We start from the raw sequence: 72089 nt of genomic DNA on the forward strand, positions 1-72089 counted from the left end.
TGTGTTGGGGCCTAGCTGTTCATGTTGTATATTAATGACTTTGCAGACAACATTCATAGTAACTTCAGGCTTTTTGTGGACGATGCACTTATCGACAATTAAGTACCGTCTGAAAGAAGTTACATAGATATTCAGGCAGATCTTGATAAGATTTCAATGCAGTTCAAAGACTGGCAACTTCATGCAAATGTAAACTTCTGCAGTTCACAAAACGAGAAAGTTAGTTTCCTATGACAACAATATCAGTGAGTCACTGTTGGAATCGGCCAAGTCATACAAACACGTGGGTGTAACACTTTGTAGCGACATGAAATGGAATGATCACATAGGCTCAGTCGAGGGTAAAGCAGGTGGTAGACTTCAGTTTATTGGTAGAATACTGGTGAAACCTGGTAGTCAAGGGAAGCTAGGATTTGGTTACGATTGTGGATGGGGCGGTAATCAGTTACTATTGGTTGCCTTTTACAGTTACGCATTATTTATTTTAAACCAACAATTCCAGAGTCAACAATAAATAAAAATACCACATGTTATAAATGAAGGAATAAACAACTGTGTAGATAATAGTGTTTTCAGCGAGTTAAAATTTAGCAAATCACCATAAAACACAAATACAGCAGATAATGTTTTAAAAGCAAGCCACTGTGATGTAGGCAGAAGGCCTTGCACGCCAGGAACGGCAATAAATTAAGAATTGCTTAAAACTCGCTGCAACCTACAGATTAATTATTCAAATATTAAAGGCAAGTCGCCAGAAGCACAGCAGAAGGCATCAGACGCTGGGAATGGCAGTAAATAAGGATAGCAGTTCACAAAACGAGAAAGTTAGTTTCCTATGAGTACAATATCAGTGAGTCACTGTTGGAATCGGTCAAGTCATACAAACACGTGGGTGTAACACTTTGTAGCGACATGAAATGGAATGATCACATAGCAGACGGTACTTACTGCGTAAATACAAATACCAAATTAGAAGGCAAGTGACCACAATCACAGCTGAAGGCCTTACACGCCAAGAATGGCAATAATATATATATATAAAAAATTAGAAATAGCAAAGGTTAATTGAGTTGAATAGGAAAGGTTAATTGAAGAAAGAAGCAACTGGTCACCAAACGGATGATATAAGATGATGGTAAACTTTGTAACACAACCCTTAACATCTACCGAACACTACACTGCTAGAATTATTCCAGTAGGCGAGCAGAACTATTAACTAGACATATATAACCTCTAATGTACTCATTACAAGGTATTGTAATAAATAATAGAATAATAAAATGCAAGGACCTGGACATAAGTTCCTTAAAGAGTACTGAGGCAGATTATACCTGCAGAAAGCGCGGACTGAAGGAGCGTTACTCTGAACTGCTGGCCCTAAGACCTCCTTTTAGAACACACATGTCTTACAAGAACCAAGGGCCCACAGACAGTGCTCCAGAAATGACCTCCGAGAAGGTCCGGCAATAAACACGTTTGTGAGCGATGAAATAGGCAGCCGAGAGTTGCATTTACTTCACAAGGTGGTAACTCAGACTAGTGGCCATGTAACGAATGACTGATGATAATCTTGCTGAAGCTACCTGACGTCCGATAAACCAAATGCAACGCTGGAATAATACGCCAAAGCCGGAACCAGCGGTCTGCACCCCCAGAATACTGTGATTAGAGCGACCGGAACGAGAAAGGACTCACTACCACCAGAGTAGAAGAATTACCAACCGGCCTACAATGAAGAAAGCTGTCAAAACAACACTCCTTAGCGGACAGCAGCAGCAAAGCGAGGAAACGTACACTGCCGTTACGTACACGTACCCCCAGGGCAGGTAACTGGGGCGTTTGTGCCCTCCAGGCAAGAAAAATTACCGCTGGTTTATTTATTTATTTATTTTATCCATCTTTCAGCACCTACATGCAATCGATGTCGTCAGAAGAGTTACAGCTAATTGTACATTATGTTTTACATACCAAAATATTACATAGTAAAAATATAGCAATGTTGTAAACTATTAGCTTACAACAGCCTCTACACCTAGATCCATACATAACAGTAAGCCTTAATTTATCAGCATTAACATGCAATCAATGTAGTCAGAAGTATTATAGCTATTTGTACTTTATGTTTCATATAGCAAAAATATTACATGGAAAAAAAAGATAGTGTTGAGCCCTATTAGCTTATAGCTAGCTACCTCTACATCCATAACTATACATAACAGTAAGCCTTAGTTTATCAATAAATTAGATCATCTTTACAACTATTCAAAAATTCTTCTACACTGTAGAAAGTATTTTTCTTCATCCACACTTTGGTTTTAGTTTTGAAAATATCCATTGAAACCAATTGAGCCTGTACGGGTAAAGTGTTGAATAATTTTATGCCTATGTATTCATAACTAGATTGGGTTTTCTTAAGCCTGGTTGTGGGTATATCAATCATATTTGTTTGTCGAGTATTGTGTTGATGAACTGATTTCCTTATAGTGTAGTGGTTTAAGTTTTCTTTTATCTTTAATAGGCAACAATATATGTAAAGAGATGGGACTGTGAGAATTTTTAAGTCTCTAAAATAAGGTCTACATGAGGTCTTGTTGTCAGTGATTCCGTACAAACATAACAAGTTGATGGCAGTAAACAATAATAAGTACTCGAGGAAGGCTAATCAGAAACGCCTTCTCCAAGCACTCCACTCGCTGCTCTTTGCCTCGGCGACACTACGAGCAGCAACACGAAGCCAAGTCACCGGAGAATAGCGAGACATCACAATGGTGGAGGTCTCTCTACTCGGATTTAAATGCACTCACCTTAAAGCTTGCTGTACCCGCTCTACGACGAGGTCGTGCACCCTCGTGGCCGCAGCCGTTCCATCCGGCACTCCACGTGTAAGACCAGCGGTCCCGGCGTGTCCTGTGTCCTGGCTCTGAGTGGACCTGGCTCCTCTTGAGCCCCCAGCGGAAGGAGGATGCTAAGTTCACCCAGGGGGGCGCAGAAAGCTATGCGCAGAAAGCAACGTGTTTTCTCAGTTGTGCGCATGACGTCACGGTGGAAGCAGCTGTGCCAAACAGTACACAGTTCGAATTGTGTGTGATTGTTTCTCTTGTGTTGTTTTGTGTTTGAAGCAGTATTTTGATTGAGTTCTTTCTTCTGAGGTACTCGGTCAACAGCGGAAACATTCAGAATTCGGGAGAGTTAACGGTTTTTGCTGTAACTGATATTTGATTCGGAACTGAAATAGTTAGCGATAGTGGACAGCGGGATCAACATTGTGTTCGCCAGCTCTATAGTTTATGGTTCGTCCTGTGAAATTCTTATTGGAGAATCTACAAGTGAGTGCGAAAATTAATTTTTACAATGCCAGGCTCTGCTTTTACGGGCTGTTTTTCGTACAACCGGAGCACAAAGGGAACTGACGTAATGTGATACAGTTTCCCGCGTAATGAAACATTACAAAAACTATGGTTCCCGAAATGTTGTAGGAAAGACAGTGTAAATGTTGCGCATGCACGAATGTGCTCTAGACATTTCGCGGAAATAGATTACTTAAGGGATTTACAGCCTGAATTGCTTAATTTGCCCCATAAAAGAATGCTCAAGCCAGATGTAGTTCCATCGTGCAATTCGCCGTGCAGTAGTGCAACTGTCAATGTGTCACCCGCAACAGAAGACAGAACCAAACGGTATAAGAAACGAGAACTACATAAGAGATCTCTGGAAACTCTGGAAAAGCTGTCACCAAATAAGAAACATCATAATAAGAGCACATGTACAGATGACAGTTTTTTTTCAGACACAGATAAAGTTACTTTGATGAATACTATAGCGGCTTTAGAAAGAAGGAATGCTGTTCTTACAAACAAGTGTGTGCAACTTCGAGCTCTTAAGTAAATTCATTTCAGTGCGATTAAATGAATAGTTTCTGATTTATTTGAGCCGAGGTTTCGAATTTCAAGTGTGTGTCAGTGTGGTTCTGATCTGATATTTTACCGATGTGTAGGGCATAATCTGCGAAAGAATATAACTCATCAGTTTTAACTGTAATATTTTAGCAGCAGAAAAGCAGTGTAGACATCTCAGTTGTGGTACAAACAAAATCTTCCGCCGAAAACTTGACGTAAACACGCATGCCGTGTCGTCTGCTTGTGAGCGCTTGCTTCCACGCTGACGTCACTAGGCCAGCCAATGGCAGAGCAGAGCGCTTACTGCCCAACCTTATTATTTAGTAACCTTGAGTTCACCCAACCTGGATATGATGTGACGTCATTATGACGTATATACGCTTTAGTCGATTAACACACCTATCGACTTTTACGAACGTTCGAGATTCTAAACTGTCGTCAGCTAGTGGTTTGTTTTGAACGTGCGATTCTGATAACAGCTCAGTGTGGCAGCGTATATGTATTTCGCCAAAATAAAAGAGCTGGACATTAATAGAAATATTCCTGATCGTGGCGTTGAAAACACCACGGACAACACGTTTCGTAAAAAAGTGAAGTCTTCTTATGTCCCGACCAGATTAGATTGTGTGATTGTTGTATTGAACGCCTACGCCGAAAATAATATTTATTTATTATCAATATTTTAGTATGGTTTCATACAATTGGTCTTGTCAGTACATATTAGATTGTAGCAGCATACTCTTGCTGACTTTTTTTTTTCTTAATTTATATGGCTGAAAGAGAACGCGTGCAAGTTTGTTAGCTAAGTAATTTATATGTCTGTTCCAAGATAGTCTTTTATCAACCATAATTCCAAGTAATTTTACACTCGGACCGCAGAGACAGGTACCTTAGTGTCCAGTGATGACTGGTGTGTAGAATGATTGAATTTCGAACTTAAAAAGAAAAATATGAGGCATTGTTGAAGAAAAATCGTCGACCGGTGACGAAATACGAGGGGAAGTGGATTTCTCAATGTAATCTTAACCAAAGGTTAGCGTCTTGACGCATCTAAAGATTTTGGCTGCTGAGTGCTTCTTCTCACTGAGTACGAATAACCGATGCACTTCAGCTGGGTCAGAAGTACATTAATTTTTGCTTGAGATTCACAATAACCACGCAATTGCCCGTCGTCATCGATGCTGAACTGTTTCAGCTTTTCTCTTATTAGTCTCACGAATGCTGAACACATAATTAGAGACGAGCAAACGAAAAACAACACACAGGACACAAACACAGTACAATACACGATTTAAACGCAAGGAACGCAAAACACATCCAAACGAATGCCGCAGAGCACAGCGCTACCCTGTCACAACCTCTCGAAAGTTCACAAAAGTCGAATAGTCGATATACGGTTTCTATCGTTTTCGATGTAGCGTGTATACGTCATAATGACGTCACATCGTATCCAAGTCCGGTGAACTTAGCATCCTCCCCAACCGAACTGGCCCACTCACATGACCCAGAAAAACGACGACGTTGCTCCGAAGACATGGCCACCGTTACTACATATCGATAACCGCCGCTGCTGCCACTAGCAGACAGGCAACGCTTGCGAAACCAAGTGGCGTCAGTAAACACGAGAAGAAGACAAACAACCACAACCGTACCAACTAAATGATACCGTCTGACCTCGAACAGAGGGCGTAAACTTACAAACGGCACCAACGCAAGCCGCAGCACGGCTCAACTGGGGAAGTGCAATCAGTGTACAAAGGAGTTTGCTCACAAATCACTCGAGCGACCAGTTCCAGAATATTGTTCAAGCGGTTGGACCGTACCAGGTAAGACTAATGGAGGATACTGAATGTATACAGAGAAGGACAGTACGAATGGTCACAGATACTGAATGGTCAGAGATACTGACGGAACTGAACTGGAAGACTCTTGAAGATAGATGTAAACTATCCCGAGAATATCTGCTAACAAAGTTTCAAGAGCCGGCTTTAAATGTGAATCTAGGAATATATTACAACATCATATGTATCCCCCCCCCACATATGGTTCCTAAGGATAAGACTAGAATCATTACTGCATACACAGAGGCATACAATCATTCTTCCCACGCTCCATGTGTGGATGGAACGTGAAGAAAGTCTAATAACTGGTGCAATAGAAAGTACCCTCTGCCATGCACCTGATCGTGATTTGCAGAGTAAAGATCTAGATGTACATCATACACATATCTTAGCACCAAGCAACCCACAATTTCTTGTTATTCAGTTATTTTAATTTTTGACTGTAAAAAGCTATTTGTAGATATTTTAGCTGAAGAATGGCAGCCCATCTCCCAGTAGCTATGTGTAAATAAAATAAAATAAAACAGATGTTCGGTCATGTGGGGTAAGAAACGAGGAGTTCAAGTTAGTAATTTAAGCTCCCGTTACACCGAAACGAACACAAGGGAATGTGCAACAACGAACGAGAATTCTGTCTGATACGTTCGTTTGTCGAATGTTGTTCGGTCGCGTGCGGGTCGCATTGTAACGTTGCAAGTTAACTACGGGATAACATTTATTGCAGTAAGATACGCAGACGAGGGCCCGGGCGTGGCGGGATTGTGTCTTAGCTGTGACTCAGGGCGCAGCTGTCGCTACCAGCCATGAGGACGATCCCCAGTACCAGCTAGTAGAAGCGTAAACTCATACCCCTTACAAATCTAAACAAACTATAGTAATTATCATCCGATTTTGGTCAAACTTGGTACACCATTGTTTGTTATTAGGTAGAAGAGCCTCTTAAAATTTCAGGTTTTTATCTCTTATAGTTCTGGAGATTGAGAAAATTACTTAAATATCCCAAAACAGAGACTTGTGTTTCAAAACTCCGTTAGGAACAATAACCAAATGTCTTTTATTATCATCTGAATTCATAACCAAAGTTCTCACAAGGAAACCTCCCCATCCCACTCCCCTCAGATTTATTTATAAGTTGGCACAGTGGATAGGCCTTGAAAAACTGAACACAGATCAATCGAGAAAACGGGAAGAAGTGGTGTGGAACTATGAAACAAAATAAGTAAAATATACAAACTGAGTAGTCCATGCGAAGATAGGCAACATCAAGGGTAATGGGAGTTAAGGAGCGCCGTGGTCCCGTGGTTAGCGAGAGCAGCGATAGAACGGGAGGTCCTAGGTTCAAGTCTTCCCCCGAGTGAAAAGTTTAATTTTTTATTTTCAGTTTATGTGACAAACTCTTATGTTTTCATCATTTTTTTGGGAGTGATTATCACAGCCACAAGGAAACCTAAATCGGGCAAGGTAGAAGAATCTTTTCACCCATTCGCCAAGTGTACAAGTTAGGTGGGTCGACAACATATTCCTGTCATGTGACGCACATGCCGTCCCCAGTGTCGTATAGAATATATCAGATGTGTTTTCCTGTGGAGGAATCGGTTGACCTATGACCTTGCGATCAAATGTTTTCGGTTCCCATTGGAGAGGCACGTCCTTTCGTCTACTAATCGCACGGTCGCGGTCGCAAAAGACAGACACTAAACTTATTACAGTGAACAGAGACGTCAATGAACGAATAGACAGATCATAACTTTGCGAAAATAAAGAAAGTAAAAATTTGAGTCGAGGGAAGAATTGGACCAAGGACCTCTCGTTCCGCAGCTACTCACGCTAACCACGCTCCTGAGCTCACACACTCCTTCAGCTGCCTATGTTGTGCGTGGACTACTCAGTTTGTATATTTTGCTTATTTTTTTCATAGTTCCACACAACTTCTTCCTGTTTTCTCGATTGATCTGTGTTCAGTTTTTCTAGGCCTATCCACTGTGCCAACTTATAACTAAATCTGAGCGGGGTGCGATGGGGAGGTTCCCTTGTCAGTGTATAAAATCACTTAACTGGGATTTTCATTTCAAAACTTTGATTACTATACATTACGTAATAGAAAAACAAATCAAAATTTATATTTGCCTATTATTTTGTGGTGTGGATACATGGAAATGAATGAGAGAGCGTTTGTGGGGTGTACGTTAAAATTTAAAATTACTTTTCGTAAAACCTGATAAATTTGAAGTGTTGGAAAATAGGATTGTAACCACGAAGCTGATGACATACGTTACTGTGTGCTTGCTATTGTAGTAGAGCTGTCAGAATAACAGTCTGAATTGGAATAAGTTTCAAAATTCATTTTATTGAACATTATATTAGAAATTGGCAGTGGAATGAAGTCAGTGATTTTCTGATTAGTGACTGGCTTAGGCAAGTTTTGCTGAGAGAATGATCTGGAAGGATCATTCTGATTGGTTAATCAGACCCATCAGCAAATCAGAATTAAACTGCTCCTGCGCACAGAAAGTTAGTTATACAGGGAATGGGGTGGCATCGAGAGAGTCGCTCGCTAGCTTTCGTACGCGTCACACCAAGTAAGATGTCACTGCGCGAATTGTATGTAAAATGAAGAATTATTGAGTTCATTGAGGTTCGGAAGTGTGGTAACCAAAGCAGTTGAAGTTACGAACATTTTGAGGACAGTGTGATGTTTCTGAGTTAATTTATTGAAAAGTTATGCTCATGTGAGATTTCGGTCTTACAACGGGAGGCAGCCAATTGTGAAATTCAGATTCGACTCATACTGCGCATAATGAAAGCTCATGGCCAGAGGTGTAATGTGGCAAAGCACCAAGATGCACTTCTCAGCCGTTGTCGAGAAAATCGACAGTTAAAAGAAACCGTTGCGGTGAAATACTCTCTACGATTAGTAATTTTCTACAGCGTGGTGGTGCAGCGGTAAGCACTCGGGTTCGTAATCCGTAGATCGCCGGATCGAATCTCGCGCCATGCAATATTTTTTTATTATTAGTTATTTGCAATTCATATATATATATATATATATATATATAAACTATTAATGAATTGCTTATGCATGTTGGTGACGGCGGATCGCTCTCCAATTGTACCGTCTCCATTTTTCCGTTTGTTTAACAGGGTGTACCAAAGCTCTCCCGTCCGCACTGATTTTCGACGATGTTATAAGTTGCGCTAGGGACCGCATCTACCTTCTTTCGAAGTTAGCACGCAACTACGCTTTTATGCGGCGACTCGTTTCGGCCCATTCAACATCTGTGCTTCAAGTGTAACGAGCAAGTAACGGAGCTTATATTTCATACCTGCCACAGCAAATTTATGTTCGTGGGGTTTCTATTCTAATTCGAACGTTTGACTTACGCTATACGTATTCGTTTCTACGTCTTCCGTTAACTATACGTGGTTAACATTATGAAGACAATTAATAACATTTGTGAAATACAACTTTGTTTGCGGAAAATATAATGATTTTCAAAGTCGCCAGTTTTTCCACGTCAAACAACTTTCAACAACTTATTATATGCATAATTGTTGTAACTGATTGCCGGGAATTATATATATATATATATATATATATATATATATATATATATATATATGCAAAAAACTAATAATAAAAAAAATATTGCACAGCCCGAGATTCGATCCTGCGATCTACGGATTACCAACCTGAGCGCTGTATAAAATTATTAATCTTAGAGAGTATTTCACCGCAATGGTTTCTTTTAACTGTCGATTTTCTCGACAACGGCTGAGAAGTGCATCTTGGTGTTTTGCCACATTACACCTCTGGCCATGAGCTTTTATTATGCGCAGTATGAGTCGAATCTGAATTTCACAATTGGCGGCCTCCCCTTGTTAGTGAAAATTCCACGTGGCAGATTCCGGAATTCTTTATGGAATACTTAGGCGAGCACTTCTATCATTGAAGATCACTGAAAAGACCGAATGATCAGCTCGCTAATAGTAGTGGGTCAGTGACTGTTAGATAGCAAGATTAATCGGGTCGGAAGTGTGAAGATTCTGGCTACTTTTCCATGTGAAATCTGTGGTATTGACTGTGAACTTGGACTGAAATAGCAGTTATCTCAGTAAATACGGACTTGATAGCCATTTCATGAGATTTTTAAGGAATAAAAGGTCATTTTATCGAATTTTCGAACACTTAATGAGGTCAAAAAGCACTACCCTATCGACCGAAAATTGTTATGATGAACTTACAGGAAGTGATTTTGCGTCGTGAGCTACGCGGCCTCTGTGGGGTTTCATCAACGCTGCTTTACACTGCCAAGCGTGTACCTACTGCTGCAGAGTGAAGGGACGTCGGGAGAAAAAGAAAAATCAGAGGTAGGTGGACATTTAATAGAGAGAACAGAGAGGAGAGAAAGACAGACCGACCCTGCCCCGCCGCAGCATTCGCAAGTATTCACTTGTGATCTGCTGGCTGTCGGGTTTTAGAACCGAGCCCTCTTCGCTTCGGCCCTAACCTTCGTTCATCATAAGAATAAACCTGATGTAAACAAACACGAATGACATGACTGCCCAGCAGCTGTATCTCTGGTACATTGGTGTCCGCTGTAGGAAGTAGATCCAACTTAACATATAAGATATTTTATTACTATGTCACTGTAAATCAGTGGTTTTCAAACTTTTTCTGCTTCAGGCGCATTTCAAAGACCGCAAATAATTGTGAGCGCAGTGTATGTATATTTCTGTGGAATATTTTACAACAGTCAATACAGGAAATAAATACTGTGATAAAGTAACAATTAAGTCATTTTGTTTTGAATTTCGCGTTCAGACTACAGAAAATACAAGTTATACTAATAAAAACCACACATTATCACAATGTCAACAAATAATTTTTGTATGAAGAATGTGAGAGATTGGTGAAGCACAATTGTCACCCAAATGTGACGGCCGAGTATCGTGTTGCTTCCTACCCTCCCAAGACGAAAGGCAAAAGAAACTTAAGTGAAACGTATTGAAATGAAATAATGCAATAAAAGTAACCATTAATTCAAATTATAGAGAAATGTAGTAATGCAATACAAATTAAACATACCATACGTCTACTCTTTCTAGTGTTTACGACAAACGTGAGCCTGATGTGTCCTCGCGATTTCTTCAATGTTTGGAGATGTATTTGAAAGACAGACTCTCACTTCCTGGTTAACACATTGAAGAGTTACTCTCTTTATATGTTTAATTATGGTGAGTGCAGAAAATCCTAATTCACATAAATATAATGTAGAAAATTGATGTTAAATGTTCAAAGCCTTTTGAGATATCGGCACATACGCTATTCTTTTATAGAAATCTAAAAGGCTTCAAGAGACAATTCCTTATGCTTAATCATGAGTCCAAGGTCAGTAGATATAAATGCCGGTTCTTCTCCTTCTGTAATAACCTGACGCTTCCACGAATGGGTTTCGAATCCAGTCGTACTGTTCAGTGTTGAACAATAGAAAATATTAACTCAGTTTCTCTTCTAAACTTATTAAATGATCTACAGTATTAATATTGGAAGTATTTCATTTGTGCACATACCCCTTACCAACGGGAACGTTTCCAAGTTATCTTGAATAGCTTTTCTTTTCCATATTTGCAGTTTTCTGTGAAACTGCTTTAATTTTGTCAGTGGGTGTGAGGATATTTTCTTCTTTCCCTTGCATGCTAGTGTTCAAAATATTGATCTGTTGAAATATATCGGCCAAATACTGCAATCTGTCAAAATTCACTCTGAAGAAGGATACAAAAATGTAAATGTTTCATTTCTTCCAAAAACATGAGAAGTGCTTGTTGCAGCTCATGCACACGGTTAAGTACTTTCCCCCTGGCCAACCACCTGACTTTTGTGTGTAAAAGCAAGTGGTTCAAATGGCTCTGAGCACAATGGGACTTAACTGCTGAGGTCATCAGTCCCCTAGAACTTAGAACTACTTAAACTTAGCTAACCTATGGACATCACACACATCCATGCCCGAGGCAGGATTCGAACCTGCGACCGTAGCAGTAGCGCGGTTCCAGACTGTAGCGCCTAGAACTGCTCAGCCATTTCGGCCGGCTTTGTAAAAGCATCTGTCTGTTCTAACTCCATATCGATACAAAGTTTATCCAATAAACGGGTTTTGAGTGGTCTTATTTTAGTAAAATTTGGCATCTGAACAACTTGCCAAAGAGTTCTCTCAATTTTCTCGTAATATTTTTGCTATTAACTCCTACCTATGAATAAAGCAGTGACTAACGATTCCATCTTCATTTTGTTTTTTACAGAAGAAATAAGGCCTTTAACGCAGCCTACAATTGAAGGCATGCCATCCGTGCAAATGCCTACACACGACTTCCATGTTAACTACCACTTTTTAAGATAATCATTTAAAATGTTGAAAACGTCCACACCTTTAGTAGACACACTTAACTCTTTGCAAAAAAGAAACTGATTTACTGTTTGATATTGATTAATGAAACAGACAAATGCTAAGAGTTGCGATTGGTTGGTAATGTCTGTTGATTCATCAGCTTGCAATGCAAAGTTTGAGTGCTTCAGTTTATTACTGCATCCATTTTTCTCAATATCAGTAGACATTTCTATAATACGCCTGTCAACTGTATCATTCGACAAAGGAATCTTTCTTGTTTACATAGCTGTTTCATTTCCTTGTAATGTCATGAACAATTTTTTGCAAGCAGGCTAAATATGTTACTTGCCTATAGTATGACATTTCATACTCTTTGCTATAAGTTCATAGAATTGGTAGGAAACGAACAGAGCTTTATCAGAGACAGACATTACTCTTTTAAAAGAATTCGCTGAACTTATTTGCTGTTCAGATAAGCTCTTGAAAAAGCTTACAGGTTTATCTTGCAAATGTGAATGCATTCTCATAAAATGTTTGCTCAGTTTACTATAAAGCTGAGATTTATTTGCCATTCTGTACATGTAGACTAAGCATAGTGGTAAAGGACAATCTTACTCCACGTCCAAGTGAAACCATAGCTAAAGTAGCTTTTATTATACTTACTAGTAAGCAGCTGTTTTGCTTTTTTATTTACACTTTGTTCACTTCCAGAATCGGATTCTTCAATGGCACGCTTGTTTTTCAAAAATCTGTCCATTTTATTCGTTTGTATTTTCCATATAAGATTAACTTCTAGCGCTTTGAAGATAAGCAGTACGCTGTACACAAAACACAAGACCCCCCCCCCCCCCCTACGCTAATAACACCTCACTGACATATCATGTTAAAGCTCTTCGCAATGTCAAGCGCACAACAATGGAAACGCATTTTCCTTCTGGGCCCGAATTATTGTCTCTCCATGAGTTACCGGTGATGCCAACGATAATTCTAAAGTTCCGTTAACTTTGGTGGAAGCTTCTGTCATGAATCCGTTGGATCGCTAAACTGCAGTGGAAATGACGCTCAGAAGTAGCAAGGCTTTATGGACTATGACGATCATGTTCACGTGCGCTATTCATCTGCAGCAAATAACATGAAATGAAATTCATTTAGTCACGGGCAGCTCGATTTCAAACAATAAGCAACTCGCATAGATAATTTCCTTTCCCAGTTTCTCTTTTCAATAGTATTTTATTGACAACAGGCAGGTGTGCATTTTCAATAAAATATTATCAAAAAGTGACTAGTTACAGATGTTATTTATAATTTTTTGATACACTGTCATGGTACCTAAATAGGTCATAATGAACAATAATAATAATATGCAATTCACTTCCTGTGTGCTGTTGCTGCGTCACTCAGAGTTACGTGGAATTGGTTCACAATCATCGGGACCGACACGAAACCTTCAGAGCTCTACGGAAAAGCTGTGATCACATGCATAGTGCACAAGGCTCAATTTCACCACGGCTGCCACCATGAAAGAGAAGCATCCATAGGCAAATCAACTGCAAAACAAAAGCACGACACGATCACATAATATCCAGAAGAGTTTCCATCGGAAAAATCCGTCAGCTGTCAAACATTTTTTCGCCGTTTTCTCCTGATTCCGAATGTTTGGATCTGACCAGAAATCCATTGACGCTTAACAATACTGTGAATTAACTCAATGTTTATTTAAAAACCTTAAGAGCGAAACAAGTGTCATACAGTTTGGTTACGGAAAGAAGTCGCGGGACAAGGCGTGGAAAAATAATTTGCACGGCACGTACAGAACGTAGGGTAGTGATAGGGAGGTGGTTAGGAAAGTTTCACGACCAGTGGTAGTCATCCAGGTACGCCTGTGCGCCTGGTACCGACCAGCGACTAAGATAGTTATATTTTACGTACAAAACTAGAAGCTGTTCACTGAAAGCGCAACATTTCTATCAAAAAATGTGAAGTTAAGTTTAGGCTGTTGTAATACAGTTCTAGTGCAAGGAGTTTAAGAAAATGGCATTTGAGGCATTTTTAGTTATGAATGACCATGAAGTATTACGAAACTTCCTGGCAGATTAAAACTGTGTGACCAACCGAGACTCGATCTCAATACCTTTGCCTTTCGTGGGCAAGTGCTCTACCATCTGAGCTACCAAAGCATGACTCACGCCCGTTCCTCACAGCTTTACTTCTGCCAGTACCTCGTCTCCTACCTTCCAAACTTTACAGTCGGACGGGCACACAGTTTTAATCTGCCAGGAAGTTTCATATCAGTGCACACTCCGCTGCAGAGTGAAAATCTCATTCTGGAAACATCCCCCAGGCTGTGTCTAAGCCATGTCTCCGCAGTATCCTTTCTTTCAGGAGTGCTAGTTCTGCTAGGTTCGCAGGAGAGCTTCTGTAAAGTTTAGAAGGTAGGAGACGAGATACTGGCAGAAGTAAAGCTGTGAGGACCGGGCGTGAGTCGTGCTTCGGTAGCTCAGATGGTAGAGCACTTGCCCGCGAAAGGCAAATGGACCGAGTTTGAGTCTTGGTCGGTCACACAGTTTTAATCTGCCAGGAAGTTTCATATAAGTGTACACTCTGCTGCAGATTGAAAATCTCATTCATGAGGTATTACGTTGTAAGAAACTTGCAGTCCATGGTTGCGGTCTTGGACTGCAAGTTTCTTACAACATATCAAATATGTTACTGTGCTGGCCACAACAGCCTTTACTATGGATAAAGTGTTACATTTATAAATACAGTTACTTTCGTTATTAAATCAATTAATCACTCCCTCCACTGCATTGTTATGACTGTAGTAATGTGACAATTACCTGACCATTCTGTATCTCCAAACCGCATCATTCTGCCATCCAAATAATTATTTTTCTCGCCCCACTGCAAATTACACATTTCCCTAGAATTCCTTACACCTCTCGATGGTGTAAGGGATGACCTCAATGGGATAGCAATGGCTTTATCATCGTTCATTATTTTGAAATACTTTTTCCCAGTTCCCAAACAGCCACTACTACTAGGACAGCTACGCTTAGCAGCAATGGAAGAGAAAAGACAGTCGGTGTGAAACGTTCCAAATACTGTCGTCACAACAAGGAGTGAACCTCAGTGTGAGCAGTAACTGGGTTGGCCATCGGTGAGGACCAATCGGAGGACTCTGACTTGCTGGACATCCGTCGGATCCCCACGGCCGGCCCACAACAGTGGTGCAAATCCACTGCAGCCTCAAGCTGTGCAACCGAAGCCATCACAGCCTGAAGCTTAGAGTGAAGTGTGTCACCAACTCGGCTCAAATCCACACACAACTATCACAGTCCCTGTCCAAACTAAAGACCATGGAAAACTAAACTATGCAGATAAACGGACTATCAGCAATGCTGCGCAACTCCACTGTAGACCCTGACGAAAATTCAGGAACTGTGTCTAATAAATTAGATTAACACACAGAGATTCAAAAGCCTAACGACTGAAGCACTCAGGTGAAACTAAATAATTTGCCCCTGATTAGGAACGTGTAATATGTCACAAAATCCGTTTATTTTCTGACACAAAAGCAAACGAGAACTGTGGCTATTAGATATTAAATAAACACGCAGAAACTCAAGAAACTAAACTACTACATCACATTGATAATATTATAAAATTCACTCCTGGTTAGTAACCCGTAAAAGTCACAAAATCAGTTACTTCCATGTTCCTGGTTGTGTCTCGGCCAGCTGCTGCTGCCTGACTAGCTTTAAAAAAAAAAAGAGACTATCGACTTAAGCTACGGGCTAACTATACTATGAACCCCACGAAAGAAAGATGGAGTTGAGTGAAGATGTACTAAGTTTTTATTTTCTTTGCAATATATTCTTTCACACATTTCATTATTCATGTTATCTTACTTCATCATGAACAGACTGGACGAATTACTGTTCATGACTGTCCCCTGTCTCGTTATGTAGTGGACAACATTTAGGTAACTGATCACCCCAGAACAAAAACTTGCTGTGATTCCCATAACAAGTTTAAGTATTGACAGTTGCAGTACGTAAATGGAGTTTACCATAATGATAGTACATCATCACGGGTACAGTAGGTATTTATTTGTAACTGAAAATGTGTGGCAGTTGATGCTCACTACTTGCGATATAAAGACCATATGTGTTAACCCCTTTGTTATTGAGACAATCAGTGAAGCTGTATCACAATACTCGGCTCCATCTCTAACCTGCCATTAACTTTATAAGCAAGATAGACATAAAGCCAAAATCCACCCACCACAGTTGTACAAGTTTACATGCCTACCAACACCACAGATGAATAGATTGAAACAGTTTACGATGAGATAAAAGAAATGATTCAAAGAAATGATTCAGATAGTTAAGGGGGACAAATATTGTAAATGTGATATGACCAGTGGCAATAGAAGGGGTCTTTGGGGAAGAGGGGGAGAGGTGGTTGTGTGTTCTGCATCTGGTTCCAGCTCCGTGGGAGTGAAAGAACATGCCAGATTCTGTTGTGGCACAGGTACTGAAAACTGAGCTTGTCCTGCTCATCTGACTTGCTTTCTTCTACATGCCATAAACATGAAATATTTCCTTGCAAAGAAGAGAGAAAGGTGGGTTCAAGTCGCAGTCCTGTGGAAATTTTCATATCACTAATAAATATTACATCTATACGTAATACAGCTGATGGCTAACAGTTCGGAGCAAGCAAATAAATTTTGAATAATTGAATATATTATAACAAAACTTTCAGCATTCCATGCAGAGCCAATCATGAAATATTTTACTTTCATACTTTTCACAGCTTCACTTTTGAAGAAATGTAAGCAACCCAGTCAAAAAATATTATACTTGGATGTATGATCATTAGTGGTTGGACCAATAAACTCTTCTCAAAAGTGCATGCAACCCCACCTCCTCCTTCCAGACACACACAACGCAACATTATGCAATGATTCTGTAATTACTGTCTCTGGGTGCGGATGAGAGCAGGGACTGTGAACAATACACATATAAAATGGGACAATATAACATGTGTAGGACACACAACTCCTTCTGCAATAAGCATATTTATTTTACTACACTTGTTTTTAACATGACACACTAAAAAAACACATTCATTTCAACACTAACTCCAACACATGAGATACAAGTGTCATCCACTTCAATAAACATTTTATGACAGTGGGTTTTCACTGTGGAATGTAAGCCATTTCATTTTCTTAAATTTTATCTATGATACTACTATTGACAGTCCCATAACATTAATATATTACCAAACACATTAATTTGGCACAGATGGTAAAATAAAAGTAATAATCTTGGGTACTGGCCATGGCCTATCCCTAGTAACCATCCCAGAAAACATAGGGAGATGGCAGACAACATTTGGTTGTGCAATCCTGTAGCTGTTCTTGTGTGGTACTGGATTTGTGATGTGGTTCTGAAAATAAATCAGAGGTATATTGAATGAATTATTGAATATCAATATAATAGAGGGAAACATTCCACATTGGAAAAATATATCTAAAAACAAAGATGATGTGACTTACCAAACGAAATTGCTGGCAGGTCGATAGACACACAAACAAACACAAACATACACACAAAATTCAAGCTTTTGCAACAAACGGTTGCTTCATCAGGAAAGAGGGAAGGAGAGGGAAAGACAAAAGGATCTGGGTTTTAAGGGAGAGGGTAAGGAATCATTCCAATCCCGGGAGCGGAAAGACTTACCTTAGGGGGAAAAAAGGACAGGTATACACTCGCGCACACACACACACACATATCCATCCGCACGTTCACAGACACAAGCAGACATTTGTAAAGACAAAGAGTTTGGGCAGAGATGTCAGTCGAGGCGGAAGTACTGAGGCAAAGATGTTGTTGAAAGACAGGTGAGGTATGTGCGGCGGCAAATTGAAATTAGCGGAGATTGAGGCCTGTCGGATAACGAGAAGAGAGGATATACTGAAGGGCAAGTTCCCATCTCCGGAGTTCTGACAGGTTGGTGTTAGTGGGAAGTATCCAGATAACCCGGACGGTGTAACACTGTGCCAAGATGTGCTGGCCATGCACCAAGGCATGTTTAGCCACAGGGTGAACCTCATTACCAACAAACACTGTCTGCCTGTGTCCATTCATGCGAATGGACAGTTTGTTGCTGGTCATTCCCACATAGAAAGCTTCACAGTGTAGGCAGGTCAGTTGGTAAATCACGTGGAGGAGCCAGAGGGTAGGGAAGGTGGTTTGGGGATTTCATGAGGATGAACTAAGAGGTTACGAAGGTTAGGTGGACGGCGGAAAGACACTCTTGGTGGAGTGGGGAGAATTTCATGAAGGAGGGATCTCATTTCAGGGTAGGATTTGAGGAAGTCGTATCCCTGCTGGAGAGCCACCTTCAGAGTCCGATCCAGTCCCGGAAAGTATCCTATAAAGTCCACCGTTTCCAGTTCACAAACAGTTCCTTTCAGCTATTAAACAGCCATTCAGCTAGTTCTAATAACTTTCGCTTTTTTTCCATTTCCGTTTTTCCCACATCACTGATCTTTTTTAGCCGCTTCCCACAGGTTTTAACGTTATTATTTCTTCGTCAGACAATTGTTAGCCTCATTTTCACAATCTGCCACCACAAAACCACTCCTTTTAACATATTTACACGCAGTTTTTTCGAAATTTTCCCGAATTGCTCCACCTTTTAACGTGTTTTGGCGGCAACACAACCACCTAACCCTTGTGTACATCGTTGTCTCACCAACCCAAGTTCACCACAGGATCAACATAGCCCAGCTATAACCAACACTTTTTCGCCTTTTTTCACACCAGATCTCCAGTTGCTTTCTAGTTCACCTTTATCTCTCCCCATATATTTTTATTTTCATTTCAGCCTCATGTTACACTTTCCACCTTCTAATACCATGTCACCCTCACAACACCCCCACAACGACCCCATTAATTTTTTTTTACATTCCCTCCGCAAACATGCCTTCGCCCTAGCCAGATTACACTACCATATTTTATTTTCTCAGGCTTGACTGACATTTGGCATTACCCCCAAAGGCCTCACACTTAAAGTTCCCATCTCTGGCTGTAACCCTTCTTTCAGTCAGTCCCTATACCAGTTCCAAACTGAACAATCCATTGCCCTCACCCACCTAATCCTTCACCTACACATTAACTCAGCCAATGAACACACCCGTCAACTCCTGTCCTTAATAAAAGTCCTCAATCTTTCCTCTCCCACATCCACACCGGTTGTTCAGAGCATCCTCCTACTGGCCAACCGCAAATTAGAACAGCATGCCACCCTCCACCTCAAAAAACTATCCAATATCCTGGTTTCCCACCTCCGGAAAGGCAACTCACACACCCTTCACAACCTTTCCAGCAAACCTCAACCTCCTCTCATTGCACACAGACCCAGTCTCTCCCATCTACTCAGTCTCCCACTTCCAGCTCCACTCCCCCCAAAACCTTAAAATTCCAATCAACACAATCTGGAATCACAACACCCTAATTCAGTAGTTAACCTTTCCTCCAAACCTCTCTCCCAATCCGAAACCTCTGTCCTATCCAAAGGCCTCACCTTCAGCCCCACTCCCAGATTCAACTAAACAGCCCTTGTCAAAGATTTACTATCCTACACCTGTACTCTCTGCTGGAAATATCACTTTGCCACAAAGAAAAATGATCCTAATCCTACTCCTAATGATCCAACTCCGCAAGACACTATCCAAATTGAACCCTGCCTGGAACAGTTCCGTCCTCCGTCACAGCGGGACCCACCTCCTCTTCCTCAAAATCACCCTCTCCAAACTTTCCAGGAATTTCTGACTTCCAGCCTTGCCTCTCAATCCTTCTTAAAAAACCTTAATCCTACTCCCAACATCACCACTGCTGAAGCCCAGGCTATCCGTGATCTGAAGTCTGACCGATCCATCGTCATTCTTCCGGCGGACAAGGGTTCCACGACCGTGGTACTTGATCGTCGGGAGTATGTGGCTGAGGGACTGCGTCAGCTTTCAGACAACACTACATACAAAGTTTGCCAAGGTAATCCCATCCCTGATGTCCAGGCGGAGCTTCAAGGAATCCTCAGAACCCTAGGCCTCCTACAAAACCTTTCACCTGACTCCATCAACCTCCTGACCCCACCAACACCCCACACCCCTACCTTCTACATTCTTCCTAAAATTCACAAACCCAATCATCCCGGCCGTCCCATTGTCGCTGGTTACCAAGCCCCCACAGAACATATCTCTGCCTACGTAGATCAACACCTTCAACCCATTACATGCAGTCTCCCATACTTCATCAAAGACACCAACCACATTCTCGAATGCCTGGAATCCTTACTCAGTCTGTTACCCCCGGAAACCATCCTTGTAACCATTGATTCCACTTCCTTATACACAAATATTCCGCACGTCCAGGGCCTCGCTGCGATGGCGCACTTCCTTTCATGCCGATCACCTGCCACCTTACCTTAAACCTCTTTCCTCATTACCGTAGCCAGCTTCATTGTGACTCACAACTTCTTCACTTTCGAAGGCCAGACATACCAACAATTAAAGGAAACAGCCATGGGTACCAGGATTGCCCCCTTGTATGCCAACCTATTCATGGGTCACTTAGAGGAAGGCTTCTTGGTTACCCAGGCCTGCCAACCCAAAGTTTGGTACAGATTTACTGATGACATCTTCATGATCTGGACTCACAGTGAAGAAGAACTCCAGAATTTCCTCTCCAACCTCAACCCCTTTGGTTCAATCAGATTCACCTGGTCCTACTCCAAATCCAATGCCACTTTCCTTGATATTGACCTCCACCTGTCCAATGGCCAGCTTCACATGTGTGTCCACATCAAACCCACCAACAAGCAACAGTACCTCCATTATGACAGCTGCCATCCATTCCACATCAAACGGTCCCTTCCCTACAGCCTAGGTCTTCGTGGCAAATGAATCTGCTACAGTCCGGAATCCCTGAACCATTACACCAACAACCTGAAAACAGCTTTCGCATCCCACAACTACCCTTCCGACCTGGTAAAGAAGCAAATAACCGGAGTCACTTCCTCATCTCCTCAAACCCAGAACCTCCCACAGAAGAACCCCAAAAGTGCCCCACTTGTGACAGGATACTTTCCAGGACTGCCCTGAAATGAGATCCATCCTTCATGAAATCCTCCCCACTCCACCAAGAGTGTCTTTCCGCCGTCCACCTAACCTTCGTAATCTCTTAGTTCATCCCCATGAAATCCCCTAACGACCTTCCCTACCCTCTGGCTCCTACCACTGTAACTGCCCCCGGTGTAAAACCTGTCCCATGCACCCTCCCACCACCACCTACTCCAGTCCTGTAACCCGGAAGGTACACACGATCAAAGGCAGAGCCACGTGTGAAAGCACCCACATGATCTACCAACTGACCTGCCTACACTGTGAAGCTTTCTATGTGGGAATGACCAGCAACAAACTGTCCATTCACATGAATGGACACAGGCAGACAGTGTTTGTTGGTAATGAGGATCACCCTGTGGCTAAACATGCCTTGCTGCAAGGCCAGCACATCTTGGCACAGTGTTACACCATCCGGGTTATCTGGATACTTCCCACCAACACCAACCTATCCGAACTCCGGAGATGGGAACTTGCCCTTCAGTATATCCTCTCTCCTCGTTATCCGCCATGCCTCAATCTCCGCTAATTTCAATTCGCCGCCGCTCATACCTCACCTGTCTTTCAACAACATCTTTGCCTCTGTACTTCTGCCTCGACTGACATCTCTGCCCAAACTCTTTGCCTTTACAAATGTCTCCTTGCGTCTGTGTTATGTGCGGATGGATATGTGTGTGTGTGCGCGCGATTGTATACCTGTCCTTTTTTCCCCCCTAAGGTAAGTCTTTCCGCTCCCGGAATTGGAATGACTCCTTACCCTCTCCCTTAAAACCCACATCCTTTCGTCTTTCCCTCTCCTTCCCTCTTTCCTGATGAAGCAACCGTTTGTTGCAAAAGCTTGAATTTTGTGTGTATGTTTGTTTGTTTGTGTGTCTATCGACCTGCCAGCACTTTCGTTTGGTAAGTCACATCATCTTTGTTTTTAGATATATGAATTATTGAATATTTTTGATAGAACCTGGCGGTAACGGAAAGAACAAACATAGGTAGAATATCATCACTACATATCAAATTAGAAATGAATTAAGTATATACTGATTAGTAACAAGACTTTTGTATGTAGAGTACACCACTCTTTTGCCAGTGAGGTAGAAATCAAAATCAAATGAAGTACCTAGGAGTAAAATATCCTACATTTGAACAAATATTAAATTGTCGAGTAGTGAAGCACATAATCAGCTACTCTGATCGCGTATTGCATCATACTGTAAGTGGGCAGCTGGAGATAGTGTTGCTAGTGTTTAATGACAGTTGTCATATAGGCACATGTTCAAGGCATTAAGCATTCTGATAGCACATTCACGTTATATACATTTACTAATGTGGCTTGACATAAATAAACTACCACAATTTCAAAAGAAGACAGATTTCTTCTACTCATTCATCATATTGTGTGCATCCCACAAAGAGAAACTATTGCACTACGGCTTGATACTAGTTATGTTTATGCCAGTTAAATGCGTTTGGTATGACACAACTTGTGGAGAAGGCACCCTTTCCCTCCTAAGCACAAATGAGGGGTGGAACCACTGCCTTGTGGTGAAGAGGGATCTTCAAAAGGTGAGGGAGTAAACCCTGAAATAAAATCCTCAGATGTGTCAGGCTTAGCAGGGCAGCAGATACGAAAAAGTTGTTTTCAAATAAAGGAATGAACCTTGGATTAACAATGCCTAATGTACACAGCACTTCTTGTACCCCTGGAACAAATGGTAGAGCTTCACAACCTGAAGAAATACTGACGAATGCAGGAAGATACACTATACAAGAATAAGAAACTAAAACCTAACAAAAAAAAAAGTTGAGAATGGGAACATTAAATGTAATAACCTTGACAGGAAAGACTGAAGAGATTGTAGATATGATGGAGAGGAGAAAGACTCATATCCTTGGATTGAGCAAGAGCAAGTGGAAGGGAAAAAACTCTAAACTGCTGAGAGGTGGGTACAAATTACAATGGCAGGTTCACAATAAAGCAGCAGAAACTGACCCAGTTACAGATGTGAGCTTTGTAAGTGAAAGGATAATTAGAGGAAGAGTGAATTTTGGAAAGAATAGTTTTACTACACTTCAAGTGTACACACCTCAACATGGGTGCAATGAGGAAGAAAAAACGAAATTCTTTGAAGAACTGGAAGACCAAGTAACAGGAGATAACATTACAATAGTTGGGGATCTGAATGCTCAGATCGGCACAGATATAAATGGATATGAGGAGGTGATGGGCCCTTTTGGATATGGAAGACGAATTGTTGAGGGTGAATAAATTCTAAACCTGTGCTTAAGGAATCATCTTTTAAGGAAGAATACATTCTTCGAGAAACGAGATAGTTATAAGATTACTAGATATGGCTGGGATGGCAAATCTAAGACAGTTATAGACTATATATTAACAGACAAATTAATTGGAGGAAAAGTAAGGGACACTAAAGTCATATCAAGGGAGCACTTGGATAGTGACCACAGGTTACCGCAGTTTATATAAATTATAAGGTGAAAAGTTTGAATGCTGTACAAAGAATGCCAAAAATTAAGGAGTTGAAACTGAAAGAAGAAAATTTTCCAAAATCTAGTAGCATAAAAATTGCCAAACCTGAAAGGGGTTGTGTAGAAGAAGAGTGGAACCTATTTAAAACATCAATAGTTAACAGTGCTGTGTAGATATGCACCAAAAAAGGTAAAGTGAACGACAAAGAAACCAGTAGCTGGAACAATAGAGCAAAAGACACAACAAAAAAAAGGTAATATGTCAAAGAAGAACTGATTTGAAAAAAGAAATCAGAACCAGGGGCTGTTGCTAAAAGATGAACACAAAGTGACAACACTGGAAAAGGAATACCGAAAAAGGAACTCCAAACAATGAAAATTGTGAAAGAAGTAACGGAGAAGAGTTGGGAACCATTCATACAGACACTAGAGCGGGATAGCAAAGGGAAGTAAAAACTGCTATATGGGTTCTTGAAAAGTGAAAGATCTTACAGAGAAGACATAAAAGTGACAAACAGAGGATGGGGATATTATGAGGGACATGGAAGATATCAGAGAAGGGATGAAGAATTATTTTGAAAGTTTACTGAATGGGGAAGGTGCAGAAGAAAGTGACACCACAGTCATTGAATTAGAGGATGAGCAGGATCCAATCTCTTGGTTAGAAACTGAGAATTCCCTGTAACAGATGAAAAGTGAGGAGGAGGCTGGAGTAGATGAGCTGACAGTGGATATGATTAAAGCACCAGGAATCCATGGAATACAATGATTACACCGGGTGCTAGGGATGATAAGGAAGGAAAACAAAGTGCCAGATGAATGGAAAAGAGGAATTATAGTGCCATTGTTCAAGAAAGGTAGTAGAAAGAAAAGCAACAACTATCGAGGAATCACACTGGCTTAAGATAATGGAAAAGGTCATAGAAAAAAGATTGAGGGAAATTCTAGAATACCAATTAGAGAAACAACAGTCCAGGTTGAGAAGTAATTGGGAAACAATAGGTCTCATCTTCTCCCTCCATCAGTTATTGGAGAACGCTGGGAAAAAGAAATGCACTCGACACAATAAGTTAAAGACAAATTACACAGTCAATAACATCTTTAAACAAATTACATGACAAATCGTAGTAATCAACATAGCTGAAGATTTGAAAATTTTACCTTTTTTCAGGATAGTACATGGACACAATCCTGTGAAAGTGCTTCAGAAAGGCTTTTCAAAGCAGTTGTTGCTGATACTAAGTGCACTTTCGGAAGGTCGTTTATTAACTACTAATTTCTTCAAGAAAACTAGCGTTCTATGGGTCAGAGCTTGGAATGTCAAATTGGCAGGTAGGTTAGAAAATTTACAAAGGGAAATGGTCAGGTTAAAGCTAGATATAGTCGAATTAGTGAGGTTCGGTAGCAGCAGGAACAAGACTTCTGGTCAGGTGAATATAGCACTATAAATAGAAAATCAAGCAGGGGTAATGCAGGAGTAGGTTTAATAATGAATAAAATACAGGAGCACAGATAAGCTACTACGAATAGCATAGTGAACGCATTATTGTAGCCAAGGTAGACACAAAGCCCAGGCCTACCACAGTGTTACAAGTTTATACGCCAACTAGCTCCACAGATGACGAAGACATTGAAGAAATGTATGATGTTAAAAACATTATTCCAATAGTGAAGGGAGCTGAAAATTTTATAGTCATGGGGGACTGGAATTTGATAGTAGGAAAATAAAGAGAAAGAAAAGTAGTAGGCAAATATGGAATGGGGGTAAGGAATGAGAGAGGAAGCTGCCTGGTAGAATTATGCATAGAGCATAGCTTAATCATAGCTAACACTTGGTTTAAGAAGGAGGTTGTATATGTGGGAGAGGCCTCAAAACACTGGAAGGTTTCAGATATGTTATATAATGGTAACACACAGATTTAGGAATCAAGTTTTAAATTGTAAGACATTTTCAGGGACAAATGTGGACTCTGACCACAATTTATTGGTCATGAACTGTAGATAAAAACTGAAGAATCTGCAAAAAGGTGGGAATTTAAGGAGATGGGACCTGGATAAACTGAAACAACCTGAGGTAGTAGATAGTTTCCGAGAAAGCATTAGGGAGCAATTGACAAGAATGGGTGAAAGAAATATGGTTAAAGAAGAATGGGTAGTTTTGAGAGATGAAATAGTGAAGGCAGCAGAGGATCAAGTAGGTAAAAAGATGAGGGCTAGTAGAAATCCTTGGGTAACAAAAAAGATACTGAATTTAATTGATGAAAGGAGAAAATATAAAAATGCAGTAAATGAAGCAGGCGAAAAGGAATACAAATGTCTCAAAAATGAGATCGACAGGAAGTGCAAAATGGCTATGCATGGATGGCTAGAGGACAAATGTAAGGATGTAGAGGCTTACATTACCAGGGATAAGATAAGTACTGCCTACAGGAAAATTAGAGAGACCTTTGGATAAAAGAGAACGACCTGTATGATTATCAAGTGCTCAGATAGAAAACCAGTTCTAAGCAAAGAAGGGAAAGCAGAGAGGTGGAAGGGGAATATAGAGGGTCTATACTAGGGTGATGTACTTGTGGGCAATGTTATGGAAATGGAAGAGGACATAGATGAAAATGAAAGGGAGATACGATACTGCGTAAAGAATTTGACACAGCAGTGAAAGGCCCCAGAAGTAGACAACATTCCATTAGGACTACTGGTAGCCTACGATGAGCCAGCCAGGACAAAACTCTACCATCTGGTGAGCAAGTTGTATGAGACAGACGAAATACCTTCAGATTTCAGGAAGAATATAGTAATTCCAGTCCCAAAGAAATCAGGTGTTGACATGTGCGAGAATTACTGAACTATCAGTTTAATAAGTCATGGCTGAAAAATACTAACATGAAATCTTTGCAGATGAATGGTAAAACTGGTAGAACCCAACCTTGGGGGAGATCATTTTGGATTCCGTAGAAATGTAGGAACACATGAGGCAATACCGACCCTATGACTTATCTTAGAAGTCAGATTAAGGAAAGACAAACTATCTTTCTAGCATTGGTAGACTTAGAGAAAGCTTTTGACAATGTTGACTGGAATACTCTCTTTCAAATTCTGAAAGTGGCAGGGGTCAAATACAGGGAGCGAACAGCTATTTACAATTTGTACAGAAACCAGGTGGCAGTTATAAGAATCGAGGGGCATGAACGGGAAGCAGTGGCGGGGAAGGGACTGAGACAAGGTTGTAGCCTCTTCCCAATGTTATTCAATCAGTATATTGAGCAAGCAGTGAAGGAAACAAAAGAAAAATTCGGAGTAGGTATTAAAATCCATGGAGAAAAAATAAAAACTTTGAGGTTCGCCAATGACATTGTAATTAATGTCAGAGACAGCAAAGGACTTAGAAGAGCAGTTGAACGGAATGGATAGTGTCTAGAAAGGAGGATATAAGATTAACATCAACAAAAGCAAAACAAGGATAATGGAATGTAGTCGAATTAAGTCGGGTGATGCTGAGGGAATTAGATTAGGAAATGAGACACTTGAAGTAATAGATGAGTTTTGCTATTTGGGGAGCAAAATAAATGATGATGGTTGAAGTAGATAGAATATAAAATGCAGACTGGCTATAGCAAGGAAAACGTTTCTGAAGAAGAGAAATTTGTTAACATTGAGTATAGGTTTAAGTGTCATGAAGTCTTTCCTGAAAGTATTTGTATGGAATGTAGCCATGTATGGATGTGAAACATGGATGATAAATAGTTTAGACAAGATTAGAATACAAAGTTTCAAAAAGTGGTGTTACAGAAGAATCCTGAAGATTAGTTGCATAGATCATGTAACTCATCAGGAGGTACTGAATAGAATTCGGGAGAAGAGGAATTTGTGGCACAACTTGACTGGAAGAATGGAATGGTTTGTAGGACATGTTCTGAGGCATCAAGGGATCACCAATTTAGTATTGGAGGGCAGCGTGGAAGGTAAAAATCATAGAGAGAGACCAAGGCATGAATACACTGAGCAGATTCAGAAGGAAGTAGGTTGCTGTAGTTACTCGGAAATGAAGAAGCTTGCACAGGATAGAGTAGCAGGAGGAGCTGCATCAAACCAGTCTCAGGACTGAAGACCACAACAACAATTTCTTCAATGGATTGGATACAAAATTTCTTACATTCTTCTGGGGTTATGGCAGTATCATCTTTTTGGTTAGGGTAGACAATAGAGTTAATTTCTCTTCCAGCTTCTTTGCATTTTTTTATGTTATTATTTATTTATTTATTTATTACTTTTCAGTGTTTGGTATATCATGTAGTTTCTTTGCTTCATTGAGTGCCTGCTTATACTTACACTTAGCTCTGGCATACAACTCTTTATATACTTCTGATTTACCAGTTTAATACAGTCCAGAATATAGTATAACAGTAACACAGTTATAGAAAATCCAAGGATAAACATTGGGAAACTTTCTATTCATCTCTAAGCTACTGCAAAAATATTGCATGCTGTAAGAAAAGCAAAAATATAATGAGAAAGAAATGGATCACACCAGTCGTTCAATGGGCAGGAGGGGACCTGAAACATCCATATGAGAGGCACAAAAAATATTAAAAATCAAACCAGTAATGAAGACTGCACGAACAGAGAGAGAGATTACCGCAGATTGCTAAAAGAAATAAAGACAATGTACTTCAAGAAATCAATTATCTACTTAATATGGCAAAGACTGTATGGACTTTGATTAGCACAGAGAGAAAAGAAATACATGCCAACAATAATGAATACATAATACCTAAAATTTTTGGACCCACATTTCATCAATTCCGTTTTCTATGAACACAATTGTAACTGTGGTAGACAAACTCATATGACAAAATCCCACAAAACAAAAACAAAAATATATTTCTTTAAACATTGTAAAAGTAACAAAGTGTTCATTTCTGTTTCTCACAAATGATCTTTAAATATAAAAAATAATCTGCAAAATGAAAATAAAGAAAAAGTGCCATAGGGCCCTATGATATATGTACAAGAGTAGTTAATTACTGTTCAGAGTTTCCAGTGGAGCCACTGACATTTCTAATAAACAAGTGTAGGGAAGAATCCCTGAGCCTCAAAGCCAACACAGTATTGGGTCAACTGCTTCTCATTCTCTATATAAACGATATGAGTACACCAAAGGGTCCAAATGTCATTATATATGCTAATGACATGGGTCAATGGAGGCGGCCAATCCCACCCGTCGGCTATGGCCTGTGACATAAAGGTGTTGTGGTGTGTGATGTATTATGGTGCAGAGTTTAGTTTATGAGTGTGTTTTGTTTGTAGATGCTGTCTTGTTGCAGTTGGTGGTGTGTGTCTGGTCCGCATGTTATGTGGTGTACATTGGGTTCATTTGGGACTCGGTGCTAGAAGTGTGCTTTTATCAGTTGTGACGTCTATAGAAGAACGAAAATTGATTTCAGTGAGTTAAGAATTAAGTTTCTGTTGTGTTTATGATTATTTGTGGCTTCTATTGTTAGGTATGGATATGACTTCTAGGTTTAATAGTGCGCGTCTGCGGCCTAAAAGGGGGGGATGTTGTCCGTTATTAAGATGCTGCAACTTTTTGGGGTTGCAGTGGAGATAGTGAAATGCGGCGTATGCAAGCTGAATATATGATTAGCCAGAGTTCTGGCGTCTCGGACCAGGGATGTGTTATGATGTTTGGTGGAGTTTTTATATGTTGTTCGGTCAGTGTTATTTACTGCATGTGTTGGTGGTTGATGGTTTGGTATCGGCACTTGTGGTTGATTTATGTATTTTAGGGGAAGAACTCAATTCCAATTTTTTTGGTATTGTCAGTTGTATTTGAGCCATATACGTCATGGGAAGTGTGCAATTCCCGTTGTTTCATGTGTTGGTTTTGTGGTATTAATAGTTGCGGTGTGATTATAATTTTTGGCGTAGTTGGTTTTTATTTTGTGGTATCAACAATTGCCGTTGAGCTATGTAGGTGAAGGGAAGTGACCGATGCCTGTCGATATTGTGAGTGTAGCGGAATTTGTGATTTTGTGGTGTTTTTATGTAGTTGTTTAGTGTGGTTTGGGATCGTGGTATGTGCCTGTATGTGTTTATATTTATATTTAGCTATATTTACGTATTTGGGTGTGGTGATAAACCTGGGAAAATTATGTTGATAATGTGTATACAAAAATATGTACGATTCTTATCAGTCCTGTAACGTAAAACTATGTTTTTCTTGCTTGTTTCAAGCTGTCATACCTGGCATCATGTAAGATGATCTAAGGAGATATAAACGTAAACGTTATTCTTGTTGGTTTATCAAACATCGTATTTGTTTGTGTTACATGTGCCTGGGGTTCATCTATTAATAACGCAGTAATCTCGAATATACAATCTGTGTTCGGTAATTGTATGACAAACTGTCTCGTAAAACAATAATACCGTTCTCTATCAATACAACCGAGTATTCGTAATACGGCCTGGTATATCAAAATGTGAAGTTGTGTAAGATCTTTAATGTTAAAGTTTCTCAATTACAGATATTGGAATTATGTTTCGTACAAATACACTGTAAGATATTGTAATATATTCGCTCTCTTTTATTAAGGGATACAGTCAGACTGGAATTATACTGTTACTAGAAACCTTGTTACTTCCTTTCGGAAAACTTTATTTTTTTTTCTTTATTGTTATTTGCAAACCCGTACAAACAGGCAGGCTGTCAGCAGCATGGTACGCCACTCTTCAGCCGTAGAGGAGATAAAGATAGAACAGAAAGAATACACAAATGTGACATAACGGTGGGTAATAAAACAGTAGACACATAAAGACAAACACGGAGCCGTTCACACTTGACGAAAATTCACTACAATCTGTTGTCACGACGCACTAACACTGAAGATGGCGATGGCACAGGTGAACGAAGGAGTATGACGGGAACACTGAACACGAAACACGACGGCACTCACGAGACACTGATGGCGATGATCTCCGGCGCGCGAATGTCCACTCAGCGTGTACGAGTCCGGGGACCTGCCAAGAGAGGAGGCGGAGGAGGAGGAAGGGGAAATGGGAGAGGGGAGAGCAGAGATGCCATGGGCAAAGGAGAGAGGGGGAGGGAGGAAGGGGGAGTGAAGCCCGGAGGAGAGGGTAGGAGGGAGGGGGGAAAGGAAAGAGAAGGGAAGGGAAAAGCGGGGGGGGAGGGAGGGTGCCTGAAGGAAAGGACACAGGAGGGGGGGGGGGGAGGATCAAAGTTGATAGGAGGGGTAGATGCAGGGGAGGAGGACATCATCAGGGAGGGGGAGCTGGCGGAAGCCACCTTGGGAGAGGGTAAGGAGGGTGGAGAGATGGAGACCGGGTGGGACATGGGAGTACAGGCGCGGCAGCGGGCGGGGGTGGGAGAGGACCGGGGAGACGAGCGGGTGAGGTGGATCGAGTTTACGGGAGGTGTATAGGATTCGTATCCTTTCGAGGAAGAGGAGGAGGTGGGGGAAGGGGATAAGGTCAGACAGGATCCGCGTGGGGGAAGGGAGACGGATGCAATAGGCAAGGCGGAGAGCATGGCGTTCAAGGATTTGGAGGGATGTATAAAAGGAAGGGGGGGCGGAGATCCAGGCTGGATGGGCGTAACAGAGGATAGGGCGGATAAGGGACTTATAGGTGTGGAGGATGGTGGAGGGGTCCAGACCCCACGTCCGGCCGGAAAGGAGCTCGAGGAGACGGAGTCGGGAACGTGCCTTGGCTTGGATCGTCTGGAGATGGGGAGTCCAGGAGAGGCGACGGTCGAGGGTGACGCCAAGGTACTTAAGGGTGGGAGTGAGGGCGATAGGACGGCCATAAACGGTGAGATAGAAATCAAGGAGGCGGAAGGAGGGAGTGGTTTTGCCTACAATGATCGCCTGGGTTTTGGAAGGATTGACCTTGAGCAACCACTGGTTGCACCAAGCGGTGAACCGGTCAAGATGGGATTGGAGAAGGTGTTGGGAGCGTTGCAGGGTGGGGGCAAGGGCAAGGAAGGCGGTGTCATCGGCAAACTGGAGAAGGTGGACGGGGGGTGACGGCGGCGGCATATCCGCCGTGTACAACAAGTACAGAAGGGGGGAGAGGACGGAGCCTTGGTGCACACCGGCGGAGGGGAAAAAGGTGTAGGAATCGGTATTATGGATGGTGACATGGGAAGGACGGCGGGAGAGAAAGGAACCGATCAGACGAACGTAGTTAATGGGAAGGGCGAAGGTTTGGAGCTTTTCGGAAAACCACTTGGCAAGTGTTTTGTTTAAGATTACTGAAGGTGCCAGTACGAGAATATGAATCTAACGCCAGCACTGCACTCATTTAACCATTTGTGTAATGTGCAACTACAATTTATCTATCAGTAATCACTCAATAATAACTAGCTTCCCCATACACAAATGAAAGACCAAATTAAAATGGCACTTTTTGGAGAGATCTTTAACACGGTGGATCATTACTTTCGTAATACGCAAAATCGCAGGTCGCAATGCTGCGCTTCTGATTCACTACCGTATATGACGTCATGAATTTAGCTGTCAGCCAAGCAGCATCGCGACCAGAGGGTCGCGAGACGCAAGTGCGTGAGATGAGTGTTACCCTTATTTTGTGTTTCACGTGAGAAAATGTCTCCTCAACGTGAAATAGCAGAAAGTGACGTCACAAAACTAGTAAAGCTATCTCTTCCCGTGTGCCGCCACCTTTATCTTACGTCTTCAATGCGACTCGTTTTCGGCCAGTCACGAACTGTAGAGGGGGTATGGTTATCATATTAGTTTGCCATATTTTCTGAGGCGGCCTCTCGCACTGACATCTGTTGGCAGCATTGACCAACACTGCAGCATTCAAGCGCTGCTTACTTTACGTTACGTGTTCAGCACGAAAATACCGAGAATAACAAACAATTCCGTAGTCGCAACAAGTATTTATTTCTATACTGCTAATAAAATAAGAATATCCACCCACGTATTTGGTTTGTCTGTGAATAATATATTTCATACCTACAAAATTTCTTGGCAAGGTATTCTTTAGATATTGCAACTTTATCGTGGAACCCCTGGCATTAAAATAATCTCTCAACTAGAAAGAATTTTTGAACGGGTCGGAGTTTGAATTCCGTCCCTACCAAATAGGTCGAATTTGTGTGTCCACTGATTTGCGATAGGTTAAATTACAGAGAGAAACTGTCTTCGTCGATTCAACACCCATGCGACGGCTATACATCCCCGTCACCCCCAGTACTTCCCAACAAGCAACTCCTGAAGCTAAAAGTCAAATCTGGTAGTATTTCCAAACTTCGACTGCCGAAGAAGTCGGAAACTTAATTTTAGGCCTATATCGAGTTTACAGTAAAGCACCCACCTTGCTTGGATTTTATAGGATACTTTCCGGGACTGGATCGGACTCTGAAGGTGGCTCTCCAGCAGGGATACGACTTCCTCAAATCCTGCCCTGAAATGAGATCCATCCTTCATGAAATTCTCCCCACTCCACCAAGAGTGTCTTTCCGCCGTCCACCTAACCTTCGTAACCTCTTAGTTCATCCTCATGAAATCCCCAAACCACCTTCCCTACCCTCTGGCTCCTCCACGTGATTTACCAACTGACCTGCCTACACTGTGAAGCTTTCTATGTGGGAATGACCAGCAACAAACTGTCCATTCGCATGAATGGACACAGGCAGACAGTGTTTGTTGGTAATGAGGATCACCCTGTGGCTAAACATGCCTTGGTGCACGGCCAGCACATCTTGGCACAGTGTTACACCGTTCGGGTTATCTGGATACTCCCCACTAACACCAACCTGTCAGAACTCCGGAGATGGGAACTTTCCCTTCAGTATATCCTCTCTTCTCGTTATCCGCCAGTCCTCAATCTTCTCTAATTTCAATTTGCCGCCGCTCATACCTCACCTGTCTTTCAACAACATCTTTGCCTCTGTACTTCCGCCTCGACTGACATCTCTGCCCAAACTCTTTATCTTTACAAATGTCTGCTTGTGTCTGTGTATGTGCGGATGGATATATATCTGTGTGTGTGTGTGTGTGTGTGTGTGTGTGTGTGTGTGTGTGTGTGTGTGTGTGTGTGTGTGTGTGTGTGTGTGTGTGTGTGCGCGCGCGAGTGTATACCTGTCCTTTTTTCCCCCTAAGGTAAGTCTTTCCGCTCCCGGGATTGGAATGACTCCTTACCCTCTCCCTTAAAACCCACATCCTTTCGTCTTTCCCTCTCCTTCCCTCTTTCCTGATGAAGCAACCGTTTGTTGCGAAAGTTTGAATTTTGTGTGTATGTTTGTGTGTCTGTTGCGAAAGCTTGAATTTTGTGTGTATGTTTGTGTGTCTATCGACCTGCCAGCACTTTCGTTTGGTAAGTCACATCATCTTTGTTTTTAAATATATGAATTATTGAATATTTTTGATAGAACCTGGCAGTAATGGAAAGAACAAACATAGTTAGAATATCATCACTACATATCAAATTAGAAATGAATTAAGTATATACTGATTAGTAACAAGACTTTTGTATGTAGAGTACACCACTCTTTTGCCAGTGAGGTACAAATCAAAATCAAATGAAGTACCTAGGAGTAAAACATCCTACATTTGAACAAATATTAAGTTGTCGAGTAGTGAAGCACATAATCAGCTACTCTGATCATGTATTGCATCATACTGTAAGTGGGCAGCTGGAGATAGTGATGCTAGTGTTTAATGACAGTTGTCATATATGCACATGTTCAAGGCATTAAGCATTCTGATAGCACATTCACGTTATATACATTTATTAATGTGGCTTGACATAAATAAACTACCACAATTTCAAAAGAAGACAGATTTCTTCTACTCATTCATCATATTGTGTGCATCCCACAAAGAGAAACTATTGCGCTACGGCTTGATACTAGTTATGTTTATGCCAGTTAAATGCGTTTGGTACGACACAACTTGTGGAGAAGGCACCCTTTCCCTCCTAAGCACAAATGAGGGGTGGAACCACTGCCTTGTGGTGAAAAGGGATCTTCAAAAGCTGAGGGAGTAAACACTGAAATAAAATCCTCAGATGTGTCAGGCTTAGCAGGGTAGCAGATACGAAAAAGTTGTTTTCAAATAAAGGAAAGAACCTTGGATTAACAATACCTAATGTACACAGCACTTCTTGTACCCCTGGAACAAATGGTAGAGCTTCACAACCTGAAGAAAAACCGAGGAATGCAAGAAGATACACTATACAAGAATAAGAAACTAAAACCCAACAAAAAAATAAGTTGAGAATGGGAACATTAAATGTAATAACCTTGACAGGAAAGACTGAAGAGATTGTAGATATGATGGAGAGGAGAAAGACTCATATCCTTGGATTGAGCAAGACCAAGTGGAAGGGAAAAAACTCTAAACTGCTGAGAGGTGGGTACAAATTACAATGGCAGGTTCACAATAAAGCAGCAGAAACTGACCCAGTTACAGATGTGAGCTTTGTAAGTGAAAGGATAATTAGAGGAAGAGTGAATTTTGGAAAGAATAGTTTTACTACACTTCAAGTGTACACACCTCAACATGGGTGCAATGAGGAAGAAAAAACGAAATTCTTTGAAGAACTGGAAGACCAAGTCACAGGAGATAACATTACAATAGTTGGGGATCTGAATGCTCAGATCGGCACAGATAGAAATGGATATGAGGAGGTGATGGGCCCTTTTGGATATGGAAGACGAATTGTTGAGGGTGAATAAATTCTAAACCTGTGCTTAAGGAATCATCTTTTACGGAAGAATACGTTCTTTGAGAAACGAGATAGTTATAAGATTACTAGATATGGCTGGGATGGCAAATCTAAGACAGTTATAGACTATATATTAACAGACAAATTAATTGGAGGAAAAGTAAGGGACACTAAAGTCATATCAAGGGAGCACTTGGATAGTGACCACAGGTTACCGCAGTTTATATAAATTATAAGGTGAAAAGTTTGAATGCTGTACAAAGAATGCCAAAAATTAAGGAGTTGAAACTGAAAGAAGAAAATTTTCCAAAATCTGGCAGCATAAAAATTGCCAAACCTGAAAGGGGTTGTGTAGAAGAAGAGTGGAACCTATTTAAAACATCAATAGTTAACAGTGCTGTGTAGATATGCACCAAAAAAGGTAAAGTGAACGACAAAGAAACCAGTAGCTAGAACAATAGAGTAAAAGACACAACAAAAAAAGGTAATATGTCAAAGAAGAACTGATTTGAAAAAAGAAATCAGAACCAGGGGCTGTTGCCAAAAGATGAACACAAAGTGACATCACTGGAAAAGGAATACTGAAAAAGGAACTCCAAACAATGAAAATTGTGAAAGAAGAAATGGAGAAGAGTTGGGAACCATTCATGCAGACACTAGAGCAGGATAGCAAAGGGAAGTAAAAACTGCTATATGGGTTCTTGAAAAGTGAAAGATCTTACAGAGAAGACATAAAAGTGACAAACAGAGGATGGGGATATTATGAGGGACATGGAAGATATCAGAGAAGGGATGAAGAATTATTTTGAAAGTTTACTTAATGGGGAAGGTGCAGAAGAAAGTGACACCAAAGTCATTGAATTAGAGGATGAGCAGGATCCAATCTCTTTGTTAGGAACTGAGAATTTCCTGTAACAGATGAAAAGTGAGTAGATGAGCTGACAGTGGATATGATTAAAGCACCAGGAATCCATGGAATACAATGATTACACCGGGTGCTAGGGGTGATAAGGAAGGAAAACAAAGTGCCAGATGAATGGAAAACAGGAATTATAATGCCATTGTTCAAGAAAGGTAGTAGAAAGAAAAGCAACAACTATCGAGGAATCACACTGGCTTAAGATAATGGAAAAGGTCATAGAAAAAAGATTGAGGAAAATTCTAGAATACCAATTAGAGAAACAACAATCCAGGTTGAGAAGTAATTGGGAAACAATAGGTCTCATCTTCTCCCTCCATCAGTTATTGGAGAACGCTGGGAAAAAGAAACGCACTCGACAGTAGTATTCATGGATTTGGAAAAAAGCATATGACAGTGAACCAAGGGATAAAATATGGGAATGCATGACAAAACAATGTTCCTGATTCATTAATTTAAAAAAAGTCCAGATACTGTGTAATGGTTGTGAGAGCAGTGTACAAGTAGGAGGTGGAAGATCTCAAAATGGTTAAAGACAAAGAGAGATGGTCAGCAAGGCAGTTCGCTCTCCCGTTTTCTCTTCATTACACTTACGGACACAATCATGAAAGAAATCAAGGACAAAGAAAATGAAGATCTCAATGCTTTTGTTTTTGCTGATGATATCGCCATTTGGGGTGAGATGAAAATGAAGGTTCAGAGGAGACTAAATTACTGAACACAAAATTTACAAAATTCAAATTACCTTTGAGTAGGAACAAGCCAGCAGCAATGAAGATGAGCAGGACACCCACACCTTGCAACATCGTACTGGAGGGGGAGAAGGTTGAATGTGCGAAAATCTTCAATTATCTGGGTAGCATCATATCACGCAATGGAAGTTCCAAACTAGAAGTCTTAAACAGAATAACAAAAGGATCTAGATTTTTTTCCACCAAGTACAAAATCTAATCTGGGATAAGGAAGTCTCTCTGAGAGCCAAACAGACCATTTATGAAACGTATCTACTGCCAATCTTGATGTATAGTGTAGAGGCCTGTGTCATAAATAAGAGAAAAAAAGAGTCAAAGACAACATGTGAAATTAAGTTCCTTAGGCCAGCTCTACAAAAAACTGGGAGAAAGAGTGTCAGGTATTATTATGTAGGGAGAGACCTGCAGGTGATTCTGTCTTGTGAAGCGAATTCACCCCCCCCCCCCCCCTCCGAGTAAATCCACGCCCGAATTTGGAGATGTAGGTACCAGGAAGAAGACCAATTGAACGGCCTAGAAAGAGATGGACAGAGCAGGTTAAGGAAGATCTCAAGAGGAAAAGACAAATATGGGATGTAGTGGAGAGGGAAAAGTTATACCAGGACAGAAACCAATGGAGGCATATCAGTCACCAAGTTCCTACCTGGCTCACTGGAAGGAAATGATGATGATGATGATGATGACGATGAAATATGTTTTAGTGAATTAGCAAGAAAGCTGCTGCTACTTCATTTATATTAGGTAGCTGAAGGCTGTCTTATCAGAAACTTAATATTTACTTCCTTAATTAACTATTTTTCAAAGAAAATAGTACCCTAAATATGTAATTGCACAGGAAAAATTTAGAACACACTACTTGCTATCCATCTAAACAAGGAATCAAATCCTTGCACTAAGATAATCAGTGCAAGGAGTCACTGATGATGTTTGTTTTAAATTTTATTTTGAATTAGCTTAGATAACTAACTATTTGCTGTATGTTAGATGGTATCTTCTCAAATGTCTTCACACTAGTGTACATAACTTTGTTAAATCCTATGTAAGGATTCCAAGTTCACACAAAAGTTATATTTCTGTCTTGCATCAACAGTGCAGATCACAGTTCAGATTCAACTGATTTTTCACAACCACACTACACCTTGACTAAAGTAACTCTGTGATTGTGGCTAGCAGTGAGCCAACTGCAGTTCTTTCTTGACACACATTAATTTTAATCAAAATTGAGAAGCAAACATAATAATCACTAAATCTGCCAAAGGCTCACAAAAGCATTCAACAGTAGCCACTAATGTAATATGACAGGTGCCAAAATATTTTAAAACTTTAATATCTATCCATTATACATGTGGGACACTGACTGATGAATAAAGGTTTCCAGAAATTACTGCTATCAGCTACATTTTGTATTTTTTTTTTCAATCTTTATTTACCATGAGCAGTTTTGAATCACTATCATCACATGGTACATATTTATTGCATGTTTGCCGGATTGTTGCAGTTGTGCAGCAGTGAACTCTACATACTTATCACCACATTCAATGCGTACATGTTTCGTCCTCTTGGTACAGCTACACGAGTCACTACAATACTGCAAATATGCAATAAATATGTACCATCTGATGATAAATTGTTTGTCAGTTGAAAACCAGTCATGGTAAATAGAAACTGAAGAATAAAACCAAAGGCAGCTGGCAGCTGTAAACCTTTACAAAAATTTTAATCTGAATTGGAATTGATTGTTCTGGCAACTTTTGCTCTGAAGATGGATATTTAACAAAAACCTTGTGACGTAAAAGACTACAATGATTGCTTGTGCTATTTAGTAGTAGACAAACATTTCATAACAATAACATGAGCAGTGACAAACCAATATGTTCATTATTATTACTTTCCAACCAATGAGCTAGCTGGCAATCTGTAAATAGCCAGTATGTAGCCATACACACAAAAAAGGCACAGAGTGTAAAACCAATGTTAAATCTACACTATTTTGTTAAATCAAAACACACACAAACTATATCCAAAGAACAAAATCAGTCTATACAAAGTGATCTATTGCTCTATTATAGAAGGTGGATTGGCATGAAGTTATGACTCCACCCACCTGTTTTGACCAGTAATGCCATGAACGTGGTGTACACTATCTCAAGGATATACAATATGGTGACCATGACATCACTCATTACACCTGCAAACAAACATAAATAACATGTGAAGTTTTTTTTAACTCTGGCAACAGAATGAAATTAAGAGGACAAACAAGATAATGAAGAGGACAAACTAAATAAATGACAGTAAGAATACCGACATCACTGCAAAACAAATATTCACCCAAAAATCAAGCGCATGAAATCCTCAAAATTTAACACAAGAAATAGCTGAAACGAAAACTATTTGTGTCACAAATTTCAAGTGACCTATATATCTCAATACCAGTAACCCATACACAACACAAAAACTCCATAATTTTCACTTGACCTACACAGGTCCAACAAAGCCCTCGATACCAGGAACCGACATACAACTCTAAAACATGGTGCTGCAAATTTCACTTAACACAAATAGCTCAAGCAAAGCTCCAGATACTACACCTTCACTTACTCTACCTAAAGCAAAGTCCACAGTACAACAAATCAAACCATGCCCACATGACTAATATCAGAAATGTATTCTAACCATGGTACATCAATCCCCATGATAGCTACCAATAAGAATACAACACAGTTACGAAACACTAACATGGAAATCCCAAAAATTCATCACCAATTTCAATATACAACGTCACCCATTGCAACAAGCAATGAACTACTCAAATATCTGTATGTTCTTCACAACTGAAGAAAAAAGAAAAATAAGATTACATCTCTGACCACAAGAAACACACAGCACTAATATTTCCTAACATCAAAATTAATCCATCAGCTACAATATGCACATTAAAGTAACTCACCAGAAAGCCAGCACAAATTATGGAAATACGGAAGCGTCCGATCCCACCCGTCTGCTTTGACCCATGACGTCACAAATATGGCGGAAACAAAAACAAACACACACACTTTCCACAAGAAGCCTAATGACACTAACGGGACAAGCGCGGGAAATGGGGTGTTTTGGGTGGGGGGCAAGGAAAAAACGGACGCTTCTGTCGACCCGCTATTTCAGTATCTTGTTTTGCAAATGCAAATTTCCCACAGTATCTCCAGTTTTGCTGCATGTCTCTTCCTGTTTTTCGCGCCTTTTGTCGTTATTTACTTTAGTGACTAAAAATAAAGTTCAACAACTGCATCACCTACCAACTCAACAAACATTACAACAGTACTAAGTTGCATACAACACAGCTGTGTACCCTTTCATATGCGCACACCTACGAAACTAAATCTGCAGTTTATAACGTTTATCAGTACAACACTTCACTTAAATAAATCCCATACTTTATATTCTACAGAAAAATTTGATAATCTAACCAGTAACCACAATCATTTTAACCGATCAACTTATTTGCCTTAAAGAATGTTAAAGTATATCACGTCTCCTGTTTTTCTCTCCAACTACTGTGCATCTCGCTTTTCGTCTCTTAAAACTCAAAATAGCACAAAGCTTATTGCTGAGTCACTACGACAGTTCAATGCAGCAAACGAAAACAATAACAAACAGATCCTCCTGCCTTCCAAAAATTTCGTTTTCAAAGTTACTACTCTCCCTTGTGGTAACTTCTGTGAACTACGTCCATTGCGTATTTCGCTGTAGCAGAAGTCTTGTCCAACGTAAGCTGCTCCCGAACAACTACGACGAAAAATTTTACCATTGTTTGGCCAAAAAAATCGTTGACAAACATCTTTTACATATAATACGGCCCTCACGCTTCATGCTTAGCCGGCACTTCAGAATAACACAAAATCGCTGTTTAACCCATCACTACACGCCGTGCTTTACGGAACACCAACGGACTCAGATCGCTTAATCGCTATCTGAGCCATTCAAAAATTAATCAAAGTGAAACCAAGTAAGGAGAATTCAACGATACAATGCAGTTCTAGGTATATAGCATTTACTGCAAAATCTTGACAACGAGTATGAAATTCTCGTTATAAATCATTCAATCTCGTTCTCACTCACATCATCATCATTAAAGAACAAACATATGTTTTGAATAGGATAAGCTTTTCTTAAACGACCCGTTCACGAATCTTCGAACTTCGGAAATAAACACGACTTTCACGTTAGGCCGATATCGCCGATGGCTGGGGCGGGGGGAGGGCTCATGGCTGTCGCCTGGCGTCACCAACAGATGGCAGCGCAGTAGCCGCTCTTGCAATTCCTGTGGTATTGGTTCGTTCTCCCTGCAGTTTTTGATGCTAGTATAGAAGAAAGAGCGAGTTGAATGTGTGAATTAGGGTTTTATTTTTATTTATTTATTTATTTATTTTATCCATCTTTCAGCACCTACATGCAATCGATGTCGTCAGAAGAGTTACAGCTATTTGTACATTATGTTTTACATACCAAAATATTACATAGTAAAAATATGGCAATGTTGTAAACTATTAGCTTACAACAGCCTCTACACCTAGATCCATACATAACAGTAAGCCATAATTTATCAGCATTAACATGCAATCAATGTTGTCAGAAGTATTATAGCTATTTGTACATTATGTTTCATATAGCAAAAATATGGAAAAAAAAAGATAGTGTTGTACCCTATTAGCTTATAGCTAGCTGTCTCTACATCCATAACTATACATAATAGTAAGCCTTAGTTTATCAATAAATTAGATCATCTTTACAACTATTCTGAAATTCTTCTACACTGTAGAAAGTATTTTTCTTCATCCACACTTTGGTTTTAGTTTTGAAAATATCCATTGAAACCAATTGAGCCTGTACGGGTAAAGTGTTGAATAATTTTATGCCTATGTATTCATAGCTAGATTGGGTTTTCTTAAGCCTGGTTGTGGGTATATCAATCATATTTGTTTGTCGAGTATTGTGTTGATGAACCGATTTCCTTATAGTGTAGTTGTTTAAGTTTTCTTTTATGTTTAATAGGCAACAATATACGTAAAGAGATGGACTGTGAGAATTTTTAAGTCTCTAAAATAAGGTCTACATGAGGTCTTGTTGTCTGTGATTCCGTACAAACGTCTAATTGCTTTCTTCTGCCAAGTGAAAATTTTTTTGGCTCCTGGAGAGTTACCCCATAAAAGAATGCCATATTGTAGATGGCAATGAAAGAAGGCATAGTATGACTGAAGCAATAAATCTTGTGTAACACATGTGTGTAGTTTGGCTAGTAGGTAGATAACTCGTGATAGCTTTCGACATACATAATCTGTATGTGTGTCCCAAATTAATTTTGAGTCAATGTGTATTCCTAGTAGTTTAACAGATGATAACTCCATGTTACTGTTTGATAAACTGAAGATTATCTTGACAGTCTTTTCATGGTTCATAGATAAGTCATTAGCTTTAAACCACATATTAGATATTTTGAGACACTCTTCACTTTCCTCCTTCAATATGTTTATATCCTTTCCAGAATTAGCTAATGTTGTGTCATCAGCATAGAGGATAGATTTACAGGGTAAGTTGTTCGGAAAGTCATTTACAAACAATATAAATAGTAGAGGGCCAAGCACTGAGCCCTGAGGAACACCTCGTTTTATACTTAAAGTCTGTGACTGTTGGTCATTATGCTTTACTATTTGTTTTCTATTGCTGAGGTATGATTCAATTAGTGAGAGTTCCAGGTGTTTGATTCCATAGCAACACAGTTTATCTAATAATAATTTGTGGTTAACTGAGTCGAAAGCCTTACTCAAGTCAATTAGAATGGCTTCAGCAGATAATTCTGACTCAAATGCACTTAGTACAAAAGAGATAAGGTTTTCAACTGCTTTGACTGTTGATAAGTTTGACCTGAATCCATACTGAGAATCATTTAATATATTATTGTCTGATAGGTGTATGCATATTTGCTGCATTATGCAATGTTCTATTATTTTTGAAAGAATAGGCACAAGTGAGATTGGTCTATAATTATTGATACAGGACTTGTCACCCTTTTTGTATAATGGTATGACAACTGTTTTTTTGAGACATTCTGGAAAGTGTCCACTCGAGAGCATCCAGTTTATCAGTATGCAAAGGGGGTATGTTATGAGATCTACAACTTTTTTAATTACATAGTTTGACAGGCCATACACATCTTCAGATCTAGAGTATCCTAATTTAGAGGTTGCTTTAATTATATCAGTTACTTGTACTTCTCTCCATTTACAAGCTGACACTATGTTTGTAATGTTTTGTTGAAAATTTCTGCCAGATATGGGGTGAGAAATAGGTGTATGTGTTGAATTGGAATTCTGGTTGCTATGGGTTGGAAGGCTAAGATTGGCAGAGTTGACAAAAAAGTGATTGAAATCATCACAATGTGTTCACCAGATAAAGATAACACACTAGTGACGTATGTATTAAGGCCACTTCCCAGCAGCGGCAAACGCTTTCCGCGGTCACGTATTTTGTGTAGGTAAATGGTGAAAGACCTCCAGGATATCGTTAAGTTAAAATTTATTAAAAAACAAAAAAATGAAACAGCGATCGACAATAAGCGATGGCAAAGACGTTAATTATGAATGTGCGGACAAATGAAAAAAAAACTAAGAAGTGCGGCTCAGACTATGAGGGGCTACGAGTGTTTTGTTTCATGTATGTCGCGAAGTAAGAGAAGATTTGATATCAGTATTAAGCAATCGTTATTGAAGTGAATTGGAACCACGTATGGAGGAATTTCTTATTTTTGTCACGCACTGTTGTCCAAGTCTGCTCCTGCATCTACAATTGAAATGTAAGAGAGGAACTCCGATTAGCCAAAAATCGTACAAGCAAGACATTTCTAATAATGCAATTGTATTATACTTTAAATTAATATTTCTATTTATATGAATTATTATTATATTATATATATTTTTTTATTATAACACAACTGGCGACCTGAGTGCCAGAACTTCAGAGCATCAGTTGTGAGTAGGTTTTGTTAACTATTGTTATAGTTAGAAATTTCTATGACGTTTTTATTGGTCATAAAAACTAATTGTGTTTTCTGTTTGCATGAATCACAACAGGGAGCAAGTAAAGCAAGAAGGCAAAATTGAGGTGAACATTTTGGAAAGGAATAAGAATTGGACGCAGGTGACGTAAAATTTTCCATAGTAAGCTGTTTCGCAGCAAAGATTGGACGGCTACACAAGTTGCTTGCATGGTTATGCTTGGTAGCGCATCTTTTGATTTAGATAAAACCTTTATCTTCATTAATCACTTCCTTGAATTTTATTGCGGAAAATTTACAGAAATTTTCAGCGTGATACATATTGTCAGTAAAACATAAAGAATTGCAATACAATAGTTTGCGCATCATTATAGACTAAAACAGGGTCTGATATCTCGTATTTTACAATTATCCAGTGTAATAATTAGCATATGAAATTTTAAGAACTTTGTGAAATTTTTATTTTTGCATGTGCATACAACATGGCAGAAATATACATGTCCATTGTTGATAGCAATAGCGATAACGCAATCAGCCTAGATGGCGGAGAAAAGCGCGATCGAACAAGTTCAGGCGCCATGCATACCTACTACAGAAAGTTTGGGTAGGACAGAGATGTGTCGCAGGTGTGACAAATGACAGCGACGCTTCACAGCATAATAATCTTGACAACACAATGTTTACAATTGACGAGACAATTTCGCGTATCTCCCAAAATGACATACCGGTCATGAATGAAACATTGGATAGCGCTTCAATTGGAATCTTGACAACAAGTTACAAACACCACTTGGTCACAACAAAAACATTAACTTGGAAAGTACAGCTGACAGCAACCACGGTAGTACAACTGAAGCTCTCCTATGGCAGTTATTATCTAACATAAACACGAAATTTGATGATATGAAACACAATATGGACACCAATTTTAGGGATATAAAACGAGGTTTGAGTACCAAACTTGATAATTTGACCCACAATCTGAAGATCGTCACACAAGATCTAAATACAATGAATCAAGAACAAAAACAAGATTTTGCAAGACATGGTCTCACAGAAGTTTGATGACTTAACCAAAAATTTTCTCATTGAAAATGACGAAAAATTGAATGATATGAGAAAACAAGTAAAGCATGAATTACTTTCTGAAGTTAATAGAAAAATTACGCAGCTAAAACAGAAGGTAGATTCTTTTAACGACCATAACGATCTAGTAGAGTAACAGATACGGCAAATCACAGACGCAAACACAAATATTGAAGCAACACAAAAGGTATCAACATTAGAAGTTGACTCAGCATGTGCTAAGAAGGACAGAGAGAAGAAGATCAATGAAAATCTGAGTGATATCATTAGTCAGGCTGAAGCAGGTACGTTAGATAAGAAGTTAGTAACGGACTGTAAGTTATACCTAGATGTAGTGGAAAGGCAAACCTTAACCTACAAGCCATGGAAAATAAGATCAGCAATCTTTTAGAAGAAAGTGTTATCGGATCTCGAAATATGCACGTAAATAATACATAGGCTACAAGGAACAAACCACAACCCGTCGGTATTTATCCACAAATTGTCACGAGTCCCACAGCAGGTACCAGAACAGTTGTTGTTGTGGTCTTCAGTCCTGAGACTGGTTTGATGCAGCTCTACATGCTACTCTGTCCTGTGCAAGCTTCTTCATCTCCCAGTACCTACTGCAGTCTACATCCTTCTGAATCTGCTTAGTGTATTCATCTCTTGGTGTCCCTCTACGATTTTTACCCTCCACGCTGCCCTCCAATACTAAATTGGTGATCCCTTGATGCCTCAGAGCATGTCCTACCAACCGGTCCCTTCTTCTAGTCAAGTTGTGCCACAAACTTCTCTTCTCCCCAATCCTATTCAATACCTCCTCATTGGTTATGTGATCTACCCATCTAATCTTCAGCATTCTTCTGTAGCACCATATTTCGAAAGCTTCTATTCTCTTCTTGTCCAAACTATTTATCGTCCATGCTTCGCTTCCATACATGGCTACATTCCATACAAATATTTTCAGAAACGACTTCCTGACACTTAAATCTATACTCGATGTTAACAAATTTCTCTTCTTCAGAAACGCTTTCCTTGCCATTGTCAGTCTACATTTTATATCCTCTCTACTTCGGCCATCAACAGTTATTTTGCTCCCCAAATAGCAAAACTCATCTACTACTTTAAGTGTCTATTTCCTAATCTAATTCCCTCAGCATCACCTGATGTAATTCGACTACATGCCATTATTCTCATTTTGCTATTGTAGATGTTGATCTTATATCCTCCGTTCAAGACACTGTCCATTCTGTTCAATAGCTCTTCCAAGTCTCTGATAGAATTATAAAGCCATCGGCAAATGTTAAAGTTTTTTATTTCTTCTCCATTGATTTTAATACCTACTCCGAATTTTTCGGGGAGGCTACAACCCTGTCTCATTCCCTTCCCAACCACTGCTTCCCTTTCAAGTCCCTCGACTCTTATAACTGCCATCTGGTTTCTTTCGCTCCCTGTATTTTACCCCTGCCACCTTCAGTTTAATAACTAACAGCTGCAAAATACTAATGCAAATTCTTTACAGACGAATGGAAAAACTGGTAGAAGTGGACCTCGGGGAAGATCGGTTTGGATTCCGTAGAAATATTGGAACATGTGAGGCAATACTGACCCTACAACTTATCTTAGAAGCTAGATTAAGGAAAGGCCAACCTACGTTTCTAGCATTTGTAGACTTAGAGAAAGCTTTTGACCAGAACAGTTGTATAGTGCAGAATGTAAACATACCCATAACTCCGATACCTGAATAATTACCAACCGGAATTACAGGTAACTACAATAACATAAATACGACCCAAAATTCCACGTGTCTATCAACGATTTTTTCAGACGAAGGTTTGCTGACACGTCGACAGTTTCCTACATTCACTACTGAAGATGAAATAATGAATCCAGTAGCATTTATTTGTGCTTTTCGCAATGTATTTCCACGCAAATGGACAGAAGCACAGATTTGTCGTGGGATATCCGCAAGGTGACGTTCTTTAATGGGCAGCTGAAGTGGCCGAACGTTGCACCAATTATATTCAATTTGAACGAGCTTCCCTCGACAAATACTGGTCTGAGGCAGTGCACGAAAAACTCAGACGCGAGGTTTTCAACCCCGCACCATTCAAGGGCAAATACAGCGGTCTACCTGAACAAGACACGCTACTGGACGAACCCAATATCACAGGTAGAAGTGTGAAAAATGTTTAAAAGTGGTTTACCATCGCTCATTAGGGACAAAGTAGTCACAACGCCAGAGCACGACACCGAATGTTTTCTGTCAGTGCTTGGTTCCATCGGCTTAATTTATGAGGAGAGACCTGTACCCAATACAGCAATAGAAAATCGGACACAACAACAACATAGTTACATAAATCAGTCAGTTAAACGATATCTATACAAACAGCAATGATGGTACGCACAAGAGCAAAGCAAATACCCAGAGGTACGGTAATGGGAATGGGAAAAAAAAAGAAATTTTCATAACACCAGGATTATTTTCTACGCAGGAGCGAATTACAATCCACTACCACAAAGCCCTATGCCGAACGTAATGTCAGTCGCATCAGCGGCCGACGCGCGGCAACAATTCCGTGCCTTACGCTATACCGCAGACGTCCTTTGGGCAGCAAGATAACGTCACAGCAGCGAACGACACAAATTAGCGAAGTACCCACACAGTGCAACCAACTGAAATTACTCCAGGTAATGAATTAAGTCGCCCTACGCCGTCGGAAAACACCAACCGGTCGTAGTTAAGCCCTAGGCTACTGACCTCTCAGGGAATGGAGGGCATAGCAAAACTGCAAACATGTTTCATACTGTTTGACAAACAAATTAACATCAAGGATGCTGTGTATCAGCATGAGTTAGATACAACAAATAAAATCAAGGAAGGACAAATACAAGCAATCATGAAGGTGAAAATATTTAATATTGACACACAATTGCCGGCCGGGATGGCCGAGCGATTCTAGTCTGGAACCGCGCGACCGCTACGGTCGCAGATTCGAATCCTGCCTCGGGCATAGATGTGTGTGATGTCCTTAGGTTAGTTAGGTTTAAGTAGTTCTAAGTTCTAGGGGACTGATGACCTCCGAAGTTAAGTCCCATAGTGCTCAGAGCCATTTGAACCATTTTTGACACACAATTAAGTTTAGATACAGGTTCAGCTACCAACCTAACGTCAAATGCATTTTTCTGTGAATTGAAGAAGAGAGGCAAATTCCCAATATTTCCCGTCCAAAACTGCCAGGTGCAAACTGTTACAGGCAGTATGACTAAATTGGTTCAACATCGGGCTTTTATTCCATTACAAATTGAACATTTTACAGTGAAGTGCTGCGAACGGCTGAAAGCAAGGGGAAACTACAGCCGTAATTTTTCCCGAGGACATGCAGCTTTACTGTGAGAGCTGCATCAAACCAGTCTCAGGACTGAAGACCACAACAACAACAACAGTGAAGTGCAATTTTCCTATAATTGATAAACTTATAGTTAATTGTCTTATTGCCATGGTCACGTTTAGAACAAACTGGAGCCAATTGATGCCCAGACAATCTCCAAACCGATCACGGTGGGGAGTTCTACAATAGGTATTTCAAGACAATGGTGCAGCGGTATAGAATACATCACTACTCGACATTCACTCCCTGAAGGCGAGTATCGTGGAGCGCCTCAACAGAACAATAAAAGGTTGAATGTGGATGCGTTTTAACCTTCGCAGCTTATACAAATGAACGGATATCCTCCCAGAAATAACTGCTGAACATAATAAAACCAAACATAGCCATAGCACAATAAAAATGAGACCAATCGATGTTCGTGATAATGGACTCACGGATACTTTCGCATTAAGATGCTCGATCCATGTAGACAGAAATATAATGTTGGTTATTTGCTACATATCTCAAAACACAAGACCGTATTTGAAAAATCATACCTACCGAACTGGTTAACTGAGATATTTACAGTTTCAAAAGTGCAACGAACGAATCCTAGAACTTATACAGGGTGTTACAAAAAGGTACGGCCAAACTTTCAGGAAACATTCCTCGCACACAAAGAGAGAAAATATGTTATGGGGGACATGTGTCCGGAAACGCTTACTTTCCATGTTAGAGCTCATTTAATTACTTCTCTTCAAATCATATTAATCATGGAATGGAAACACACAGCAACAGAACGTACCAGCGTCACTTCAAACACTTTGTTACAGGAAATGTTCAAAATGTCCTCCGTTAGCGAGGATACGTGCATCCACCCTCCGTCGCACAGAATCCCTGATGCGCTGATGCAGCCCTGGAGAATGGCGTATTGTATCACAGCCGTCCACAATAAGAGCACGAAGAGTCTCTACATTTGGTATCGGGGTTGCGTAGACAAGAGCTTTCAGATGCCCCCATTAATGAAAGTCAAGAGGGTTGAGGTCAGGAGAGCGTGGAGGCCGCGTAATTGGTCCGCCTCTACCAATCCATCGGTCACCGAATCTGTTGTTGAGAAGCGTACGAACACTTGGACTGAAATGTGCAGGAGCTCCATCGTGCATGAACCACATGTTGTGACGTACTTGTAAAGGCACATATTCTAGCAGCACAGGTAGAGTATCCCGTATGAAATCATGATAACGTGCTCCATTGAGCAGTACATACTGACGAAACTAAAATGAGCTCTAACATGGAAATTAGGCGTTTCCGGACACACGTCCACATAGCATCTTTTCTTTATTTGTGTGTGAGGAATGTTTCCTGAAAGTCTGGCCATACCTTTTTGTAACGCCCTGTATATTGAAGGACAGTAAAGGTGAAGAAATTGCGGGCTCCCTCTACACTGAGGAGATGGAGTAAAGTTCTGACCCAGATGCTTTTCTCGTGGAGACAGTCATAAGAAGACGGGAAAATGAGGCACTGGTCAAATGGCTTGGTTTTCCAGCTACATAAAACAGTTGGATTGCTGCTGGCGATTTGCTATATAATGGGCGTGCATTGTCCATAGCCACTACAGTAGCGTAACATGCGCACTAGAAGACACATTAGAGGAGGGGGTGGTGTTGTAGGCAAACAACCTGTGGAATTACACATCCCCGGGTATAACTACTGTGTCCTGGGACAGAGCTTCTGAAACGCTTAGTGTGAGGCGATAAGGGACTCAATGTTCTCGATGAAGCGTGTATGGAACACGGCATTGCATACGCAGCAAATAAAGATCTATCAAGTCGTCACATTGCAGATAGGATTTTAACTGATAAGGCTAAGGCAATACGGAGAAGAAAGGATATTGGTATGTTGTTGTTGTTGTGCTCTTCAGTCCTGAGACTAGTTTGATGCAACTCTCCATGCTCCTCTATCCTGCGCAAGCTTCTACATCTCCCAGTACGTACTGCAACCTACATCCTTCTGAATCTGCTTAGTGTATTCATCTCTTGGTCTCCCTCTACGATTTTTACCCTCCACACTGCCCTCCAATACTAAATTGGTGATCCCTTGATGCCTCAGAACATGTCCTACCAACCGATCCCTTCTTCTAGTCAAGTTGTGCCACAAACTCCTCTTCTCCCCTATTCTATTCAATACCTCCTCATTAGTTGCGTGATCTACCCATCTAACCTTTAGCATTCGTCTGTAGCACCAAATTTCGAAAGCTTCTTGTCTAAACTATTTATCGTCAATGTTTCACTTCCATACATCGCTACACTCCATACAAATACTTTCAGAAACGACTTCCTGACATTTAAATCTATACTCGATGTTAACAAATTTCTCTTCTTCAGAAACGCTTTCCTTGCCATTGTCAGTCTACATTTTATACCCTCTCTACTTCGGCCATCAACAGTTATTTTGCTCCCCAAATAGCAAAACTCCTTTACTACTTTAAGTGTCTCATTTCCTAATCTAATACCCTCAGCATCACCCGACTTAATTCGACTACATTCCATTATCCTCGTTTTGCTTTTGTTGATGTTCATCTTATATCCTCCCTTCAAGACACTGCCCATTCCGTTCAACTGCTCTCCCATGTCCTTTGCTGTCTCTGACAGAATTACAATGTCATCGGCGAACCTCAAAGTTTTTATTTCTTCTCCATGGATTTTAATACCTACTCTGAATTTTTCTTTTGTTTCCTTCACTGCTTACTCAATATACAGATTGAATAACATCGGGGAGAGGCTACAACCCTGTCTCACTCCCTTCCCAACCACTGCTTCCCTTTCATGCCCCTCAACTCTTATAACTGCCATCTGGTTTCTATACAAATTGTAAATAGCCTTTCGCTCCCTGTATTTTACCCCCGCCACCTTCATAATTTGAAAGAGAGTATTCCAATCAACATTGTGAAAAGCTTTCTCCAAGTCTACAAATGCTAGAAACGTACGTTTGCCTTTCCTCAATCTAGCTTCTAAGATAGGCCGCAGGGTCAGTATTGCCTCACGTGTTCCAATATTTCTACGGAATCCAAACTGGTCTTCCCCGAGGTCGGCTTCTACTAGTTTTTCCATTCGTCTGTAAAAAAAATCACGTTAGTATTTTGCAGCCGTGACTTATAAAACTGATAGTTTGGTAATTTTCACATCTGTGAACACCTGCTTTCTTTGGATTGGAATTATTATATTCTTCCTGAAGTCTGAGGGTATTTCGCCTGTCTCATACATCTTGCTCACCAGATGGTAGAGTTTTGTCAGGACTGGCTCTCCCAAGGCCGTCAGTAGTTCTAATGGAATGTTATCTACTCCCAGGGCCTTGTTTCGACTCAGGTCTTTCAGTGCTCTGTCAAACTCTTCACGCAGTATCGTATCTCCCATTTCATCTTCATCTACATCCTCTTCCATTTCCATAATATTGTCCTTAAGTACATCACCCTTGTATAGACCCTCTATATACTCCTTCCACCTTTCTGCTTTCCCTTCTTTGCTTAGAAATGGGTTTACATCTGAGCTCTTGATATTCATACAAGTGGTTCTCTTTTCTCCAAAGGTCTCTTTAATTTTCCTGTAGGCAGTATCTGTCTTACCCCTAGTGAGATAAGCCTCTACATCCTTACATTCATCCTCTAGCCATCCCTGCTTAGCCATTTTACACTTCCTGTCGATCTCATTTTTGAGACGTTTGTATTCCTTTTTGCGTGCTTCATTTACTGCATTTTTATATTTTCTCCTTTCATCAATTAAATTCAATATTTCTTCTGTTACGCAAGGATTTCTACTAGCCCTCGTCTTTTTACCTACTTGATCCTCTGCTGCCTTCACTACTTCATCCCTCAGAGCTACCCATTCGTCTTCTACTGTATTTCTTTCCCCCATCCCTGTCAATTTTTCCCCTATGCTGCCCCTGAAACTCTGTACAACCTCTGGTTTAGTCAGTTTATCCAGGTCCCATCTCCTTAAATTCCCACCTTTTTGCACTTTCTTCAGTTTTAATCTACAGTTCATAACCAATAGATTGTGGTCAAAGTCCACATCTGCCCCTGGAAATGTCTTACAATTTAAAACCTGGTTCCTAAATCTCTGTCTCACCATTATATAATCTATCTGATACCTTTTAGTATCTCCAGGGTTCTTCCATGTACACAACCTTCTTTCATGATTCTTAAACCAAGTGTTAGCTATGAATAAGTTATGCTCTGTGCAAAATTCTACCAGGCGGCTTCCTCTTTCATTTCTTAGCCCCAATCCATATTCACCTACTACGTTTCCTTCTCTCCCTTTGCCTACTACCGAAATCCAGTCACCCATGACTATTAAATTTTCGTCTCCCTTCACTATCTGAATAATTTCTTTTATTTCAACATACATTTCTTCAATTTCTTTGTCATCTGCAGAGCTAGTTGGCATATAAACTTGTACTACTGTAGTAGGCATGGGTTCGTGTCTATCTTGGCCACAATAATGCGTTCACTATGCTGTTTTTAGTAGCTTACCCGTACTCCTATTTTTTTAATTCATTATTAAACCTACTCCTGCATTACCCCTATTTGATTTTGTATTTATGAGCCTGTAGTCACCTGAAAGTCTTGTTCCTCCTGCCACCAAACTTCACTAATTCCCACTATATCTAACTTTAACCTATCCATTTCCCTTTTTAAATTTTCTAACCTTCCTGCCCGATTAAGGGATCTGACATTCCACGCTCCGATCCGTAGAACGCCAGTTTTCGTTCTCCTGATAACAAATCCTCTTGAGTAGTCCCCGCCCGGAGATCCGAATGGGGGACTATTTTACCTCCGGAATATTTTACCCAAGAGGACGCCATCATCATTAACCATGCAGTAAAGCTGCATGCCCTCGGGAAAAATTACGGCTGTAGTTTCCCCTTGCTTTCAACCGTTCGCAGTACCAGCACAGCAAGGCCGCTTTGGTTAGTGTTACAAGGCCACATCAGTCAATCATCCAGACTGTTGCCCCTGCAACTATTGAAAAGGCTGCTGCCCCTCTTCAGGAACCACACGCTTGCCTGGCCTCTCAACAGATACCCCTCCATTGTGGTTGCACCTACGGTACGGCTATCTGTAGCGCTGAGGCACGCAAGCCTCCCCACCAACGGCAAGGTCCATGGTTCATGGGGGGGGGGGGGGGGGGGAATATTGGTATAGGTCAACGCATAGCAACATCTGCAGTTGACAAAACCATGCATGGAAAAACCAAGTTGGGTTTAGGAGTGATGAATTTCAAGCTAGTTATGAACGCTGCACGTTGCGCACTAAAAAAGAAGAAGAAGGGCTGTTTGAAGAACTGTATCCCGACAGCGATTTATGCAGCTAAAAATGCAATGAATCGGGAATATGCACGAAGAAGAAGAGGATCCTTTAAAGCACCTCGTGTTCTACCAATACCCAAGACATCCGGCGGTTTTATTCCTTTTCTCATCCCGGCCCTCTCCGCGCTCCCTCGCCGGTAGTACTGCAGCTATTGCTCGAACGGTCAAGAACGCGCAAAACTCTCCAGCGCAGTTAGAAGAGGCGAGAAGATGTAACTGCATGATGGAAGCTGCAGCCATCGGAAAAGGACTATACTAGAAACCGTACAGGAAGGGCCTTGGTCTATTCTTAAATTTAAAAAAAGCCAATTAGCGGTCCTACCTGATCGACCACTTATAAATACAGACCTTCTTAAGTTTGTTGGAGATAAATTCAAGGTACTAAGATTCCGTGGTGTGTTTATGTTGTTGTTGTTGTTGTTGTTGTGGTCTTCAGTCCTGAGACTGGTTTGATGCAGCTCTCCATGCTACTCTATCCTGTGCAAATTTCTTCATCTCCCAGTAACTACTGCAACCTACATTCTTCTGAATCTTCTTAGTGTATTCATCTCTTGGTCTCCCTCTATGATTTTTACCGTCCACGCTGCCCTCCAATACTAAATTGGTGATCCCTTGATGCCTCAGAACATGTCCTACCAACCGATTCCTTCTTCTAGTCAAGTTGTGCCACAAGCTCCTCTTCTCCCCTATTCTATTCAATACCTCCTCATTAGTTATGTGATCTACCCATCTAATCTTCAGCATTCTTCTGTAGCGCCACATTTCAAAAGCTTCTATTCTCTTCTTGTCCAAACTATTTATCGTCCATGTTTCACTTCCATACATGGCTACACTCCATACAAATGCCGGCCGGAGTGGCCGTACGGTTCCAGGCGCTACACTCTGGAGCCGAGCGACCGCTACGGTCGCTGGTTCGAATCCTGCCTCGGGCATGGATGTGTGTGATGTCCTTAGGTTAGTTAGGCTTAATTAGTTCTAAGTTCTAGGCGAGTGATGACCTCAGAAGTTAAATCGCATAGTGCTCAGGGCCATTTCAACCATTTTTCCATACAAATACTTTCAGAAACGACTTCCCGACACTTAAATCTATACTAGATGTTAACAAATTTCTCTTCTTCAGAAACGCTTATGTTTATGTGTGGTGTCACCGCCAGACACCACACTTGCTAGGTGGTAGCCTTTAAATCGGCCGCGGTCCGGTAGTATACGTCGGACCCGTCAGTGATTGCAGACCGAGCGCCGCCACACGGTAGGTCTAGAGAGACGTCCTAGCACTCGCCCAGTTGTACAGACGACTTTGCTAGCGATGCTATACTGACAAACTACGCTCTCATTTGCCGAGACGATAGTTAGCATAGCCTTCAGCTACGTCATTTGCTACGACCTAGCAAGGCGCCATTACCAGTTTATATTGAGATTGTGATTAATGTATCAACAAGAGCGATGTCCTCCAATTATGGATTAAAGTTAAGTATTACATCATCTACGTACTTTATTTATTAGACTCAACTCCTTTAATTGTTCCAGACCTCACGCCAGTCTGCGAGAGCTTAAACGCGTGCATTTCGGCCTCCTCTAGCAACACGGTGTTGGCTCTTCTGCCAACACATCATTATGTGTTTATGCGGGATACATATTACCGAAGACTATGTGGAAAACTGGTGATATGGTATTGTGAATTTAGATGTTGCTGGAGGTCATGGCATCAACTGGGTGGCATACGTGAAGAAAGACTGTCTACTATATCGACTCTTTTGGTGACCTGCAGCGTACAGAAAAATTACAACAATACTTCACTTACAGAATACATGTACTCAACAACTATCGACGCTATCAAGACTTTAACACACACCTCTGCTGTCATATATGCATCATGTTTCTCTTGACATTCACAAAGAAGAAGAAGCACGCTATATAAGGAGGATAGAGGTGGCAAAAAATAACGTAACTGATAGAAATAAGCGGTTATTGAGAAGTAACGGTTACTGCGATAACCGTTCCTCTGATTCTGGCAGTTATTTCAATAACTGTTTAGTGTCAACAGTGCCTTGCGCCATCTGTTGACCGAAGATCGTACTGCGCATTTGGAAGGCGTTCTATCGACCATGGGAATAACTGTGAGACTGCGCGCCATCTGTTGATAAGAACTGTGTACTATTTCGTGGGCCTTCGTTACTTTTAGCATAAACAATTAAATAAAGTTAATGTCCGAGCCGTGGCTGATAGGAGCTTCAGTACAGGCATTAACAAGTACGGTCGTTCCCTTAAGCCACCGCCTTACGTGTTAATTTAGCTTGGACGGGTAGTACAAGGAAAGTTACTAAGGAATTTGAGCGACTATGGAAATAACTGTCAGAGACCGGTGTTCTCCTCTGGCAGTTATCGTTATTGGCTCGTAGTTCTAGTTCTCTGGTAGTTATCGAGCTACCACTACAGATAACCTGGAAGCTGGTAACGGAATAACTGTGTGTCTAGACGTTCCTGACTCGGTGACTCCAGTTAAAGGTCGTAGTTCCAGGTGATATTTCCAGAGAGGATAGTAACTGGAGCGAACAAATATTTTCGTACTGCTACGTAAATAGCCGCTGGCCATCGCGAATGACAAATAACATGTCAGAAAGTATAACATAATACAGTGGAATATAATAATTATTATCCTCATCATTTCTCAGGAGATTGCCAAAATATGTGAATATATCACAGTAACTGCTAATATTTACAGAATTGGAACACTGACAGAATAAAACACAGCTACGTACTTTTAATAAATTTATCGTACACAGAATACCCGACCTTGACTGTTGCAACCAAGTGCTGTCAAAACTGAAATATAGCAGAATTTTTACCTAAGCTGGTCTATCAGTCTCTGTTACGATATTCATCTACAGAGTAGAAGGAGGGGTCAATGGAAGCGTCTGATTCCACCCGTCTGCTTCGACGTAAAGGTGTTGTGGTGTGTGAATGTCATTACGGCACGGTGTTTATGAGCTGGTTTTTGTGTGTGTGTGGAGGGGGGGGGCTGCCGATCTAGGTTGCAGTGCCGGAATTTGCTGGTGGTAATTATTTTTTTTTTTTTTCTAGCTGTGATGTTTTGTGTATTTATGAAGTATTGAATGTGATTTAATTTATGTAGGGATGATTGATTTGTGGACTTTTGGGATTGTGGTTTTATTTTTCGCAGTTGTAGGTGTTGGTTTTTTGGCATCAGTAGCTGTGGTGGACCTATATAGGTCACCGGAAATGACCGATTCCCATTTTCATAGTTGTGTGTGTTGATGTTTTAGTATCGTCATCTGAGGTTGACCTATGTAGGTCAAGGGAAATGTCTGATTCCAATTTTCGTACTTTTAGTTGTGGGTATTGGTGTTTTGGTATGGTCACCTATAGTTGACCTATATTGTTCAAGTGAAGTGTTCGATTCCTGCAGATTCTTGTTGGTGTAGCAGACGCTGTATTTTTTTTCTTTTTGTTCTTCATTTTGTGTTTTGGGATCATGGTGTGTTTTTTTTTTTTACCAGCTTGTCCTCACCCTAAAACCCCCAACTTCCCGCAGTTGTCCCATTGGTTTGATTGTATTTTTGGTGGGAAATGTTATTGTATTATTTATATGTATCTTCGTGTTTGTTGCCATGTGTATGTAGTGACGTCATAGACGCACTTAAAATAGCCATTTCCGGCATATTGATGACGGGTGGAATCAGACACTTCTGTATCAAACAGTCTTTCAAACACACTGTAAACCGTGCCTTATCTGAAACCAAGTTTTTAATGGTTGCTGACTTGCTGGCAGTTTATTGAAAATGCATGTTCCTGAATATTGGACCCCTTTTGGACCAAGGTAAGTAATTTTAGGTCTTTATGTAGATTGCTGTTCCCATTTCTAGTACTGGTATTATGTATTAAGCTATTGGTTGGAAATACTTGTAACAAATTTCATTAAGGAATAAATATGCTAGGAAGCAGTGGTTAGAATACAAAGTTCCTTGAACAGGTTCCTACATGATGTTCTTGAATTGATACCACAAACGATTTTTATTACACGCTTTTACATGCGAAAAACTTTTGCTACGTTTGATAACTTACCACAGAATATGCCCCCTTATGAAATAATAGAATGAAAAAATGTGGTATGCCCTTCCCAACTGAATTTATTATCGAGTTGTAGTCCCAGAAATGTATCACTGTCAACCTTTTCGATCTGCATGTCTTCATATGTTATAAACCTGCTGTCGCTGGAGAAATCGAGCAGTTTGCAAATCTGACATAAAACTTGGATTAGCGTACTCACACTTTCCCCAATAGGACTAGCTTTTACAGCACAGGAGTAAACGAATCTGTCACATGACGTATATTTTTTGTTGTATTACAAGGCTGTACACTTTATTCTATTATGTGAGTAGCACAAGAAATTAAACTTCGAATTTAACCTACAGTGCTCAGTTTACATATTACTTCATACTTAAAAACGCACGTTGTTAACATTTTACTTAAACAGTGCTTTGGCGAAGTTCCGCGTACTTTCTGTCGCAGGTGCGAAGATAATATTTCTAATAGCGACCGATAACCTACAAACATATAATCTGAAACACTAATAATCGTTCTAACATCAATTAAAATGTACCCGGAGTTAATAAGCTGAGGTTATGACACGATTCATACGACATTCCTGCTATTTCACACTACTCGCAGTTATACTGATAACTAAACTGATGGATTCCAACTATGTCGTTATTTAACTGTCGGAGTTATCGGTATTCGCTAGCGAAAAATAACTTGGCAGTTATTAATAGCCGTTAACGATAACGGTTATCAAAGAATAACTGGAACTGTGATAACGGTTACTCCAGAATAACCGTTTGGCCCACCTCTAAAGGAGGAGCTTCAATCATTCATTCATCAGTTGAGATTCAGATGCAATGTCATACACTTTGACCCTAAAAGGACGATCATCTGTGTTGCATGCAATTTACTTCCCGCCAGTTGACTTCAACGTTCATTATCCGATCCACCAATAAGCCCAGTTGACCTGAGCCACTCAAAAATTGATGATCACTAGGTCTAAAACCAATAAAATTATGGATTTTGTGCAATTGTATGTTTGCAATACATATAGAATTTGCAATGAATTGTGACAACGAGTATGAAATACTCGTCGTAAAAAATTCAAAATCATCATCGCTTATATCATCATTATTAAAGAATAAAAATATGTTTTTAGTTGTTTGAGTTTTCTTAAACTACTCGTCCACGAATCTGCGACGTGGAAAAATAAACGCAACTTTCACATTGGCTTGTATCGTAGAGGGGGGGGGGGGGGGGGGGGGCCAGGTTGCTGTTCTTGGCACCACCAACAGATGGCAGCGCAGTAGCCGCTCTTACATTTCTTGCACTGTCGGTCCGTCTCCGTTCAGCTTTTAACGCTAGTTTTAAAGGAAGAGCTCGTCAAATGTGTGAATTTGTGTCTATAACGTGTTCGCCAGATAAAAATAAGTGACTAGCACTGTATCTATTAAGGTCGCTTCGCAGCAACGGCGGTGGCAAGCGCTTTCTTCGGTGACACGTCTGTTTCAGGAATTGGCGGTTCCCACGTGGAAGCGGCAAACGCTAGCGGCAGTCAGTGACGGAGAGGGTGAGGGCCCACTCAGACGAGCGATGTATTTCATTAACTATACCACGAACGTACACGAAAGAAAGACGGAGTTGTGTGAAGATGTACAAAGTTTTTATTTTCTTTGCAATATATTCTTTCACATATTTCATTATTCATGTTTTCTTACTTCATGATAAACAGACTGGACGAATTACTGTTCATGAATATTTAGGAAACCGATCGCCCTAGGATAGGGTGACCAAACGTCCCGGAAAACCGGAATTGTCCCGGTTTTCATCCCTGTGTTCCGGTGTCCCGAAAATTTGTTTCGGGACGCTCAAAAGTCCCGGAATTCAGTTTTGAAATACATTTCGTGGAACTTTCCCAAATTTTTGGGATTTCGCTATATTAAAGGAAATACAACACAAGAAATTAATATATTTTAGCTTATTTGTCTAAAACCACCATTGTCCCATACTAGTAATCACAGTACCAGTATTGATACACTCAGGCAATAATTTACTTTGAGCGGTACTTTGGTCAACAAGTAGTAAGTTGTATTATTGTAACAGAGCTATGAAACCGTCCGATTGTCGCGCCGCTTACTCACACACTCATTGTCAGAACAGTGTAGTAGTTGATGTTTTCTCAGACGAACTGCAATAGTTTTTTCTCATATTAGTGGTATTATTGCTGCAGTACTGTGAAACGCAATGCCGAAACGTGCCTGCAAGTTCAGTGACTGTTATTCCAGGGAATGGAATTTCATTAAGAAAGGTCGTTTTGATTACGAAGCAGAGTGTTCCGTATGTAACTGTTTTATTAGTATAAGTCATGGTGGACGTTCGGACATAGTTGATCACATTAGGTCAAAGAAACACATTAACAGATACAGTGCACCGAACTGCAGTAAAACTCTACAAAATTATTTTGTGAAACATCAGTCAAGTGAAGAGACGAAAGTTCGAGCAGCCGAGCTTACACTAGCCTACCACACGGTAAAACATCACCAAACATCTCTGTTAGAACAGAGAGGCTTAAGGAGTTCTGGGATTATGTGGGAACTGAATATAAGAATGTAATGTGTCACTCGAAAACTCTCTGGTTATCACTGTTTCCAGCAGTTGAAAGAGTAATCCGCCTGTTTGAACCGTTAAAAGATTTTTTCCTAAATGAAGACAAAATGGTTCAAATGGCTCTGAGCACTATGGGACTCAACTGCTGAGGTCATTAGTCCCCTAGAACTTAGAACTAGTTAAACCTAACTAACCTAAGGACATCACAAACATCCATGCCCGAGGCAGGATTCGAACCTGCGACCGTAGCGAAATGAAGACAAAGCCCCCAAAATATTGATTCAGTTTTCAGTAACCCTTTAAGTGAAGCCTACTTATGGGTCATTCACAGTCAACTTAGCACTTTGCAGCATGGGATAAAGGAAATTGAGGGAAGCACGAAAAGTGTAAGAGAGGTAAATGATGTTTTGAAAAATAATAAGAGGAGAGAACCGCAGTTCATTTCTTTTAATGTTGAATCTGTCCTTAAAAGAGCAGAAGTATCAGAAGCAGCGGAAAGGAGTTTTAGAGAAGAAGTTAACAAGTTTTATGACACTTGTGTAGAATATCTCAGCAAGTGGAGCGCCTCATATTTACCCTCATCGCCGGTGTTTGATTGGATGTTACTGAAGAAAGTGGCAAAATGGGAAAGTGTTGAAGAGACAGTTTCTTATTTGAAGAGTAAAGAGATTGAAAAGGATGATTCCACTCTCTTTGATCAGTTCGGCATACTGGCAAATTTTGTTGAAGAAAGTCTTCACAAGTGGAATGACGAAATAAAAACACCATTGGAATGTCATGAGAAGTGGGTGAGTTTTTTTTAAAAGCTGTGACTGTCTTCAGCATTACTCTGAGTTGGTAATAACTGCAAGGTATCTATTTGCAATCCCAGCCCATAATGCCAATGTGGAAAGAATATTTTCGTTCATGAATATCCAGTGGACTGATGAAAGAAACAGAACGGAGGTGGACTCTCTCGAAGCAACCCTGCAGATTCTGTACTACTACAAAATGGATTGTGCCGAGTTTTATCACTGTGTCTCAAGAACAAAGACGTGATCAAGAGGGCTGGAGGCAGTGAAAAATATCCTTTTCTCCAAGGACAGTCAATTCCATCTACAAGTGCTCAGTAATATTAAAGCACATGTTAATATTAATTGATTAAAAGTTGAATGGCTGTAAAATTTTGTAAAATCGTAATTCATTTCTTTATTACTGTATACGTTTATTAAATGTCATTAATTATACAGATAATCTACAGGGTGTTTCAAAAATGGCCGGTATATTTGAAACGGCAATAAATACTAAACAAGCAGCGATAGAAATACACCGTTTGTTGCAATATGCTTGGGACAACAGTACATTTTCAGGTGGACAAATTTTCTAAATTACAGTAGTTACAATTTTCAACAACAGATGGCGCTGCAAGTGATGTGAAAGATATAGAAGACAACGCAGTCTGTGGGTGCGCCATTCTGTACGTCGTCTTTCTGCTGTAAGCGTGTGCTGTTCACAACGTGCAAGTGTGCTGTGGACAACATGGTTTATTCCTTAGAACAGAGGATTTTTCTGGTGTTGGAATTCCACCGCCTAGAACACAGTGTTGTTGGAACAAGACGACGTTTTCAACGGAGGCTTAATGTAACCAAAGGACCGAAAAGCGATACAATAAAGGATCTGTTTGAAAAATTTCAACGGACTGGGAACGTGACGGATGAACGTGCTGGAAAGGTAGGGCGACCGCGTACGGCAACCACAGAGGGCAACACGCAGCTAGTGCAGCAGGTGTTCCAACAGCGGCCTCGGGTTTCCGTTCGCCGTGTTGCAGCTGTGGTCCAAATGACGCCAACGTCCACATATCGTCTCATGCGCCAGAGTTTATACCTCTATCCGTACAAAATTCAAACGCGGCAACCCCTCAGCGCCGCTACCATTGCTGCACGAAAGACATTCGCTAACGATATAGTGCACAGGATTGATGACGGCGATATGCATGTGGGCAGCATTTGGTTTACTGACGAAGCTTATTTTTACCTGGACGGCTTCGTCAATAAACAGAACTGGCGCATATGGGGAACCGAAAAGCCCCATGTTGCAGTCCCATCGTCCCTGCATTCTCAAAAAGTACTGGTCTGGACCGCCATTTCTTCCAGAGGAATCATTGGTCCATTTTTCAGATCCGAAACGATTATTGCATCACGTTATCTGGACATTCTTCGTGAATTTGTGGCGGTACAAACTGCTTTAGACGACACTGCGAACACCTCGTGGTTTATTCAAGATGGTGCCCGGCCACATCGCACGGCCGACGTCTTTAATTTCCTGAATGAATATTTCGATGATCGTGTGATTGCTTTGGGCTATGTGAAACATACAGGAGGCGGTGTGGATTGGCCTCCCTATTCGCCAGACATGAACCGCTGTGACTTCTTTCTGTGGGGACACTTGAAAGACCAGGTGTACCGCCAGAATCCAGAAACAATTGAACAGCTGAAGCAGTACATCTCATCTGCATGTGAAGCGATTCCACCAGACACGTTGTCAAAGGTTTCGGGTAATTTCATTCAGAGACTACGCCATATTATTGCTACGCATGGTGGATATGTGGAAAATATCGTACTATAGAGTTTCCCAGACCGCAGCGCCATCTTTTGTTGACAATTGTAACTACTGTAATTTCGAAAGTTTGTCTGCCTGAAAATGTACTGTTGTCCCAAGCATATTGCAACAAACGGTGTATTTCTATCGCTGCTCGTTTAGTTTTTATTGCCGTTTCAAATATACCGGTAATTTTTGAAACACCCTGTACATTATATCAATCTTTTGTATCCTCTTATTAGTTATAATAATTGGGTTAACAAAATGTATCAACAAAACATTAATATTTAAAATTAAGAAACCTCGGTACATGTGGAATGAGGTGTCCATTGGCACCCGGGTGAATGTGTCCCGGATTTCACCGAAAATAATTCGGTCACCCTACCCTAGGACAAATCCCCCCCTCCCTTTGCCGACGTGTCACCTGTCAGTACTGCGAACAGTCGCAACAGTGTGTCTGCATCCGCATTGTCACCGCAGCGTTTTTGTATTTTAAATTCCACAACTTTCCGCCTTTTTACAGTTTTTTACAATGTCACCTTTTTATCAACTGTTTTTCTTGTTTGTTTCTATTCTCATTACGTTTTTTATCTTTTCTGTAGGCTGTAGAGCAGCATATTACGCTGCTGCCAGCCCGCACCCCCCCCCTTTCCCCCCCCCCCCCCTCTGAGGGCGGGAATTGAAATCCAATAAAGAAAAACACAAAAAGTTGCTGTTAATCTAGTAAAAACTTTTCTTACTCAAAGTTGCAGTACCTAAATGCAGTTTACCATAATAATAGTACAGTGTTTTAACTGTAAGGCTAAATTTACACTGCCCGCGATGCGATGCGATGCGATGCCGAGCGGAGCGGAGCGATGAAGCGCTGAAATCGCGTGACAATGGGCAGGCTTGGTTGAACAGTGGCAACAGAGCGGTGCCCGTTTAGACTGCAGGCTGGGCCGAGCGATGTGATGCGGTGCGATGCGATGACTCCGCTGTAGTCGCAACCGAGTTTGCGTTTCGCGCGAGTGTTGGGAGCGATTTCTTGTTTGTACTTGTGTCTGAAGTAATTGCTTGCTTGCGATGGATATCGAAAGACTAATTAACAGTGTGTTGTGGGACCAGAAAAATAAATATTACCACAATAGAGATTTTGTTCATCAAGAATGGAATGAAATAGCTGAAGATTGTGGAACAGACAGTAAGTACAAAAAAGTAAAATAAATAACTACAAGACTCCAAGAAATAAGTAACACAAACAACTTCGTTTATTTTCTAATTTAATTGTGTATAGATACTATTACAGTATTTTGATAATGAAATGACGTTCACAATAGTTACAGTATTTGATAATTTCGACATGAAATGTATTTGCGTTAATGACTGTTGACATAGTTTTTGAAGGCCTCTCTTACACTCCTCGCTCTTCTTGAAGCACTACTGTTTGCTCTGTCATTTTGGAATTTCACGTCTATATTTTCAGGCGAGGTACTGAAGAATAAATGGAAGAACCTACGTGACACTTTCCACTCTGAACTCAAAAAAACTCGTGCTGAACGTTCATAAGACGAAGGTGGCATGCCGCCTTTCCAATCCAATTGGCCGTGGTACGAGCTAATGACCTTCCTGACTGACATAATGACGCCACGGAAGACTAAGACTAATGTTCATTACAGTAAAAGAACAGCATCGCAACACGACGACGCACACGACGACGTACCATTTTCACCGGCTCTTACAGAGAGAGAGAGTGTTTCACCTGATGAAACCAACCAAGCCAGGTCTTCAAGATTGTCTGTAAGTTCAGAGGGTAACGTTTCGATGCCTCCTCCCTCACCTACCCTACACACAAACCAAAACAAGAGATCCAAGAAATCGACAAACTCTGAGCTGCTAAATATAGAGAAGAAAAAGTTGAAGCTAATTGAGCAACAAATGTCGAAATCAGAAACGCATGATGACAGCTATCATTTTTTAGTGAGTTCCCTGCCAGCAACGCGAAAACTATCACCAGCAGCTCAGTTGAGAGCCAGGATAAAAATTCAGCAGGTTCTTTTGGAAGAATTGGAACAATCAACCACTTCCACTGCACATTCGTTGATGTCACCCTATGCACCTGAAAATCCAGTTGAAATCGTAATTTCTGGAAATCCGCAGAATGAAATAGTCACTTCTGAAATTCAACCAGATGACATTGTTATTTCAAGCCACCAAGCTTCTGAAAACTTTCATACTTAAGTGAGTGAACTGTGATGTATTTTACTTCTCATTGTCAACTATGTCAAAATTTATTAAAAGAAAGTTTGAATCTATCACAATTTGTAAATTTTTCATAATAAAATGATTGCTGTAAACTTAATATTGTACTTACCTGATGGTGATCATAACTTTCTCTTCAGGGGTAATAGCCATTCTGAAATTTGTGTTTTGCTTCTGTAATCTATTTGAAACAGACGACACTATATAATCAAATGTCTCTGTACTCATTGTGAAATAACTCCAAAATTTATCCTCATCTTTTCTCAAGTCACTGTGCAAATGATGAAATTCTCCCAAAGCCCTCCTCTCCTTGATTTCATGCACCCATTCACAACTGCGTTGATTTCTCAGAGCACTGTTTGCTAATAAAAAAGAATTTACTGAGTCGAGGAAACACGACATCGTGCCCGAGACTGCTCAATTGCTGGCCAGACCGCAAGCGCGCGCTGAATCGTGTGCAATGTGAACGCTCCATCGCATTGCATCGCTTTGGCCATTATGCCTCGCATCGCGTCGCATCGCATCGCATCGCAGGCAGTGTAAACGTACACTAACAAGGGGAGGCCGCCAATTGTGAAATTCAGATTCGATTCATACTGCGCATAATAAAAGCTCATGGCCAGAGGTGTAATGTGGCAAAGCACCAAGATGCACTAATCAGCCGTTGTCGAGAAAATCGACAGTTAAAAGAAACCGTTGCGGTGAAATACTCTCTAAGATTAGTGATTTTCTACAGCATCGTGCACAATGTGGTAAGCGCTCGGGTTCGTAATACGAAGGTCACAGGATCGAATCTCACGCCATGCAATTTTTTTAAATTATTTTTTGTAATTCAAATACATATACATATATATATATATATATATATATATATATATATATATATATATATATATATAAAGTATTAATGAATTGCTTACGCATGTTGGTGAAGGCGGATCGCTCTCCAATTGTACCGCCTCCATTTTTCCGTTTTTTTTAACAGGGTGTATCAAAGCTCTTCCGTCCTCACTGATTTTCGACAATGTTATAAGTTGCGCTAGGGACCGCATCTACCTTCTTTCGAAGTTAGCAGGCAACTACGCTGTTATGCGGCGGCTCGTTACGGCCCATTCAACATCTGTCATTCAAGTGTAACGAGCGAGTAACGGAGTTTATATTTCATACCTGCCACAGCAAATTTGTGTTCGTGGGGTCTCTATTCTAATTCGAATGTTTGACTTACGCTATACCTATTCGTTTCGGAATATTGTTTCTACGTCTTCCGTTAACTATGCGTGGTTAACGTTATGAAGACAATTAATAACATTTGTGAAATACAACTTTGTTTGCGAAAAACATAATGATGATCGAAGTCGCCAGTTTTTCCACGACAAACGACTTTCAACAACTTATTATATGCATAATTGTTGCAACTGATTGCCGTGAATTATATATATATATATATATATATATATATATATATATATATATATATATATATATATATATATATTTGAATTATAAAAAACAAATACTAAAAAAAAAGGTTGCCTAGCGTGAGATTCGATCCGGCGACCTTCGGATCACGAACCACAGCACTTACCGCTGCGCCACGACGCTGTAGAGAGTTGTTAACCGTAGAGAGTATTTCACCGCAACGGTTTCTTTTAACTGTCGATTTTTTCGACAACGGCTGAGAAGTGCATCTTGCTGCTTTGCGACATTACACCTCTGGCCATGAGCTTTTATTATGCGCAGTATGAAGCGAATCTGAATTTCACAATTGGCGGCCTCCCCTTGTAAGACGGCAGAGTTGCGAGGGGAGTGCTGGGAGAGGAGGAAGCAAGCATTGGCTGGCGAGGTGAGATGAGCCGTTCGGGGGGGGGGGGGGGGGGGGGGGGGAGGGGGGCAAGGCACGCCTACCAATTGCAGTGCTGTGGCACTACAAATTGCGCATCATGCTTACACCAACGCAGACGAAAAGCTTGGAAGTAAAACTCGCTTTAAATGTTGTTCGTAAACGAGACTGAAATCGTCATGTACATTAAAATCTATGTATATAAAAATGAATGTATGTATGTTTATCTACTATGCGCTCACAAACCATTCATCCGATTGCAATGAAACTTTGGTGAGTTGTTCTCCGAACTGGAAGCAGTGTTCGCAGGCTCGGCACAATCTTCTGCAGCGAATAAAATTCCGCTATCGTGTCGCGAATGACACGCTGGTTGAAATCATCGATCATTACTTCGATTTCTCCTCTTCTTTTCCTAAGTTAAAAGCGAGAAAGATTTATAAGAAAATGCCTTTTGCACTGCATGTATTTTTTTGAATTTGGAAAAGTACTGTAATATGAATGTGTTTCGAAATAATACCGAAAGTAGTGGTGTTTCCATACAAAGCAATACGGTAGCAAGTAAAAATGAAATATAAGGTAATTCGGACGAAATAGGGGGCTCCTGAAAAGTGATCGCGAACAAAATACCTGAAATGGAAACTCACCTTTTCTTGCCAGGCGTTTGTGGTGATACGCCAGCACGATTCTTGGAAAACTGTTTAAATCATCCAATGCTACGCATGCTTTGTCCTGTGTATGTAGCAGCTCTCACTGAAGATTTGTAAATGGGGTGAAGCAATTTTTTCTGCTCCCTTTCCCCTTCGCAGCATTCAATCACACGCAACATAATTACGTAATACTGGTTTCCTTCTAAACCTAGGCCTACCGGTAGGGGTTGTTGGCGACTCCCGAGATGGGCCAGCAACTGACTATTCACTCATTTTGATAATGTTTAGCACAACTGCACAATAAAAACACGGAGAATAGTACAGCGCAAAACAATAACGAAGCAGACGACAATGGCTACCTTGTACAACACAGTCAGCTACGTAATGTTGGCAGCAGTCGAAACTGCGTGCCTACCGAAGCCTCCCGACGTTTACCGACTTCTACCGATTCAGGACTACGGAGAGGTCTGCCATCTAAAACTTTACACAATGTACATCGCCTTTTGTGCAGTCGGTATTTATTAACAACTGAAAATTTATGGCAGTTGATCCTCGCTATTTGCGATATGAAGACCATATGTGTCAACCCCTTCGTTATTGAAACAATCAGTGAAGCAGTATCACATTACTCAACTCCGTCTCTAACGTGCCATTAACTTGATACGCAAAATAAACGTAAAGCCAAAACGCACTCACCACAGTGGTACAAGTTTATATGCCTACCAACATCACAGGTGAACAGACTGAAACAGTGTTCGATGAGATAAAAGAACTTATTTATTTATTTATTTTATTTATTTATTTATTGTTCCATGGGACCAAATTAAGGAGAAGTCTCCATGGTCATGGAACGAGTCAATACATGAAATTATAACACGATAGTAGAAACAGATAAAATGAAATACAAGAAAAGTATTCAGGCGACAATTCGTAAGTTTAAATAACGAAAATCAACAATTTAACACTGGAATTTGCTTAATTTTTCCGCTCTTCCAGCAACTCCTCGACAGAATAGGAGTGAACCATGAGGAAACTCTTCAGTTTAGACTTAAAAGCGTTTAGGCTACTGCTAAGATTTTTGAGTTCTTGTGGTAGCTTATTGAAAATGGATGCAGCACAATAGTGCACTCCATTCTGCACAAGAGTCAAGGAAGTGCATTCCAAATGCAGATTTGATTTCTGCCTAGTATTAACTGAGTGAAAGCTGCTAACTCTTGGGAATAAGCTAATATTGCTAACAACAAACGACATTAAACAAAATATATACTGTGAGGGCAATGTCAGAATTCCCAGACTATTGAATGGGGGTCGACAAGAGATTCTCGAACTTACACCACATATAGCTCGAACAGCCCGTTTTTGAGCCAAAAATACCCTTTTTGAATCAGAAGAATTACCCCAAAAAATAATACCACATAACATAAGCGTATGAAAATATGCGAAGTAGACTACTTTTCGTGTTGAACTGTCACTTATTTAAGATACTGTTCTAATGGTAAATAATGCAGCATTTAGTTTCTGAACAAGATCCTGAACATGGGCTTTCCACAACAGCCTACTATCTATCCGAACGCCTAGGAACTTGAACTGTTCCGTCTCGCTTATAATATGCCCATTTTGTCTGATCAAAATATCAGTTCTTGTTGAATTGTGAGTTAGAAACTGTAAAAACTGAGTCTTACTGTGATTTACCACCAAATTATTTTCCACAAGTCACGAACTTATTTCATGAACTACATTATTTGATAATGTTTCAATATTACACACAAGATCCTTCACTACCAAGCTGGTGTTATCAGCAAACAGAAATATTCTGGTCGTATGTAAAGTACACAAGCGGCAAGACGCAGTCAATACCTTCGCTGCGCAGTGCCGATGGTACTGTTACCGACGACTGTGCCGCTAAAGCGGAGTTATTGAACGCAGTTTTCCGAAATTCCTTCACCAAGGAAGACGAATCGAATATTCCAGAATTTGAAACACGAACAGCTGCTAGCATGAGTTTCTTAGAAGTACATACCTTAGTGGTTGCGAAGCAACTCAAATCACTTGATACGGGCAAGTCTTCAGGTCCCGATTGTATACCGATTAGGTTCCTTTCAGATTACACTGCTACAATAGCTCCCTACTTAGCAGTCATATACAACCGCTCGCTCACCGATAGATCTGTACCTACAGATTGGAAAATTGAGCAGGTCGCACCAGTGTTTAAGAAGGGTAGTAGGAGTAATCCACCGAACTACAGACTTATTTCATTGGCGTCGGTTTGCAGTAGGGTTTTGGAGCATATACTGTATTCAAACATTATGAATCACCTCGAAGGGAACAATCTATTGATACGTAATCAGCATGGTTTCAGAAAACATCGTTCTTGTGCAACGCAGCTAGCTCTTTATTCGCACGAAGTAATGGCCGCTATCGACAGGGGATCTCAAGTTGATTCCGTATTTCTAGATTTCCGGAAAGCTTTTGACGCCGTTCCACACAAGCAACTTCTAATCAAGCTGCAGGCCTATGGGGTATCGTCTCAGTTGTGCGACTGGACTCGTGATTTCCTGTCAGGAAGGTCGCAGTTCGTAGTAATAGATGGCAAATCATCGAGTAAAACTGAAGTGATATCAGGTGTTCCCCAGGGAAGCGTCCTGGGACCTCTGCTGTTCCTGATCTATAGAAATGACCTGGGTGACAATCTGAGCAGTTCTCTTAGGTTGTTCGCAGATGATGCTGTAATTTACCGTCTAGTAAGGTCATCCAAAGACCAGTATCAGTTGCAAAGCGATTTATAAAAGATTTCTGTATGGTGTGGCAGGTTGCAGTTGACCCTAAATAACGAAAAGTGTGAGGTGATCCACACGAGTTCCAAAAGAAATCCGTTGGAATTCGATTACTCGATAAATAGTAGAATTCTCGAGGCTGTCAATTCAACTAAGTACCTGGGTGTTAAAATTACGGATAAGTTCAGTTGGAAAGACCACATAGTTAATATTGTGGGGAAGGCGTTTCATTGGCAGGACACTTAGAATATGCAACAAGTCCACTAAAGAGACAGCTTACACTACACACGTTCTTCCTCTGTCAGAATACTGCTGCGCGGTGTGGGATCCTTACCAGGTGGGATTGACGGAGGACATCGGAAGGGTGCAAAAAAGGGCAGCTCGTTTTGTATTATCACGTAATAGGGGAGAGAGTGTGGCAGATATGATACGCGAGTTGGGATGGAAGTCATTAAAGCAAAGACGTTTTTCGTCGCGGCGAGATCTATTTACGAAATTTCAGTCACCAACTTTCTCTTCCGAATGCGAAAATATTTTTTTGAACCGAAACTACATAGGTAGGAATGATAATCAAAATAAAATAAGAGAAATCAGAGCTCGAACAGAAAGGTTTAGGTGTTCGTTTTTCCCGCGCGCTGTTCGGGAGTGGAATGGCAGAGAGATAGTGTGATTGTGGTTCGATGAACCCTCTGCCAAGCACTTAAATGTGAATTGCAGAGTAATCATGTAGATGTAATACTAGAAGGCATATCCTTTATATAAATAAGAAACAGCAGTGGCCCCAGCACCGACACTTGGGGAATGTCCCACTTAACAGTGCCCCATTGGGGCTGAACATCACTACCACTCCCAATATTGCGGAGAATTACCTTCTGCTTTCTGTTCTTAAAGTAAGAGGCGAACCAATTGTAAGCTACTCCCCTTACTCCATAATGGTCCAACTTCTGCAGTAATATTTTGTGGTCAACACAGTCAAAAAACTTCGTTAAATCAAAGAAAACACCTAGCGTTCGCAACCTTTTATTTAATCCGTCCAAAACCTCACAGAGAAAAGAGAATATAGCATTTTCAGTTGTTAACCCATTTCTAAAACCAAACTGTACATTTGACAGCAAATTATGTGAATTTAAATTCTCCAGTAACCTTGTATATACAACCATCTCGATAACTTTAGCAAACACTGATGGCATAGAAATAGGTCTATAATTGTCAACATTGTCCCTGTCTCCCTTTTTATAAAGTGGCTTCACTACCGAGTACTTTATTCAGTCATGAAACCGACCGCTCCTAAAGGAAAAGTTGCAGATATGGCTAAG

General features: G+C 40.6%; 1 long non-coding RNA gene across 2 annotated transcripts; it reads right to left on the reverse strand.

The window, feature by feature from the left end:
- Positions 1-17225: 17225 nt before the first annotated feature.
- LOC126427408 (uncharacterized) lies at positions 17226-41110 on the reverse strand. 2 transcript variants are annotated; one of them, XR_007576671.1, is made up of 4 exons: positions 40705-41110; positions 39282-39365; positions 33152-33241; positions 17226-17574 (listed from the first exon to the last, which is right to left on the reverse strand). It is a non-coding gene; the product is annotated as an uncharacterized LOC126427408 (long non-coding RNA). The 2 variants fall into 2 exon arrangements; XR_007576670.1 differs by lacking the exon at positions 33152-33241.
- Between the last annotated feature and the right edge of the window lie 30979 nt (positions 41111-72089).

This window comes from Schistocerca serialis, chromosome 11 (assembly GCF_023864345.2).
Source record: "Schistocerca serialis cubense isolate TAMUIC-IGC-003099 chromosome 11, iqSchSeri2.2, whole genome shotgun sequence".
Classification (NCBI taxonomy): domain Eukaryota; kingdom Metazoa; phylum Arthropoda; class Insecta; order Orthoptera; family Acrididae; genus Schistocerca; species Schistocerca serialis.